Source organism: Pleurodeles waltl, chromosome 2_2, assembly GCF_031143425.1.
Source record: "Pleurodeles waltl isolate 20211129_DDA chromosome 2_2, aPleWal1.hap1.20221129, whole genome shotgun sequence".
Taxonomy (NCBI): Eukaryota; Metazoa; Chordata; class Amphibia; order Caudata; family Salamandridae; genus Pleurodeles; species Pleurodeles waltl.
The window spans coordinates 32,391,735-32,463,823 of record NC_090439.1 but is presented as its reverse complement, the minus strand read 5'-3'; positions in this window follow the sequence as shown (position 1 = coordinate 32,463,823).

Sequence of the window (72,089 nt, the reverse complement as noted above, 5' to 3'; positions counted from 1 at the left end):
GAGAAGGATGGGTCATCACCAGGAGCACAATCACCAGCAGGGCTAGGAGGGCCAACATCAGGAGGACAAGGACAGGGTGATAAGATCAGGAGACCTAGGGAGAGGAGGACCAGGTGGAAGAAGAGGAACATGTGGAGAAGAGCTATCAAAAAGATCAAGACCTCCAAAATAATCAGGAACAGGGCCACCAGGAGTCACAACCAGGCTGATAATTGCCAAGAGGACCAGAGGTGATTCTAGGTCACATGTATTACAATACCTCTTCAGCTACAAAGGGCATACTTGCTTCTCAATTATACTGCTAAGATACGCCTACTTTGAAGGCTCCAAACCTACCACCACCTTGTTAGCCCACTTAAAAACTAGTGTCAAATGCCACATGCAATGTTTCAATAATGGGAGAAAAGCAGATTTCACTTGGACAGAGGTGGTCAGTGAACACACAGAACGAATAATGTCTATTTCTTTTTCCAGGTTACTATGCTTTCTAATTCCAGATGGATTCTAATAATATTAACCATTGATAAATAAAATAAATCTTCAAAGAGGCCAAAGAACACAAACTCCTGATGCTACAACATTCCTTAAAGGAAAACAAACCTAGCATCCCTTTTGAACCAGTTAAATAAATCTTTGAGAAAGTAAAAATGAAGATTGAAATACTGTCTCAATCCTTCATGATGGTGATGCAGACGCCTACTCCAAAGCACAACCAGTTAGGAAAAGCAATCTCAAATGACATCTCTCAGTTTTTAGCCACTGCACTGCCCTGTGGGGAGATGACTCTCCCAATACGTATACAGAGATAGATAGCAAAACAACAATGTTGTCATCATCATTGATCTTGAGACTTAAAAAAACCCACATGCACTATCAGACCGATCATTAATGATAGAGGTTCACAAAGAACAGGGACAATCCATCCACCACTTATTCCCATCTCTTGATCCTTGTATCCAACCGGTCTTAAAAAATATACAACACTTCCTGCAAGACCTGGTCTCTGGAGAATGCACCTTCCTGTTGCCCCATAAGGCCAATCTTCTCAACACATTCTGGGAGCACAACAGAGCCATCTTTGTGAGGAGGGACAAAGTACCCCTACCTGTCTGACTGGAATTGTAAACATTTAGGTTGCACTTTGATTCTCAGTGAGCTGCTGCCCACTTGCCCAGCACAGACCAGATATAATGGAGCCCCATTCTAGCAAAGGAAAGATCTCCATCAACTGAGACATGTGGGCAGGCTTGCAAAGCTTAGTGCCTGCTGCCCATTTCCTCAAAGCTAGGACTAAGCCTGATGCCCTGCTCAAGCTCAACTGGTAATTTGCTATAGCTGACGTTGCTTGGAAGCCATAATAGCCAACCAAAGTTTCGTAGAGACATGGATATAGAGTATCAAGAAGCTGTCTCTAACTCCTATAGGATTTTGGAGAAACTATGAACAAGGGAAGTTGTGCTGAGTGGTAGTAATTCTATCCATAATGTATCCATAGTTAATTTCACTAGGTCTCAGTTTATATAGCGGTCAGAGGTCCGTGGGAGAGTGATTTCTTGGCTGACCAAGGTTAGGAAGGCAATTTGCTCTTTGATGGATATGAGAGACATTGCATAACGGGTTCACCAGCAAATTCTATAAGATATTTAGCTCACAACTAACCCCTACACTGATAGCTCTTTTAATTATTCAAACCCCTCAATGAGAGAACAAACAGTTTTGGTCATTATAAACTTTGGCTGGATACATGCTTGTGCTCCTCAAAGCCACCCAGGGACCTCCTAAATATAGATGCTACACTGTTCACTAAGGTGCTGGAATCTCCAGGGGAATTTACTGAATGTAATACTTCATTTTGACTATAAAGAACAGACAGCCACATGATAATACTAGATGCACAGTTTACCTCTTTGAGAAAGTGCAGGCATAACCCATTTCTGCCCAATTCATATCATTGGACTTCAAAAAGACTTTTGATCAGGTGGACTGGGATTTCTTGTCTATGGTATGTCCATGGTATTGCATGGAGTGTGCTGTGGCTCCGATATATAAATATGATAATGGCAAATTATTGCATGCACACCAAGCACACTGCTCTAAACAGAGTTGCCTCACAGTCCTTTTATCTTCACAGATACGCCCAGCAAGAAATCCCCTTCTCACATTTACTTTTGTCCTTAGCATCGTACATCTAGTCTGTCACTTACACAGCTCCACAATGGTAAGGAAAATACATTTGAGCTCTGATGTGCGCAAGACTGCCCTGCATGTCAGTGATATACTACTGACTGTAGGTGACTCTGGGGCCTCTCTACTAACAGTAATTCAAGTTCTAAAAAACTGAAGATACAGCAACCTATAAAATCAGTATGGACAAACTGGAGGTTCTGAACTTTGCTTGTTACCTGAGAAAGCTTGTGCTCTTAAGGATTGTGACCCTTTTAAGTGGTTTGATACAATATATTAAATACGTGAGCATTAAGGTTACTCTGCAATATCTGATCTGTACAAGGAAAGATTTCGCCTCTTATTGGAGGAAATATGACTTAGGTAAATGGTTGTCTTTGTTTATTACTTGGCTTGGGCATATTACTGCAGTAAAGATAAAAATAATTCCAAGAGCATTGTACTTGTTTCAGAACTCCTAATCTGTGTATAGCTCCTGCTGGAAATGCTCCATTTGTCAAAATTTCAGAATACAAGGGGGAGCCCCATATTGATGTATTTATGGAACCTTCTGATGAACAAGAAGAAATCCCTTTAATGTCCAATATTCTCAGATGACACGGCGTTGATCAGGTCCTTGTACTGTGACCATAGATCCTTTGTGCTTACGGTGGTAAAGGCAATTGGCTAGTATTTACATTTGTCTTTTGCAACCAACGGAATTTCGAGGTCGTACAAGGGATTTCATGCTTTAATATATTAATCGGGGCTACAGTGTGGTGAAATGTGAAGAATTCAAAGTTGTGGTGAGGGGCTTGTATTGAGTTGGTGTATGGGCCCTGTGAAGTGATTACGGGAATCCTGTTAAGGAAATGGACAAGTTAAAGACCAACCACATATTAAAAAGCCTTCTTGATCCTGAATTATTGCTCCCAGGGTAAGGCATGCATATTCATTGGAATGCTTGCAATCCCTATACTATCTTACATACTTTGTCAGTGCCAGGAGGAGGATATTCCAGGCAGATTATTATCAAGGCTGTTTTGCACTGAATCTGCTAGAATGGAGCTTTGATAGCTCCATAAGCCACTCATAAGAGGGAATGAGCAAGATGTTCTCTGATTACTATAAGCTCTTGCACATGCAACTTCCTTTACCCACTCATATAAGGGAACACCCATCTAACTGTGGAAATTAATCTGGACAGGCACTCTGGTGACCCCTTTCTAACTAGATGATCTGGTGGCCTCTGACCAAGATGATGGATTCTACATTGAGGCCACGTGGCTAGCAAAGTAGATGTCTACATTAATGCTAGCGAATGGCATATGACCGCAAAGCTCACTATAACAATGCTGTGTGACATTGTTCTGCGATATAGAACTGAATGGCCTCTCCCTAGCTGGTGGAATTTATGCGTTACTGTCAGAAGAGAGGTTTGAAAAAAAACAGGATAAAATTGGCATACTGCCACTCAGGTGACAATTGGCTGGTACTTTCAAAAGCCACTCAGTTCCTAAACTCACTTAGTATAATGCTAATTCTCACTGTGGATTTCCTCAGTTTGGCAGCATATCATGTATAACTGTTTTGTATGCATGTGTGCAAAAATAAATGCAGATATAGTGGATTACTTATCGAATAGCATAATGTTCCCTCACTTATGAAAATTCGGGAGCTAGACTCTTCACGGGCACTGTGAAGAGACTGGTGCAAAAGCTTTCAATAAAATATAAAAATCAATAAACCTGAATGAATGAAACTATGCCTAACCAAACCTGCCTTTTTGAAGTAGGCATTCATTATACTTTGTATGACCTACGTTGCCTGACTTGCTCAACACATTCTTCAAAACCTAACTCGACAAAACTATTTCTGTTCTAACTTTTACATGGTCTACGCATGACACAAAAAATCCTTCCTGTCATAACAAAGAGGGCTGTATCATGTTATTGTTTTCCGCCTTTCTGACTTGTTTTGGAATGCATGATTAGTTAACTTAGTCTATAAATTGCACCTATTATGAATAAGCTTCTGGTGTGAGAATGTGTGAAAAGGATATGATATGTAAATGGTCTTGAAAACCATGCATAAGTATTTTGTTTTCCAGAAGGCAAAGCGTGTGTGAAAAAGCATGCATGATACAAACTTAACGTCAAGTTCAAACTGTTCTTTGTTCGAGAAAGTTACATTGAGTAAGATTCTTCCGCTTTCAGGAGACTGCGCCACATGAGAAACAACACTGTGTTAAAGATTGTATTCAATGATTTGTATTATAAAAGTGCCCTAGGGAAAGAGAGCAGGCGAGGGTTCCAGATCAGAGAAGATTGAACTGAGCAGTTGTGATATTCTGAGGTTTAAGAGCTGATAGGCTGTGAGGCTGGGTGAGAGGAAGATAGCATAAATAATTACCTTTGTGATTGCTTTCAACCAATAGCATTCTCAGACTCTTTTTCTAAAACCTTTGACAGCAAGATACGTTGGCCAACTACTTCTGTTAAGGTCTGTTACAGTATTCTTATGAGTACTGATAGCTTCACCGGCTAGACTGTTTTACAGAAGCTTTACATTTTTAGTGACTGTATAACAGTTGTCTAGCTGATTACATTTTTTTAGCATAAAGTCAGATTTTAGGACATGCTCTATGCAATGTTCTGTAAACTTATTTGACTAATAAATCTATTGTAATTATTATTTCAAATAAACATTTTAAACTACTTAAACTCTCACCATTGACTCCTATAGTGATAAATGTATGAATAATAATAGTTTGTATTGCAGCTATTTTTCCATTACAAAGATATAATCTCCTGACGTGCCCAGGCAGCGTAGGGTATTTCTGAATTTCGTATTTTGTGCTGCCCAGAAAATTGGCAGCAGAGGTAAGGTTAGAATGTCAGGGTAAAGGAGCTGCAATAATTAAAAAGCCAAGGAAGTTAGATAAGAAGATTGAGTGCCCCGAACCTACTTGCGAAAGACTGATGACATGCGGTTTCTAAAACAATTGCAGATTGCGGCTGCAAAATTGGTGAAAATTCATCTGGTGTGAGAATCAATAGGGTTGATGCATCGAAAATACATATGGTGATGAGTGATGTATATTGAAAAGGTTTATGTTGAATTGAATTGAAATTGCTATGTCAAGATATATGTGCTTTGTTGAAGAAATAAAGAGATTATCAGTCAAAGAATTAGTCTAAGATACAGGGATACAGATAAAGAGATAAGAATAGAAATAAACAGATACAGAGAACAATAAGAGATTTTGGCCCTCATTACAACCCTGGCGGTCGGTGATAAAGCGGCGGTAATACCACCAACAGGCCGGCGGTAACAAAAATGGAATTATGACCACGGCGGAAACCGCTCAGACAGACAGCCACTTTAACACACCGACCGCCACAGCGGTATCAACAAGCACCACAGCGGTAACCGCCAACAACCAGACAGAAGACAATGTACCGCCCACACTATTACGACAGGCCTATCCGCCACCTTTTCCGGGGCGGTACCAACAATATCAAAAGCACAGCAGAAACAGAACACAGAACTTAAAGGACTCACCTCTGGAGACTCAGGGAACAACTACGATGCCATGGAGCCCGAGCTGCACATATTTCTGATGCTCGTCTACCTTTTCCTGCATTATGAGCAGCAATGCCGGCGTCGATGACCACGGTGAGTACTGTTGCCTAGCACACAAGGGAGGGGGGAGGAAAAAGAGAGTGACACACACATGCAACACGCAACACCCCCACCCCCAACACCATACACACAACCAGATGCACAAACATTACATATCCACCCCGTAGCCCTCAGGATTAATGCAAGGACAAAATGATTGGAAGAAGTGAGTGTAAATCGATAAAATAACATGAATAAGTGCATCAAAATACAAACGTATATACATATTTAAAAATGGAGGGACACTGCCCAGTCCTCAGTGTCCGTGGGCCACAGGGCCACATCACATAGGCCAAGGCCCCACCTCACTCCTGCAACAACACGGAGAGAACACTGCAGGGGCCTCAGGTCGAAAATACACAGGCACCTCACTGGGGAGAGCAAGGCCACAGTCTCTCAAGTGGGTGTTTTGGCCACTGCTTGGTCCTTGGGAGTGCAAGGCCACAGTCTCTCAAGTGGGTGGTTTGCCCACTGCATGGTCCTGGGGTGTGCAAGGCCACAGTCTCTCTAGTGGGTGGTTTGCCCACTGCTTGGTCCTGGGGAGTGCAAGGCTACAGTCTCCCTAGTGGGTGGCTTCTCCACTGGTTCTGGAGGGGGCCTTGTGCCCAGTGTGCTTCATCCTGCGAAGGATGGGGTGAGTGGATGGCTTCTTCCACTGGTTCTGGAGGGGGCATTGCGCCCAGTGTGCTTCATCCTGGGAAGGATAGGGTGAGTGGATGGCTTCTGCCAATGGTTCTGGAGGGGGCCTTGTGCCCAGTGTGCTTCATCATGGGAAGGATGGGGTGAGTGGATGGCTTCTTCCACTGGTTCTGGAGTGGGCATTGTGGGCTGTGATGCAGATCTTGGGAACTGCAAGGTCACAGTCTCTCACCTGGGTGTCAGACCCACATGCTTTGCAGGGGCCAGGACGCACAACAGCCCATGGAGGCACACACTCTCCACTGGCAGTGATGGCTGCTCAGTGGTGGCAGTGTTGGTGCCGGGGCTGGCAGTGGTGGGCGGGAGGCTCTAGCCTATCCCCTGCAGCCTCAGACGGCTGCCCACGGGGGCTGCTGCTGCTAGCAGTGCTGGTGGCGGTGATGGTGGCAGTGCTGGCAGTGGTGGGGGGAGGCTCCACCCATCCCCTCCAGCCACGGACGACTGCCCACTGGGGCTGCTGCTGCTGGCAGTGGTGCTGGTGGCAGTGCTGGCAGTGGTGGGGGGAGGCTTCAGCCCATCCCCTGCAGCCTCGGATGGCTGCCCACTGGGGCTGCTGCTGCTGGCAGTGGGGGCAGAGGGGCAGAGGTGCTAGGGCGGTGCTGGTGGCAGTGCTGGCAGTGGGGGGGGGACACTACAGCCCTTCCCCTACAGCCTCGGATGGCTGAACCACCAGGGCTGGTGGTGGGGGCTCCGAATGAGTCCCAACACCAGGCATCCTGTCCTTCCTGTCTGCTGGTGCAGGCTCCTTGCCCTTCCTGTCAGCAGCCGGGGATTGCCCCTTGCCCTTCCCTCCTGCAGTTTGTGGCGCCTCCTTGCCCTTCCCTGTCACAGCTGGTGGTGCCTCCTTTCCCTTCCCTGTCGCAGCTGGTGATGCCTCCTTGCCCTTCCCTGTCGCAGCTAGTGGTGCCTCCTTGCCCTTTCTTGATGCACCTGGTGCAGGCACCCTTTCAGTGTTGCTGCCTGGTGCCCGGGATCCTCTCCCACCTGCAGTAACTGTCGACACTACTGTGGCCGTGCAATGGGTGGCTGAGGTGATCGCCTGGGTTCTGATCACCCTGGCCTGACGAAAAGGATGGGGGGGAGTGGTAGGGAAGAGGTCAACGGTGGAGAGGAAAAGCTTCTTAGGGACATTGGGGTGGGAAGAGGGTGAAGGTTTGGGAGTGGAGGAAGAGGAAGTGGTTGTAGGAGGTGTCTATCTGCTGTGTTTGGGTGCAGGTGCATGGGTTGGATGCTGTTGTGAGGTGGATGGCTGTTGGGTGTCTGAGTGTTTGTGTTTGTGTACTTTGGGAGGAGGCGGCATAGACACAGTGGGAGAGGACACAGGGGACGTGTGCATGGATGTGGGGGTCGTGACTGCCACTGAGGGGCATGTAGTGATAGGCGTGATGGTGGTAGGGATGAGGATGTAGTGCATGCCGGTGTGAGTGTAGACGCTACTGGGAGGGAGGTGGATGGGGAGGAGGAGGGGCACACAGTGGAGGCAGTGGATGTTGGTATGTCTGCTTCTGGATGGTGTTTGTGTGAGTGCCTGTGGGATGATGTGTGGTGCTTGTGTTTGCCTGAACCACTCTTTTGGGTTGTCCTAGGAGCATGCTGGTCTGCCTGTGTGCCTGGGATAGGGTAGGGTTGAGGGGAATGGGATTGGGCAGAGGAAGTTGGAGGGGGGAGACTAGATACAGGGACAATGGCTGCCATCAGGGAAGAGGCCAGAGCCTGGATTAAACTCTGTTGGGCCACAATTCCAGAGTGAATACCCTCCAGGAATGCATTTGTTTGTTGCAAATGGGCTGCCAGCCCCTGGATGGCACTCACAATGGTTGACTGCCCAACAAAGATGGATCGCAGGAGGTCAATAGCCTCCTCACTCAGGACAACAGGGTTAACTGGGGCAGGGCCTGAGGTGCCTGGGGCGAAGAAGATGCCCACCCTCCTGGGTGTGCAGGCACGGAAAACATGCTGAGGGGCTGCTGGTAGGGCGGTGCTGATTTGGGGCGGCGGCTGTACCTGTAGTTGGGGTGTGCACAGAGGTGTCCACCACCAGGAAGCTTCCATCGGAGGAGGTATCACTGTCAGAACTGTCCCCACCAGTCTCTGCCATGGTGCTCCCCTCGCCCTCAGTCCCACTGGTGCCCTCACTGTCGGTGGATTTGGCCTCTTGGGCCCTGTGGGACGCAGCTCTCCCCGTCGCCGGTGCCTCTGATCCTCCGCCAGATGATGCTAATGCACATAAGGACAGGGTGACAAAACAAAAAGGGGGTGGAGAGACAAAGGATCCCTTGGTCAATGGCGGCAACAACACCGCTGTTGGCGTACACAACACACACCTACAGGGAACAGCCCTACGCACTAGGCAATCCACTAACAGTCGCAATGCTAGTCACCAGCCCATGGACAAGGATACCTAATGCCAATTGCAGCATACCTGAGACCCACAGACACCTGCCCAGTAGTGGATGCCTACTACCTTGGTTGGAGGAGGTGTACATCAGACCCTGCCCAACATGGGCCCTACACCGCAATGTCTGGCCTGGCCTAGGGGCACCCACAGGCCCACATCCCCCACCCGGATGCCACCCCACCACGCGCAAGTAGTATATTGGGCTGCTGCGATGCTCCCAAGCGCCCATTCAGCTCCAGATAGGCCACTGCCAGTATGCAGGCCATCAGGGGGTCTGGGTTCGACGGGCACTCCTTCCTCATTTGGAGGCCACCCCAGCTGGGTCTCCGCCATCTTCCATGCCTAACGTCTCAGGTCCTCCCACTGTTTGTGACAGTGGGTGCTCCGCCTGCCGTAGACCCCCAGGGTCCACACGTCATTGGCGATGGCACGCCATATTCCCTTTTTTTGATGGGTGCTGAACTGCAAAGAAAAACACATAGGTAAAGGTATCAGTCAGACCGCCCTGTCTGTTGGACTCATGACCCACCATAGCCCTCACATCCCCTTACGCACAGACATTCCCCAGCATGCATGTGGCACGCTGCCCAAGGCCCTTCCACCAACCCCCCCTACACGAGGCCCTCACACACAGCACTCCATGCATTCATGCTCCATGCATCGTGCTCAAGGTGTACTCACCTCTTGGTCTGGAGGCCCATACAGCATTCGGTACTGGGGTAGGACCCCATCCACCAGTCTTTCCAACTCTGCAGTGTTGAAGGCAGGGGCCCTTTCCCCAGTGACACGAGCCATGGTCGGTTCCAGACACAGGTCACAGCAGCACTTGCAGTGTAGGTCCACTCCTGTTGAAGGCCAGATAGCAAGTGAGTGAACAGATAGAAAATGGCGGTCACGTCCATGGCAGTGCGTTATGTCACCGCCGGCGTACATCACCATTGGCCACTGTAACCCATGGGGCCCAATGGTATTCAATGAGGAGTTGCACGGTGGTTCTTGACTGCCCCCCTCAACGTCAGTGGAATTACCTCCTTTCGGGGGGGGGGCAGTCATGGCACCTAACGGCATCACAGTACACATAGGCACCATTTGAGCCTATCCAACAATATACTGTTACAGTCACAACATGCAATGCACTGTAGTGTTTGGAAATATGGAATACTGACCAGCTGCTCACCGTTTGGCCCCTAGATTGCAGCCTCTGTGGATGAATAGGTGATGGAGACATCCCCACGTGTACAGGCCCCTGGTGGACGTGGCTACAATGGAGGACAGTCACATTATCCTCACCTATAGACTGGACAGGGCCACAATCACAGAGCTGTGTGCCCAATTGGAACCTGACCAGATATCTGCTATCCGTCATCCCACTGGGATCCCCCCCTCTTGTGCAAGTCCTATCAGTGCTCCATTTCCTGGCAACTGGCTCCTTCCAAGTGACAGTGGGCTTGGCAGCAGGAATGTCACAGCCAATGTTCTCAATAGTGCTGACCAGAGTATTGTCAGCCCTGATTAAACACCTGCGCAGCTACATCGTTTTCCAGCAGGTGGAGGATTTGGCCACAGTGAAAGCAGATTTCTATGCAATGGGACATATCCCCGACATTATTGGGGCAATATATGGTACACATATTGCATTTGTCCCCCTCAGAGAAATTAACAGGTGTTCAGAAATCGAAAGAGCTTTCACTCCATAAATGTGCAGATAGTGTGCCTGGAGGACCAGTACATCTCCCATGTCAATGCAAAGTATCCTGGGTCTGTGCATGATGCCTTTATCCTGAGGAATATCAGCATCCCATATGTGATGGCTCAACTCCAGAGGCACTGGGTATGGCTAATAGGTGAGCCCTGGTTCCCACCCAGTATGTGTTGGTGTATGGGTATGGTGTGGGTCCTAAGGGTTAGTGTGTGTCTAACAGTTGTCCCTTGATATTTGCAGGTAACATGGTCACTGACCCCTGTGAGAAATCCCAGGACAAGGGAGAGGAATGTTACAATTAGGCACATGGGCGAACAAGAAGAAGGCCAGGTTTCGCTGTCTCCATCTAACAGGTGGATCCCTGTACTACTCACCCAAGAAGGTGTGCCATATCATTGTGGCATGCTGTATGTTGCACAACCTTGCCTTACGTCGCCAGGTGCCTTTTGTGCAGGAGGATGAGGCTGGAGATGGGCGTGTGGCAGCAGTGGACCCTGTAGACAGTGAAGATGAGGAGGCAGAGGATGAGGATGAGGACAACAGAAGTGCAATAATACGACAATACTTCCAATGACACACAGGTAAGACACTGTAATTTCACTTTATTTTGACAGTTTTGTGTTTGACATTGTCACTGGCAGGCTGATTTTCCTCCTTCTATGGCCACTTACTGTACCCTTTGGCATCTCTATTTTCAGATATTTGTGCCCCACTATCGCTCCTGGTGTGTTGACTGCAGCCAACTACAGGTCATTCCTAAGTACTGTATACATTACTGTATAGTTGTATTGCAGTGTTTAAAATTTCAATCATTTGACAGGCTCTATACTTGTATTTATTCAAATGGTGTTTATTTAAGTGCTAATAAGTAGAGGGAGATGTATAATGGGCTGGGGTGATGGTGGAAGAATGTCCAGGATAGAGTCCAGTATATTTGTATCAAAGGTGCATTGTCCAAGGTGGCATAGGAAGTGGCACAATGGCAGTTCAAGGTGGACAGGGTGACAGATTGGGGCACAGGGGTGACAATCAGGAGAGTCTTATTTCCTGGCGGGGTCTGGGCAATAGTCTCTGGCTTCTGTCTGGATCGCAGGGACCTTTTGCGGGGTGGTTCTCCTTCTGCAGGGGGTGGGGTAATGGTGGCCTGTTGTTCCTGTGGCGGGGCCTCCTGTCCACTAGCAGCAGCAGAGGTGGAAGGCTGTTCATCAATTTGGCTAGTGTCAGGGGCCCGCTGGTGTGCCACTGCCTCCCTCATCTTGTTGGCCATGTCCGCCAGCACCCCTGCAATGGTGGCCAGGGGGTCCCTGTAATGGTGGACACACTGCTGATTAACGTGTCCTGGGGACAGAGGTATGGGCCCGCTGGGTAGGTACTGTGGTGGTGTTTCCTGAGGGGGGAGGCTCTGTGGTGGTATGGGAATTTGCCTGGGTTACTGACTGTCAGGAGATCCCTGATGGGCTAGGTTGGTCATCCAGATCCAGGCACCCAGAGCTGCTGTCATCACTGTGGGCCTCTTCTGGGGGGGACTGGATGTTGCTGGCACCTCCTCTCCGGTGACATTGGGTGGGGGACCTGTGGGGATGTAAATTCAGTGTTATTGTTTCTGTGTATGTCTTCTTGTGCATGGGTGTGTTGCCCTATATGGTTGTTATTGCCCTGTCAGATTTGCCTTGTGTGAGTAGTTATTTTGTGGACTAGGTGATTCTCTCTAGTGTGCATGCTTTAGTGATGGGTGTCCATGCAGGTCTGTGATGAGGGTCCGTGCATTGGTGTTACATGCAGGGCTTGGTATTGGAAGGGGTGAGTTGTGATGGTGGGGTGTGTGTGAGGTGGTGGAGTGATGGGAGTGAGGGTAAGGGCGGGGGTTTGTGATGGCATGCAGGGGTGATAGTAGTAAAGAGTTGACATACCAGAGTCCAGTCCTCCACCTACTCCTGCCAGGCCCTCAGGATGCATGATTGCCAAGACTTGCTCTTCCCATGTTGTTAGTTGCGGGGGAGGAGGTGGGGGTCCACCGCCAGTCCACTGTACAGCTATTTGTTATCTTGCAGCTATGGAAAGCACCTCTTTCTGATGTCATCCCTTGTTCTGGGGTGTTGTCCAACGGTGTTGACCCTAGCCACGATTCTCCGCCATAGCTCCATCTTCCTAGAAATGGATGTCTGCTGCACCTGTGATCTGAATAGATATGGCTCTACCCCAATGATTTCCTCCACCATGATCCTTAGCCCCTCCTCTGAGAACCTGGGGTGTTGTTGTGGTGCAATGGGTGTAGTGTGAGTGGTGAGGGTGTGTGGGGTGATGTGTTGGGATTGTGATGGAAGGTCCGTGGATGGTGTATATGTGATGGTGGTGTGTGGCTGTGGTCTTGTCTGTGGTTTTGCTATTTCTCTTGTGGCAATTGTTTGTCTTCGTAAAAAGTTGTGGGTAATGTGGGTGTGTGTTTAATAGTGGTGTGGGTGTGGTGTGTGTATGTGTGTCAGGTGTGTGTTATTCAAATCGTCCAATGTGTGTATTTTGAGCGCGGCTGTATGTAGCTGCAATGGTTTACCGCCATTGAATGTCCGCTGCGGTGAGTCGTGGGTCATAATGCTGTGGGTGTACTTCTGCTGGCGTAACGGTGTGGGTTTTGCTACCACCAGTTTATCACTGACCTTTGGGCTGGCGGACTTGTGTGTGTGGCTGTATAGTGACGGATTGCTATGAGACTACCTGGAGTTCCCCAGAACCTGCTTGAAGGACACCCAAGGCACGGAGGGTGGGACCTCGTTTTCACCAACAGGACCGAGCTGGTGGATGTGGGAGGGCCCAAGGAGTCACTGGAGGGAAGATATCGCCCCGGGGAGTGGAGAGAGGTGAGAGGGGATGCTGAAGAGGGTGTGGATTCCCCCCCCCAACATGGAGTGAGATGGAGATCCCTGCCGTGGGACTTGCGAATAAAGATCCCTGGGGAGGACAAAAATATCCAGAAAGGGCAGAAGGGATTGGAGTGCCCCACCTGTGCCTCACCTTCTTGTCGATAATCACAGTATTTTGTTCAAGAAGAGGTGGTCGGATGGGGTTGGGGAGTGTGTCTGAGTCTTCAAATGGCAAAAGATAAAAAACCCAAGCCAACTTGACAGGGCAAAATGGATCGATATACAAAAGTGGTGACCCCCCAGCTGCCGACATTGGACCCCCTGTCGTCCCCGATAATGCTGCACTTCTTTCTGGAATACAGACCTCTAGGGAGGCCCTGGAGAGGCGAATGGATGAGGTATGCTCTGAGGTCTCCCTGCTGCGACAGAATCTGTGGAATGTGGTGGAGTGAGTTACGACTGTGGAGACGAGAATCTCTGACCTTGAAGACACATTAGAGACCTGCCAAGAGAGGTGTCATAGACTAGAGTCCTTAATAATGATATTGTGTGGAGGCTGGAGGATGCGGAAAATCGAGCACAGAGAAACAATCTATGATTTGTAGGATTTGCGGAGGGCCTTGAAGGGACTGACATGAACCGTTTTTTGGACACATGGCTAGGGAGAGTCATCCCGCCTGAAAAGTTTTCTACTAGTTTTGTGATTGAGCGAGCCCATAAATCACTTGGAGGGAAGCCTCCTCCAGGGGCACCCCCGTGACCAGTGATAGCCTGTTTCTTAAACTACCAGGACCGTGACATGATCCTAAAGGAAGTACATAGACTGGGTGAGGTCTGGCATGAAAACTCTAAGATCCTGGTGTTCCCAGATTATACCAGAGAAGTTCAGCAACAACGCCACACTTTTGACTCAGTAAAAGCCACGCTCCACGGTATCCAGCTCTAGTACATGCTCCTCTTCCCAGTCAAATTGAAGGTCCTATTTCAGGGGAAAGCTTTCTTTTTTCAGTCTCCGGAGGAGGCCTGGGGGTGGCTGGAGGAACGCCCTTGGTTCTCAGGGAAGGGGAACGGAGGGACTGATGAAGGGCTCCAGGAGAAGGAAGGAGCGAGGCTAGAGGAGTGGTCTCTCCCTAGACGCAGGTGACGGAGAAGGCAAAGAGGTGGAAGGGACACACCATGGCAGCTCCCCCAACAGAATGCGAGGGGAGCAGATTCAACTGATTCGGAAGGGGACTGCAGCATGAGTCTCCAGAATAGAGACAGAAGAGCAGATAGAGATTCTATCACACCAGAGAGCTGCTTGGAAATGGACAGGGAGTCTCCTCATCCGCTGCTAGAGGTAATTGACAATTCAGAGACTGAAAAAGAGGCCCCAGGGGCCCATAAGTCCAGAGAGGCAATATCATGGGCAGAGGCCAGAGGAATGTGGACGACTTCTTTGCTTCCCCCGGTTGATAGAGACCCCACATATGACTATTGGGGTTTATCTAAGGGGACAAAGAGACCTTGGTGCACTGTGTACTGAACTGTGGGGTCCCCGTTCTTTGTAGTGGGAGGCCCCCTAACTGAGTTTCTTAGTTTGAATTGTTGAGAGGGGAGGGAGAGGTAGGGGGCTACAGACCTCTTGACTTCTGTTGAGCTGGTGTAAGGGGATGCATACTCACAGGGGCCAGCTGGAGGTGGCGAGGGGGGGCGGGACGGGGTTTCATACAAGGAAGGTTTCTTCTTTTTTGGTTAAAGCTTCACAAAGTTAACCCACAGACATAGAGAGTTGGCCAGTTTATCCATAGGGAAGTTGTTTCTTGAGCTCCCCCGTTACGATCCTGGTGGTCCTGGCAGATGAGGAACTGCCTAGTTATTGCCTGTGGTTTTAAATGGCCCCCATGAGTAATAGCACAGAGGCACCCCAGAGGGGTGAGCAGAGCCTTACAGTCCTCTCCTGGAATGTGAACAGACTGGCAGACAAGGTTAAACGTGGCTTAGTGACCCAATATATAAAAAGGCAGAGACCAGATATAGTACTCCTTCAGGAGACACATCTTAAGTGCACGAAGTGCACTTTTCTGGGCAGAGGGCCTTATGTCACGCTGGCACACGCAGGCTATACGTCTGGATCCAGAGGCGTGGCGATCTTGATTCATAGGTCCCCCCTCTTCCGCATCACCCATCAATGGTCAGACCCTGAGGGCAGATATGTAGGAGTGAAGGGGTTCAGGGGACGAAAGGAGGTCTTGTTGATGAGAGAGTATGATCCCCTGAGGCTCCAGGCCCCCCTGGGAAAGATCCTGTTAGAGGTAAATTCCCCACTCCATGTTCTGGAAGGAGATTTTAATGATGTGATGGAGGTGGAAATGGATCGATCCGGGACAATGAAATCTTTATGCCCCACTACCCCAATCTATGAGTTTGCTACAACATTTGGGTTGTCAGACCTGTGGAGGAGGGCCCAACCATCAGATAGGAAATATTCCTAATTTTCAGGGGCTCATAGGGTGTTTTCCAGGCTGGATTATATTGTCACCCTGGCTGGGGAGGTGGGCACTATACCACAGGCCGATTACTTAGCGAGAGGGTTGTCGGATCACTCCCCTTTGATGGTGCGACTAGAAAATCGGACGGGGTGGTGCGGAGAGTGGAGGTTGGGTGCTTGGGACCTACAGGATTGTGAAGTGGCACGTGGACTTCGGATAGACACTGAACTATACTTCAGAGAGAATACGGGGTCAGTTGAGTCTGCAGTGGTACTATGGGAGACATATTAGGTGGTACTTCGTGATAGTGCTCAAAATCTGGTAGCCCAGAAGCGAAGGCGAGAGAATGAAAACCTGAGTAAAATGAAACATCAGCTCCTAGCACTGCAGAAAACATTAGGACAAACCCCGACACTCTCAGCACTACGTCAACTGGAATTGGCGAGAGCTGAATACCGGGAAACTGCACAGAAGGAGGCTAAGAGTCAGTTGTGGCCATCCAACATAGGCTTTATGAGACAGGAGACAAGGCCGGGAAACTCCTTGCTTGGCTGGGGAGAAAGGAGAAGGAAGCGAGGTGCATACGGGAGGTAGAGACCCAGGAAGGGTTATGGTGTCTGCTGATAAGGAGATTGCAGAGACCTTTGCCTGCTACTACAGTAATTTATATAGAGCAAGGCCACCGGAGAGTGTTGACCGCATCACTGAGTTTTTAAGCAGTATAGATGTTCCTGTTTTGGATGCAGAGATACAGGAAGAGTTAGAGGGAGACATTACTTTAGAAGGGGTTACAGCCGCCCTGACATGACTCTGGCCGGGCAAGGTCCCGGGACCTAATGGGTTTCCGGCGGAGCTATTCAAGAGCTTACACAATGTCCTGGCCCCCCATCTTCTAAGTATGTTTCTGGAAGTCTGAGGAAAAGGAGCTCTTTCCCCGATTTAAGAAAGGCTGAGATAGTCGTTATACATAAGGAAGGGAGACCCAAGTGGGCGTGTGCATCCTACAGACAGATCTCCCTCCTGAATGTGGAGGTGAAAGACCTGGCCACGATATTGGCGACCCGCCTTAATGGAGTTATTTCCCCGCTAGTTCATATGGACAAAACTGGCTTTATGCCGGGAGGCTCCACAGGACATAATCTGAGGCGAGCACATGTTTGGCTGACTACCATAATGGATAGCCTGGACCCACATGTATTCCTAGCCCTGGATGTTGAGAAAGCATTTGATGCAGTACATTGGCCTTTTCTAGAAGCCACACTGGAATGATTCGTATTTGGTCCTCGATACAGGGAGTGGTTCAACTGCTCTACTGTAACCCAGTGGCAGCAGTAAGAGTAAATGGGGCCCTTTCTTCCGAATTCTCCATCGCATGGGGTACTTGGCAGGAATGTCCCATGTCCCCCCTATTGTTTACCCTCACTCTGGAGTCCTTAGCATGTAAGATCCGTGCCTGTCCAGGAATACATGGTTTCAGGCTGAGGGAGGAGGAACGTATTTCTCTGTACGCGGACGACATTCTCTTATATGTTGCACGCCCAGAGATATCCCTACCAATACTCTTTCATTTACTTGAAGACTAAGGTAAACACTCAGGGTACCGAATTAACTGGGATAAAACAATATTATATGCTCCGCAGGGGGACGTAGTACTTCCCCCCTCCCAGTACACCTGCAAAGCACTTCTGAAGGATTCAAATACCTTGGTGTCTATATGACACATAAGGCGGAATGTTGCCATGCTAATAACCTGGGGAGGGTAATAAGAGAATGCCGGGCTGATTTAGAAAGATGGAGAACTCTGCCTCTCATGTTGATGGGGCGGGTCACCATGGTTAAGATAATTCCTCTACCAAGATTCCTCTATGTTTTACAAAACACATACTACCAGATCCCCTCTGATTTTTTCAGGATCATAGATCAAGACGTGCGGCTGTTTTTGTGGGAGGGTAAACACCCAAGAATAGCCCTTTAAGGCGCTACAGTGGAATCACTAGGCAGGGGGCTTGTCCCTTCCAGATCTAGAGGAGTACTATTGGGCAGCGCACTTGGTTAATGTCAATGATTGGTTATTTTTATCAGGGGATCACCCTACCTTCCGCCTAGAGAGATTGCAGTGGGAAAGGAAATCATGGAAGCACTACTTATATGGGGGAAAAGGGACCAGACACCTTTTGCCAGCCACTCGGGTGGCCTTACAGGCTTGGACTAGAGCCACTAAGCTGACGGGATGACATCGCCGTCCCACCAAGGAGACCCCTCTTTGGGAGGGGGCTGGCTGCTAGAAATTAAGAAGTTGACAGGTTTTGAGGGCTGGGACCGCATCGGTATCTCAAAGGTAGGGGACGTGATGGAAGGGGGTATATTATGGCATTTGCATCTCTCCGGACTGAGTATGAGCTTGGCAAGACACAGTTTTTCCATTACATGTGCTTGCGACATGCGTGGAGGATGGAGGGTCTCCCGGGTGAAGAAATACCTGACTATGCCCCTCTAGAAGGCAGATTATTAATGGAAGGACTAGTCGCTAAAGCAACGTCCCAGACATAAGACTATCAATAATAATATGCCGAACACTCTCATAAAATTGCACAAGCGGTTGGAAGATGAGTTAGGGGCACTAGAGGATATAGACTGGGAGGCGGCGCTGATGTTTCCCAGGGAGGTGGCTATCCGGTCACGACTTAGACTAATTCAATTCAAAATTCTTCACAAGGTAAATTATGATAGACAGCACTTACATATGATGGGAAGAGCGCAGCAGCCACAATGTATTAGATGCCAAGAAAATATTGGATCCTTCTTACATACACTTTGGGAATGCCCTGTGATCCAGGAGTACTGGAATAGGATAATAGGAGAGCTGGAGGGGGTGATATCGACGGAGATCCCCCCAGAACCCAAATTTATCCTACTGGGAATACCCAATGATATTGATTAGCTCCGAAGAAAGCTTATGCTTTGTGGACTTGGACTGATGCTGGCAAAGAGAGCTATCGCCCGCCTCTGGGGCTCTGAAATATGCCCCTCAGTAGATATGTAGAGGACAGGACTGGATGGGTTCATGATGGGAGAGAAGGTGACATATATAAACAGGAGCTGCCCATGGAAATTTAAGAAGATATAGGGAGACTGGATGATATACTACTCTTCAGTTGTGCAGTCGCTTATAGACTATTGACTCATGGGCTATGGGAGGGCCATATGCTATCGAAGACTGACAGGCCTCCGGGACACACTGGTGGTAGAAGAAATATGAAAATGGGGATTGCTTGAAATGCCAATGGGTTTCTGTGCCTGGGGATGGTTTGGAGGGAGGGAAGGGTTTGTTTGATATATTTCCTTAGTTTTGGTGCTTTGCAGGGATACTGCTATGTAATGTCTACTTAGATACGCTATGCACCCGTTGAAAATCAAATAGAAAGACTTTTAAAAAAAGTGTAAGTTGTGAGACGTCATCGACTTTGCACAAAAGATAGGGATGTAATAATACTTTGCAGTGATTGTAGTAAGACATTAATAAAGAAGTTGGCAGCAGGTTGAAAACAAAAAATGCACCTAACCCTTATCCCCTGTTCAAATATTCAGCTTGAAAAAAACATAAATCAAATTTCCATAATCATATGTGTGCACTTATCACAGCACCTGCCACCATGATGCTATCCTTAGAAAGGAACTTTAGATAATAGATATTTTGATATCCACTTTTAAGTATATCAAAGAAAGTCCACTTACTCAATATCGTCTCATTGTGATTTTCACTTTATTCTGCTTTTCTTGCAAGCACTTCGTCAAACATCAGCCAACGCGTTTCGTCCTCAACACAGGACTTCTTCAGGACTGTAATGCAATAGATATGATGCCCTCAATATATTAAAAACTACTCACACATGTCATATATACTAAATAAAAACATGACATACTTGACACTAACTAGTCAACTTCGTCTAATGACGAAACATACAGACAAGGGGCACCCATACCCAACGTACTTCATTTAAAACAAACATATAAAATATATAAAAAAACATGTATTAATACAATTTACACATATTACAAACATAAAAACATGCCCATCTACTATACAACCAACAGACTCACAAGAATAAACACCAAAAATAAATGACGAAAGTGAAAAAATAAAATAAATAGATAAATAAATATAAATATATATATCTATATATATATATATATATATATACACATACATATATATATATATATATATATATATATGATCCAAGAATTAGCAGTGCACTCCATCAAGGTACGAATAATTCTTGACTTGAAACAAAAGAACAACGCGTTTCGACCGGAAGGTCTTTCTCGAGTTCAAACATCCTGTTCACACTGCAAATCTTATTTATAGTGAAAACTTTGTACCATAACAGTGCATGTTGGGAGTTATAGTTCAAATGTAAATGTGCAATTTTAAAACAATATTAATCAGAAATTAGCTTCTCATAGTGAAAATAAATAAAATAATATTGAAATTCTGAGTTCGAACATTTTGTAGGAAACCAAACATATATCGAATTTGCTTCATTTTTCATAGAATTGTAATAAAAGCAGCAGACAAAGGAGGTAATGTTGTTATCTTAAATACATCTGATTACATGACGGAAGCTTACAGACAATTGAATAATCCAGCTGAGTACAAGAAATTGACAAAAAATCCTACAAAGAATATGATATTTCTTCTACATACAAAATTAGATAATTGGCATCAACAACTGTTACTTGATCGTGAGGAATATATTTATTTGAAAAAAGAGAATCCAACGTTACCCATGATTTATTTTCTACCGAAAATTCACAAATCATTGATATCGCCACTGGGGAGACCAATAGTCTCGGCATGTGACTCATTATTTGAAAGAGTTTCGAATTATGTGGATGTTTACTTAGCTCCAATTGTGAAGACACTTAGCTCATATATTAAGGACTCTGCAGATCTTCTAAAGATTTTATTAGATTTGGATTGGCATGAAAATTATTTACTTGCTACAATAGATGTAATCTCTCTCTATACATCTATCAAACATACAATAGGGTTGAATGCCTGTGAATATTTTTTAAAACAACGTAAAATTTCAGAGCTAGAACATTCAAAAATGTTACTTGATATGATTGATATGTGCTTAAAAAATAATATCTTTATATTTAATCATGATATTTATCATCAATTATGTGGAACAGCCATGGGCATCTCTTTTTCTTCAAATCACGCCAACCTAGTAATGGGTTGGTGGGAAAGAGAGATAGCATGGGATAAAAATAATGAGGAATTTGCTGAGAAAGTGTTACTGTGGGTCCTTTACATAGATGACCTTATATAATTTGGAATGGATCAAAGGATGAATTCATGCAATATTTTAATATTCTAAATGATAATGAGGTGGGTCTGAAATTCACTTGTGAAACTAGTAAAACATCTATAAATTTCTTAGATATTACTATTTACATTGAGAACAACAAAATGTAAACTACAGTGTATCGGAAAGAAACTGCATGCAATAGTGTACTACATGGTAAAAGCTTTCATCCCAAACCTTTGATTAACAGTATTCCTTTGGGTGAATTTATTAGAATGAGGAGAAATTGCTCTAATGAAAGGGATCTATTACTGAAATTTGATGAAACGTATGAGAGATTTAGGACTTGAGGATATAATGAGAAGATCCTTCAGAGTAACTTAAATGTCATTCAGTCCAAAAAACGAAAAGAATTTCTGTTTTATAAAAGAGAAAGAAATTCCAAAGAAACAGTGAGGATGATTATGCAGTATACCAAAGAGAGCACACTTATTAAGAATATCTTGTGCAAACACTGGAAGATAATCAGTAGAGATTCAGACTTATGACCCATAGTTGGCCCTAAACCTATGTTTTCATACAAGAAGGCACCTAGCATCAAGGATATGTTAGTAAAAAGTCATTTTGTGTTAGAAAAAGATTGTAACTGGTTAGAGGTGGAACAAAAGGGATTCTTGAAATGTAATTGCTGCAAAGCATGTAAAATAGGGCAATCATTGAGAAAAGTTAAATTTCCAAATGGACAGGAGTGGCTCATCAAACATAAAATTACATGTAACACAAAATTTGTAATTTATATTATAGAATGTCATTGTGGCCTTAAATACATTGGCAGTACAATCTGTGCGTTAAAGAAAAGAATCCTAGAACATATTAGAGCTATTATTCACAAAGATTACACATATGCAACAGCCAGACATTTACAAACACATACACAAAATGATTGGAAAACTCTGAGATACTATGGTATTGATCATATCCCAGAACATGAAAGAGGAGGGGACCGAGTCAAAAGGTTGAGGCAACTTGAATCGAGGTTTATAATTCAGATGAAAGCTAAGGCCCCTTTTGGGATGAATAATGATGAGGAACTTTATGTTCACTTATAGGTGTACAACTTCTAAATAATGTACACATTTATCTTGAAATGTCAAATAATGCTTTGTCATCATGAGAATTGTAGAAATTTTCTTAACCACCTTGTGAGCATTAGAAAAAATCCTTTTCTTCTTAAGTAAGTCCTGATTAACACGATACTTAAATTTTGAATAAGATAATTATTTTTATGTTTGCTTGCCATAGATATTCCTTTTTATTACACATCTTTTTGTTTAAATTCAGCGATGATATTAATTGCAGCGTAAAATCAGTTGAGTTAATTGTGAGTGTTATTACAGTGGAGTTGGAAATGAAAAATGAAGCGAATTCGATATATGTTTGGTTTCCTACAAAATGTTCGAACTCAGAATTTCAATATTATTTTATTTATTTTCACTATGAGAAGTTAATTTCTGATTAATATTGTTTTAAAATTGCACATTTACATTTGAACTATTACTCCCAGCATGCATTGTTATGGTACAAAGTTTTCACTATAAATTAGACTTGCAGTGTGAACAGGATGTTTGAACTCGAGAAAGACCTTCCGGTCGAAACGCATTGTTCTTTTGTTTGAAGTCTTAATTAAATCAAGAATTATTCGTACCTTGATGGAGTGCACTGCTAATTCTTGGATCATATAGTTTTTTATGGGTTTGGTTCACCCGGAGCGGTTGCACCGGCGTATGGAGCGCGGCGCCATCTGTATGTTGTTTTTCAATATATATATATATATATATATATATATATATATAATATAAACATGTACAGTTCATAAAAAACAAATCTATATATACCAAAACATAATAAAAAGCATTAAAGAGCCCTGCAGTGCTTCCTGACAATCATTACCCCATATGAAGGTGTTATCTATAGTGATAGTCATATGTATTTCATCCCTTAGACCGAGTGCCTATAGTGTTAATTCGCCATAGCTACGAGAGCCCCACCGCATATGCATACCGAAATGCCAATGCAGAGGTTTTTTAGTTTTTGAGTAATGTTTGTTAGTAAGGATGATGGCATCTCTGTTCAGATATGGTGTTTTTCCTTTCTGCATTAGGTAGTATTCCATATGGAGGCAACATGATGTGGACAGTGAAAGCAACGACTTGAACAAACATGATGTGAATTGATATATAAAAAATTCAAAAATTGAATAAATAGGGTATGAGTGTTTTGATACATGAAGTTTGATAATTATAATTAGGGATACAGCACAAAGAAAGTCACTATGGGGGTCATTACAACCCTGGCGGTCTAAGACCGCCAGGAATGGTATGACGGGAGCACCGGCAACAGGCTGGCGGTGCTTGCCAGGTCATTACGACAGCGGCGCCGGGGCCGGCGGTTTCCCGCCACAATGCCCCCGGCGGTTGTAATCTGCCAGGGCAGCGCTGCAGGGATTACGAATCCCCCTACCGCCAGCCTTTTTCAGGAAAAGGCTGGCGGTACAGGGAGTCGCGGGGCCCCTGGGGGCCCCTGCACTGCCCATGCCACTGGAATGGGCAGTGCCGGGGCCCCCTGACAGGGCCCCGTGCAGCTTTTCACTGTCTGGGGTGCAACTGCACCCGTCGCACGGCCGCAACACCGTCGGCTCCATTTGGAGCCGGTTCCTGTGTTGCGTCCGCGATCCCCACTGGGCCGGCGGGCGGAAACTAGTTTTCCGCCCGCCAGCCCAGCGGGGATCTCCAAATGGCTGCGGCGGGGTGTGGCCGCATTGGCGGCCGCCCGGCGGTCCCACCCGCCAAGGTCATAATGAGGGCCTTTATCTCCTCTGCATTGGCATTTCAGTATGCATATGCGGTGGAGCTCTGGTAGCTATGGCGAATTAACCTTTTGACTCGCAACTAAGATGTTCTTACCATAGATCAAGTACATAATCAACAATCAATACTCAATAATCAACACTCATTAGTAATCAATAAAATCAATAATCAATGGAGTCAGTAATTGTCACGCACCATGACCTTTCAGTCATGAATAACCACAACTTTAGTAAAAGTTTAGAATGTTTATTTCCCTATATTAACAATGCTAAGGTCATGCAGATTAATCTCAAAATCAGATGAAACACATACAGAAACAATACTGGTTGTCCGAAGCGGCAGAAGAAACATAACCTAGTCAAAGCTTGAATTACAACACATTCTAAAGATTTGGTGCAAATCAATAGCAAAGTCAACTGCGTCAATGAAATGAAGTACATGAAGTTCAACAGAGAAATCCACCACACATTAGTCCCTGTTATCATAAATCCTTAGTGAGAATCCTTAACTAACATCAAATTAGCATCAGCATGTTGGGCTTCATGCAATACAAATTTAGTAACACAAATTTAGAAAAACATCTAATTATGGCGGTCATTCTGACCCTGGCGGTAAAAACCGCCAGGGCCGTGGTCCGCGGGAGCACCGCCAACAGGCTGGCGGTGCTCCTTTGGGCATTCTGACCGCGGCGGTACAGCCGCGGGCAGAAACGGAAAGTCGGCGGTATACCGCCGGCTTTCCGCTGCCCAGGGGAATCCTCCAAGCTGCGCCGCCATGGGGATTCCGATCCCCATACCGCCATCCTGTTCCTGGCGGTTTCGGCCGCCAGGAACAGGATGGCGGTATGGGGTGTCGTGGGGCCCCTGGGGGCCCCTGCAGTGCCCATGCCAATGGCATGGGCACTGCAGGGGCCCCCGTAAGAGGGCCCCACTTAGAATTTCAGTGTCTGCTTAGCAGACACTGAAATTCGCGATGGGTGCTACTGCACCCGTCGCACCCCTTCCACTCCGCCGGCTCCATTCGGAGCCGGCTTCCTCGTGGAAGGGTGTTTCCCGCTGGGCTGGCGGGCGGCCTTTTGGCGGTCGCCCGCCAGCCCAGTGGGAAACCCAGAATGACCGCCGCGGTCTTTTGACCGCGGTACTGTCTTCTGGCGGTTCCCGCTTGGCGGGCGGCTCCCGCCGTCCGCCAAGCTTGGAATCACCCCCTATGTCTCTATCAAACAGCGCAGTTGGTACCTAGAAAGAAAAAGCAAATATGCAAAGTAATCACAATTCGGAATATACCTATCCTCAGGGTGGGTCAGCAAAGCAGAATCAGTCTTCATCAGCAGGACATCAGTCGATCAGCAAAGCATCAGGTTTCAGCATCAGAATTATAAAAGGGCAAAGTCATTAAGCATTTAAAGTTAAGCATGTCACTATTAAAGACGCATAAGAAAAGTAATAACCTCTCAGTCAGGAAAATGGGCAGTAAGCTGTAGTCTCTCAAAATGAATGAATGGCGCTCATCTCACTGTGCAGTATCATATTAAAGTTACCTAAACTATCCCCTAATTCCCTATTGGTCAGTTAATCGTATGTTTGCACTCTGTCCAATAAAACTATTATCCCAAATCTATCAATTCTAATATTTCTCCATTCTCATATTGTTGATTGGTTCGTCTTGCAATGTCCTCATCATCCGGCTTGCCAGGTAACAATATTGTTGCAGCTTCCACTCTAGTCAGTATCTTCATTGTTCTTATCCTAGGAAAGTCATTCTCATACACATTACATTTAAAGGCCCTCATTATGACATTGGTGGTAAATCCCACTTACCGCCATTCTGACTGCCGCCAACTTACCGCTGCAGCGTTGGATATCTGTCCACCATATTAAGACACACACCAATCCGTCACTATTCAGCCACAGACACAATTCTGCCACACCAAAGGTCAGTGATAAAGTGGTGGTATCAAAACCCACACTGTTACGCCAACAGAACAACGGCCATCACATTATGACCCATGAATCACCCCGCAGACATTCAATGGCGGTAAACCATGGTGGTACATACCGCTGCGCTCAAAATACACATACTCAAACAAAACAACACCACATTGGATAATTCAAACAACACACACCTGACACCCATACACACACCACACCAACACACCCACACCACTATAAAACACCCACCCACATTACCCACTACCCTTTACGACAGACACCAAGACCACAGACAAAACCAGAGCCACACACTACCTACACCTATACACCACCCACGCACCCCACATCACACACCCCAACACATCACCCTACACACCCTCACCTACACACCTCACACACCACCCATGGCACCACAAAGACACCCCCGTTTCTCAGAGGAGGAGCTAAGTGTCATGGCGGAGGGAATCATCAGGGTACAGCCACAGCTATTTGGAGCACAGGTGCATCAGATATCTATAGCTAGGAAGATGGAGCTATGGTGAAGAATCATGGACAGGGTCAACGCTGTGGGACAGCACCCAAGAACTAGGGATGACATCAGGAAGAGGTGGAACGACCTATGGGGGAAGGTTTGTTTCATTGCAGCAAGACACCAACTTGTTATACAGAGGACTGGCGGTGGACTTCCACCTCCTCCCCCACAACTAACAACATGGGAGGAGCAAGTCTTGGCAATCATGCATCCTGAGGGCCTGGCCGGAGTACGAGGAGGACTAGACTCTGGTAAGTCAACTTTCTACAACCATCACCCCCTACCTGCATGCCATCACATACCCTCACTCTCACCCTCACTCCCATCACATCACCGCATCCCCCACCCCCCACCATCACATCTCACTCATCCCAATGCCAAGCCCTGAATGCCATACCAATGCATGGACACCACTCACAGCCCTACATGGACACCTATCACTAAAGCATGCATATCCGCTATCCTACCACATAATAATGTACGCAGGTGACAGCTCCCAGGGCAAATACAACCAAAGAGGGAAAGCCACAGATGCACAATATGTCAGACACAGAAACCATAACACATCATTTACATCCCCACAGGTATCCCAGCCAATGTCAGTGGAGAAGAGGTGCCAGCAATATCCAGTCCCCCCACAGAAGAGGCCCACAGTGGTGACTGCAACTCTGGTCTTCAGGATCTGGATGACCAACCTGGCCCATCAGAGACCTCTGGACAGCTGGTTACCCAGGCCCAGTCACACACCACCAGAGCCTCCCCTATCAGGAAACACCACCACAGCACCCACCCAGCGTACCCATACCTCTGTCCTGAGGATACGTCAATCAGTAGTGTTTCCACCTCTACTAGGACCCCAGGGCACACCTCATACCCAAGACAATCAGGGACCTAGGGTCAGTGGCATTGGGCACATGGTTCAGGGGACAGAGGCACAGGACAACAGGGAAACTGGGAGGAGTGATGTGCGCCAGGGGGAGGAGAGGCCCAGGAAACTGACTCTCCAGGAGGCACTTGCAGAGATCCCGGGAGCATATCAACATTGCCAGGACACAATGGGCCAGATCCTGGACAACGTGCAGGAGAACAGGCGGCTGCTGGAGGGACAGTACCAGGGGATCAGGGAGGACTTGTAGGCCATCAATAACACCCTGCTCTCCATAGCACGGGTGCTGGCAGACATGGCCAATATGATGAGGGAGGCAGTATCACAACAGCGGGCCCCTGCCACTAGCTAGACATCTGAACTGCCTTCCACCTCCGCTGCCGCTAGTGGACAAGAAGCCCAGCCACAGGACCAACAGTACACAGCACCCCTCCACCTGCAGAAGGAGAACCACCCCACAAACGTTCCCTGGGATCTGGACAGAAGCCAGAGACACTTGCTAAGACCCCAGTCAGGAAATTATACTCTCCTGATTGTCACCCTTATGTGCCACACAGTCATCCTGTCCACCTTGAACTGCCATTGCTCCCCTTCCTATGTCCCCTTGGACAATGCATCTGTGCTACAAATAGACTGGAACAATACCCTGGACTTTCCTCCATCATCACCACATCCCATTGCACTCGCCCCTCTTTTTCTTAGCACTTCAATATACACCCTTGGAAAAAATAGAGTGTGCCAAATTGTTCAAATATGTATTCATTTAACCAGGTTCAAACATTGCAATTCAACTGTATAGTGAATGAGCATATGTTAATGACCTGTAGCTGGCTGCACTGATCACACTCACTATTGTGAGGCACCTACATCTGTAAAATGAATTGCCAAAGGGTACAGTAAGTGGGCATAGAAGTGGGAAATAGCAAGCGAGTGCCACAGAAACTAAAAATTATTACAATGAAATGTGAAGTAACACTGTCTTACCTGTGTGTCATTTGAAGTATTGTCTGATGACTGCTGTTCTGTTGTCCTCATCCTCATCCTCTGCCTCCTCATACTCGCTGCCCACAGGGTCTACTCCTGCCACACAGGCATCTCCAGCCTTCTCCTGCAGAAAAGGCACATTGCATCTCTGGGCAAGGTTGTGCAACATGGAGCATGCCACTATTATCTGGCAGACCTTCTTGGGTGAGTAGCACAGGGATCTACCTGTTAGATGGAGGCACCTGAACCTGGCCTTCAGGAGGCTAAAGGTCTGTTCTATAATCCTTCTGGTTCACCCATGTGCCTCATTGTAATGTTCTTCTTCCCTTGTCCTGGCACTCCTCACAGGGGTCAGCAGCCAAGATAGGTTGGGGTAACCAGAGTCACCTGCAAATATTGAGGGTCAACATTTAGCCACACACTAACCCATATGGACCACACCATACCCATACACCAACATATGCTGGGTGGGGACCAGGGCTCACCTATTAGCCACACCCTCTGCCCCTGTAGTTGGCCCATCACATTTGGAATGCTGCTATTCCTCAGGCCAAAGGCATCCTGCACCAACCCAGGATACTTAGCATTGACATGGGAGATGTACTGGTCCTCCAAGCACACCATCTGTACATTCAGAGAGTGGAAACTCTTACGATTTCTGAACACCTGTTCATTTTGACCGGGGGCGGCAAATGCAATATATATTCCAGCCCCTATTATGTTGGGGATATGTCCCATTGCATAGAACTCGGCCTTCACTGTGGCCAAATCTCCCACCTGGCGAAATACAATGTAGCTGCACATTTGTTTAATCAGGGCAGGCAACACTCTTGTCAGCACGTTTGAGAATATTGGCTGTGACATTCCTGCTGCCAAGCCCACTGTCACTTGGAAAGAACCAGTTGCCAGGAAATGGAGCAGAGATAAAACTTGCACAAGAGGGGGGATCCCAGTGGAGAAACGGATAGCAGATCCAATTGGGCACATAGCTCTGTGATTGTGGCCCTGTGAAGTCTAAAGGTGAGGATGATGTGCCTGTCCTCCATTGATGCCGAGTCCACCAGGGGTCTGTACATGGGAGTATGTCTCCATCTCCTAATTATCCGCAATGGTAGAAATCTATGGGGCAAAAGAGTGAGGAGCTGGTCACAAACTGAACAATGGGGCCACAACAGAACATTGCATGCTGTTAACTTGTAATGGGTCAGTGTGAATTGTCCATTATGTCTAAATTTAAACAGTGATGCAGCAATTATCCAGGGCTTGCCCCCCACCCCTGAAATGGCATCCGCCTGTCCTGTGGGACAGGCGGAAGTGCAGTAATTCTGCTGATGTTGTGCGCTGTGCGGGAGGCGGTCGGTAACCGCCATGCAACTCCTCATTGGGTAACATTGGGCCCTATGGAGTACAGTGGCCAATGGTGATGTATGCCAGCAGTGACGGTATGCACCACAGCGGACCTGACTGCCATTTTATATCAGATTCCTCACTTGCTACCTGATCGTCAACAGGAGAGGACCTACACTGCATGTGTTGCTGTGACCTGTGTCTGGAACCTACCATGGCCCGTGTGACTGGGGAAAGGGCCCCTGCCTTCACTTCGGCGGAGTTGTACAGACTGGTGGATGCGTTCCTACCCCAGTACGGACAGCTGTATTGGCCTCCAGACCAACAGGAGAGTACACTGTGGGCATGATGCATGTGGCATGAATGCATGTAGTGGTGTGTGTGAAGGCCTCGTGTAAGGGGGATGGGTGGATGTCCTCTGGGCGGCAGAATGGTTGTGTGCTGGGCCATGTGTGTGCGCAAATGGTGATTTTAAGGGGTATGGTGGGCCATAAGTGTAACAGGCAGGACTGTCTGACTAATACTATTTTCTTGTGTGTATTTCCTCTGCAGGTCAGCGCCCATCAAAAGAGTGGTATATGGCGTGCCATCGCCAAGGACATGCGAACCCTGGGGTTTTATGACTGGTGGAGCACCCACTGTCGGAAACGGTGGGAGGACCTGAGACGCTGGGCATGGAAGACCGCGGAGGCCCAGCTAGGGATGGCCTCCCAAAGAGGAAGGGGTGCCCGTCGAACCCTGACCCCCCTGATGGCCCGCAAACTGGTGGTGGCCTATCCATAGCTGGATGGGCGCTTAAGGGCATCAGAGCAGCCACAAGGAGGTGAGAACAGTGCCCATCATTAATACTAATGCCTAGTGGGGTTGTATCCGGGTGGTGGATGTGTGTCAGTGGGTGCCCCTAGGCCAGGCCTGACATTGCAGCGTAGGTCCCCTGGTGGCTAGGGTTCTGAAGGGAAAGTCCTGCTACCTAGTTCTTAAGCATCCACTACTGGTCAGGGCTGCGTGGGTCCGAGGTGTGCTGCATTTGCCGTTGTGTGCCCCTCCCCATACCTTGGTGGCTAGCAATATCACTGGTAGTGCAATGCATAGTGCGTAGGGCTGTTCCCTGTGTGTGACGGTGCTGTGTATGCCAACGGTGGTGTTGGTGCAGCCATTGACCAAGTGTATCCTTTGTCTCGCCCCCCCTTCTGGTTGTGTCACCCTGTCCTTATGTGCATTAGCATCATCTGGCGGAGGAGAAGAGGTACCAGAGACAGAGGGAGCTGCATCCCACAGGACCCAGGAAGCAGAGTCCACGACGCTGAGTGCACCAGTGGGGCGGAGGGTGAGGGGCGCATCACAGCAGAGACTGGAGGGGACAGTTCTGACACAGATACCTCCTCCGATGGGAGCTCCCTGGTGGTGGCAGACACTTCTGTGACCACCCCAGCCACAGGTACAACCGCTACCCCATACCAGCACCGCCCTCCCAGCAGCCCCTCAGCGAGTTGCCCCTGCATGCTCCTTTGTCTCTCCACCTCTTTTTTGTTTTGTCACCCTGTCCTTATGTGCATTAGCATCATCTGGCGGAGGAGCAGAGGCACTGGCGACGGGGAGAGCTGCGTCCCACAGGGCCCAAGATGCCAAATCCACCGACGGTGAGGGCACCAGTGGGACGGAGGGCGAGGGGAGCACCACAGCTCAGATTGGAGGGGACAGCTGTGACAGTGATACCTCCTCCGATGGAAGCTCCCTGGTGGTGGCGGACACTTCTGTGCCCACCCCATCTACAGGTACAGCCGCCACCCCGAACCAGCACCGCCCTCCCAGCAGCCCCTCAGCATGTTTTCCGTGCCCGCTCACCCAGGAGGGCGGGCATCTCCTTCACCCCAGGCATCTCAGGCCTGCCCCAGTGAGCCCTGCTGCCCTGAGTGAGGAGGCTATTGACCTCCTGAGATCGATCTCTGTAGGACAGTCAACCATTGTGAATGCCAACCAGGGGCTGGCAGCCCAGATGCAACAGACTAATGCATTCCTGGAGGGCATTCACACTGGCTTTGCGGCCCAACAGAGATCGATTCAGGCTCTGGCCTCCTCTGATGACAGCCATTGTCCCTGTTTCTACCCTCCCCCCTCCAACTTCCTCTTCCCAATCCCATTCTCCTCAACCCCAACCTATCCCAAGCACCCAGGCAGACAAACATGCACACAAGACAACACACAAGAGTTGCACAGGTGAACACAAGCTCCACACTTCATCCCACAGGCACTCACACAAACACCATCCAGATGCAGACACACCAACATCCACAATTCCCACTGTCTCCGTCTCCTCCTCCTCCACCACCCTCCCAGTTCCATCTACACTCACACCTGCAGCACTATCTTAGGACAAGGGGCTTCCATAATAGTCCCTGTGGTAACTGAGCTGCTGAACATGTCATTATCAGTCGGCACCGTTCCTCCGCAATGGAAACATGCAATTGTGAAGCGGTTGCTTTAGAAGCCCAGCCTGGATCCACTCATCCCTGGCAACTATAGACCAATCTCTATGCTGCCAGCCCTGGCCAAAGTACTTGAAAACATGTTAATACTCATCTTTCGAGTTTTTTGGAGGAAAATAACATTCTCCATCCGTCTCAGATGGGCTTTAGACCATTACATAGTACAGAATCTGCATTAATCGCAGTCACTGAAGAAGCTAGGAAAAGTGTAGATCAGAGCTTGGTCTCGGCTTCTCGATCTTAGTGCCACCTTTAACACAGTGGAGCACAATATTTTACTCCAGAGAATGAGGGAAAGTGGAGTCTAAGGCCATGTCCTGAGTTGGTTTGCCTCATTCTTGGATGCAAGATCATTTCAAGTTTTGGACCGTTCCTTTTATCCAAGCTGTTTTAAGAGTAAGTAGGGGGTGCCTCAGGGCTCTTCTTTGAGCCCTACGTTATTTAATATGAATATTGCCCCTCTGGCAAATGTAGTGGAGCCTTTGGACTCTCTGTAGTGTCATATGCAGATGACATCCAGCTTGTGGTATCCTTTTCTACCAATCAGAAATCAACCAATTCTCAGCTCATTCCCTGTCTACAGGCAATCTCCAAATAGATGTCCAGCTGTAGACTTAAGTTGAATGGAGACAAGACAGAAGTTATGTTTCTGGGTCACCAGGCAAAACCAAACTTATTCTCCCCAGTCTTACAACCATTAGAAGATCTTCCATTGCCCAAAGAAGGCATTAAGAATCTGGGAGTATGGGTGGATCGATGGTTGATCATGGATCATCAAGTGACAAAAATATCCTCCTCCTGTTTTGGCATACTCAGACTTCTTAGAAAAATTTTCAAAATACTTCCGTTCATTGCAAAGAGGCTCATCATACAGGCCTTAATAATCTCTCGGCTGGTTTATGGGAACGCCCTGTTTCTTGGTGCACCAAAATATGTTATGAAGAAATGACAGGTGGTGCAGAACACTGCTGCCCACCTTCTCTTCAATCTACCCAGGCATAAATCAGCCAGATCAGCTTTATCAATGTTGCACTGGCTTCCTTTGAAGCAATGGATAAAATGTAAATCTTTATGTTACATTCATAGAGCGCTATATGACAAAGGCCCACCAATATTGCGAACCCTGGCTTCTTTTTACAAACCTACCAGACATCTTAGATCATCCTTCATGGTCCTAGCTGTCATTCCCCCAATAAAAAAGGCCAAATGAGGAGGAAGATCAATATCATATCTTGGAGCTAGACTGCGGAATTCATTACCACTGAATCTACATCAAAACAGCCATGCACTGTCGTTCCGGCAGCTATTAAAAACTTTGTTATTTTAGTTTGTGTCACAAAGCCGTATATTCACAGGTTTTTCTGTATAGCGATGGGAGGCCTTCGGGTAGCTATGCGCTCTATAAATTTTCATAACATAACATAACATAACATAACAGAACACTGCACCATCATCCACTACCAGCATCTCGACCACACCTAGCAGAACAGACACCTCCACAACAGCCATGCACACATCCCCTGTGTCTTCTCCCACTGTGTCTGTACACAAACGCAAGCACTCAGACACCCAACAGCCATTCACCTCACAACAGCATCCAGCCCATGCACCTGCACCCAAAATAAGCAGACAGACACCTCCAACAACCACTCCCTCTTCCTCCACTCCCAAACCTTCTCCCTCTTCCCACCCCAGTGTCCCTAAAAAACTGTTCCTATCCACCTTTGACCTCTTTCCTACCCCCTCCCCCATCCTGCACATCTGGCCAGGGTGGGAAGAACCCAGCCAAGCACCTCAGCCACCCAGTCCACGGGCCCAGTCGTCACCACATCCACTGGTGGGGGAAAAGGATCCAGGGCACTTATCCTGAGGGTGAAGGAGCCTGCCCAAGCTGCTGCCAAGAAGCGAAAGGAGCCTGCCCAAGCTGCTGCCAAGAAGGGAAAGGAGTCTGCCCAAGCTGCTGGTAAGAAGTTAAAAGAGCCTGCCCCAATTTCTGCCAGGATGACCAAGGAGTCTGCCTCAGCTGCCAGGAAGATCAATGAGCAAGCACCAGCAGGCAGGAAGGGCAAGGGGCCTGGGGCAGGAACTGTGACAGATACCACGCCACCACCCATGGCTGTGCAGCCGTCCGTGGCTGCAGGGGATGGGCAGGAACGTCCCCCCCTACAGCAGCAGCACCACTACCGTTGAGCAGCGTCCAAGGCTGCAGGGGATGGGCAGGAGCCTCCTTCCCCTAGCAGCAGCAACACCACCACCACCACCACCATTGAGCAGCCATCCGAGGCTGCAGGGGATGGGCAGAAGCCTCCCCCCCCAGCAGCACCACCACCACCATTGAGCAGCTGTCCAAGGCTGCAGGGGATGGGTAGGAGCCTCCCCCCTGCCAGCAGCGCCACCATCACCATTGAGCACCCATCCGAGGCCGCAGGGGATGAGCAGGAGCCTCCCCCCAGCAGCACCATCACCGCCACCATTGAGCAGCCGTCACTGCCGGCGGACGGTATGTAATCCTGCCTCCATGGGCTGCTGTGCGGCCTGCCCCCTGCAAATCCAGTGGTTATGACATTTACCTGAGAGATTGTGACTCCCCAGGATCAGTAGCACAGGGCATGATGCACCCCCAGCAGCACCACCACCACCATTGAGCAGCCATCAGAGGCTGCAGGGGATGGGCAGGAGCCTTGCCCCCAGCAGCACCACCATCACCATTGTGCAGCCATCCGAGGCTGCAGGGGATGGGCAGGAGCCTCCCCCCCTGCCAGCAGCACCACCATCACCATTGAGCACCCTTCCAAGGCTGCAGGGGATGGGAAGGAGCCTCCCCCCAGCAGCAGCAGCATCACCGCCACCATTGAGCAGCCGTCACTGCCGGCGGACGGTATGTAATCCTGCCTCCATGGGCTGCTGTGCGGCCTGCCCCCTGCAAATCCAGTGGTTATGACATTCACCTGAGAGATTGTGACTCCCCAGGATCTGTAGCACAGGGCATGATGCACCCCCAGCAGCACCACCACCACCATTGAGCAGCCATCAGAGGCTGCAGGGGATGGGCAGGAGCCTCGCCCCCAGCAGCACCACCATCACCATTGTGCAGCCATCCGAGGCTGCAGGGGATGGGCAGGAGCCTCCCCCCCTGCCAGCAGCGCCACCATCAACATTGAGCACCCTTCCAAGGCTGCAGGGGATGGGCAGGAGCCTCCGCCCCAGCAGCAGCAGCACCACCACCACCATTGAGCAGCCGTCACTGCCGGCGGACGGTATGTAATCCTGCTGCCATGGGTTGCTGTGCGGCCTGCCCCCTGCAAATCCAGTGGGCATGACACTCACCTGAGAGACTGTGACTCCCCAGGATCAGGAGCACAGGGCACGATGTCCCCTCCAGAACCAGTGGGTAAGACACCCATCTACCCCAGCATCCCCAGGATCAAGAGCACAGGGCACGATGCCCCCTCCAGACCCAGTGGGTAAGACACCCACATACCCCAGCCTCCCCAGGATCAAGGGCACAGGGCATGATGCCCCCTCCAGAACCAGTGGGTAAGACACCCACCTACCCCAGACTCCCCAGGACCATACACAGGGCATGTTGCCCCCTCCAGAGCATGTGGGGAAGTCACCCACTTGGGAGACTGTGGCCTTGCACTCCCCAGGACCAAGCACAGGGCATGTTGCCCCCTCCAGAGCATGTGGGGAAGTCACCCACTTGAGAGACTGTGGTCTTGCACTCCCCAGGACCGAGCATAGGTTATGTTGCCCCCTCCTGAGCCAGTGGTCTTGTTCCATCTGCCGGCTGAGGTTCCCCCGTCTCCCGTCCCCCTGAGGTGCCTGCCTATTTCCAAACTGATGCCCCTGCAGTGTTCTCTCCATGTTGAGGCAGGTTCGATGTGTGGCATTGGAATTTGGCCTTTGGCCATGTAGACAACGTACATTGTGGACTGGGCTGTGTCCCTTATTGTGTACATATGTATATATCTATTATCTTGCCTCACTTATTTATCTTGATGTTTTGCTCTCATTGCATTTACTTTTTCTAAAACGTTTTGTCCTTGCATTATTCATCCGAGGTACGGGGTAAAAATGTTTTAGTAATGCAGCTGATTGTGTGTATGGTGTTGGGCGGGTGGGGGGGTGTTGTGCGTGTGAATGTCACTGTTGTTTTCCTCCCCCCCCTTGTGTGCTATGCGGCTGTACTCATCGTCGTCGTCTTCGCCGTTGTTGGTGTTCGTGGTGGAGCAGCACATAGAAGACCATAGGGAAGACATGCAGCTCTGGCTCCATGGCGCAGTGGTTGTTCCATGTGTCTCCAATGGTGAGTCCTTTCACTTCTGTGCTCTGTTTCCACCAGGCTTTTGATGTCGGTGGTACCGCCCCGGAAAAGGTGGCGGTTTCCTAGGTCATAATATGGTGGGTGGAACATTGACTTCTGCCTGGCTGTAGGAGGCTACCGACGTGGTGGCTGTTGTTTCCGCCCTGGCAGTTGGTGTGGTACATTGGCTGTCTAGCAGAGATAGCACTGCAATGGTCATAATTTGGCAGTAATTACCGCCGGTCTGTTGGCGGTATTACCACCACCTTAACACCAACGCCACGGTTGTAATGAGGGCCAAAATGTTGCATTAGCAAGAACATCATCTCCTAGCAGTCGGTTCACACGAAAAGCTTCCATTATGAGCACATTTAAACAATACAATAGACATTTCACAGTTTAACTCACTTGGTCAGCATTTTTATTAAACGCTAAGAAACATAGCTTTTACATGAGGCCTGGCAAATAGGCCAAGACACTCGCAAAGTTAAGGCCTACAATTAATAAAGCTAATGCTTACTGCATAACCCTTAATATGACATATTACTGCATTGTCTAATATATATTCAACATTTCATAATATTTAATCATTGATTAGTACACTTCATTAATATTGATGGCCATTCTTTGTGATCACATTTTCAAATGTGTGCATTATATTACTACGTTATTACATTTTCTACATAAACTTATTATTCAAAATACTCATTAATAATTGTTATTAAAACACGTGCGCTAGCACTGCAGTAACTGCATTTCTACTTGAAATCCTTTTGCTGGTGTCAGGAAAACTATTGCCAGTGTTGTTAAGTTCTTCCCTCAGCAAAAACGATTCCCCTTTTCCTTGTACCCACGTTGGTTGCAGCGGAGTCCTCACTCCCGGTGGCTCTTGCGGAGGCTGTTCTTAGAACTAGCTTCTTCAGGTTTAACTGCCACTCAAGATGATGGCCTCAAATCTTTGTGAGGTCAGCGCTCTAGTGTTTCTACCTTAGTCTTGTGCTGAAGCTTCCCTCCAGCTGTTTCTATCTGGAAGCTGTGCACTTCAACTGTCATCATTGGGAGAATGAGCAGTGTTCCTGAGGCGCTACGTTTCATAGAGAATTCTTCCAGTTTTGAGTAATTAATTATTTTTCTTGTTACGGTGTGCACACCAGCTACCTTTTCCCTTCCGGAGAAGCTGAATGTCTTCCTTCTTCCAACAACTGGCTATCAGCTTTCTGAGGAGAATTTGTTTTGGCTTAACAGAACCTCAAGCAACTGCAGTAATTAATCCTTTTGATGATTTCCAGACTTGCCAATATATATATGTACATATATATTCAAAAACTCTTCGCCTTGCAAATTTCCCAATCTTTGAGACAAATCTCAGTGCTCAGACTAATTCCTAGAGACTGTGATTGTGAAAACTTAACCTTGAGAAGGGGTTTTTGTTTCCTGTAAAATACATTATTAGACTGTATATTTGTGAACCTTTCAACTGTTCTCCAGAGTACCTTGGATACCTCTGACTCCTGGAGAAAAGAAAATATTAAGTCAACATTGTTCCCTGAGAGAGAGGCTAGTCTCTCAAAAGATCCAGGTTAGAAGAATGATAGAATTGGGTGAATGTGAATGACTGAACAGTTGAATGGCAGTAGGAATGTACTTATCTGTGCTCTTATCACCCGACTGCAGGTCCTTCCTTTAAAGAAATCCCAATAAGAAGAAAGGTGCAGGTTACAGAAGCACACACTGAATATCCTATCTTTAAGTGGGAAACACAGGCTGGAACTGGATCTGGAGGCAGTCTCCCTTTTTCTATTACCATTCCCCTTTCTCCCTAGTGGATTCAGGGTTCAGATAATAAGTAAAGTCTGAGCATGCATCTGTTGGAGGGAGTTGGGTAAAAGGCATCTTCTCATGTGGAAGTTTGATTTAATGGGTAATCTCCTGACAGCTGGCATTCCCCTTACACCTTGTACTACATCACCATTTTCAACAAACAACTGAGTATGTAAACCTCATTGAGCAAACTTTGTCTGAGCCAACATGAATTTCTCTTTAATTTTGCACTGCTTCATCTCTTGCTCATCACTACAGTACTGTGCATACTTCAAAACTCATTGAATGTTTTAGTTTGCCAACAAATCACATTCTGCTGTATGTTTTGACAAATCTCAGGCCTCAATCCAAGCACAGACTGTGTAATGAAAAACCCCATATCTGTTGGGTCAAGATGTTTTCGTCCCATATACTGTCAAAAGCTTTTATCAATATTTCATAAAATGCATATACAGTTCCTTTAACTACCTGTTGCATTCGATTCATCTTCGAATAACCTAAATCCTTAGGTGGAACTCTGCCTTTAAAAAATGTTATCACCACATTATACTTAGGACCTGGATACGACCTTGGCAAATGGGATACTCTGTCACAATTGTGACGGATATTCCGTCCGCTGTTTTACAAGTTACATAGGCTATAATAGAACTTATAATATGGTGGGCGGGATATCCGTCACATTTGTGACCGAGTATCCCATCCGCCAAGGTCGTGATCAGGCCCTTAGTCTTTACCACAGGTGATGGAACATTTGTAACAGGATAACTTGTTAGTTCTGTACCTGGAAACTGAACAGCAATCCTACATTCTGCCCACAAATCCAAAATGTTGAATTCGAGATATGACTTTATTAAAGATTAAGGCCCTCATTACAACATTGGCGGTAAGTGCTGCGTACCACCGTGCAGAAGACCGCCAACACACCAACGCGGCTGCGGACTTCCGCCACAGGTATTACGACCCACAGCTCGGAATCCTCCAAAATCTAGACACCCACACAAGTCCGCCACACCAAAGGTCATTGAAAAACTTGATAAACTGCTGATAACAAAACCTCCACCGTCACGCCAACAGGAATACGCCCACACCATCACGACCCACGAATCCACGCGGCGGTCTTTCAACCGCGGTATTCCATTGGCGGTACACACCACAAAACACAACCACATTGGACAATTCCAAATACACACACCTGATAGACATACACACACCACTCCCACACACCCAATACAATATCAAAGACACACCCACATTACCCACAAACCCTTACTACCAAAAATTCTGACGAAGGCTAGAGAAACAGCACAGCAAAGACAACACCAGCATACAGAGGCACACAACACCATCACACATACACATCCACGCACAAAACACCACACACCCCTAAACATCACTCCACACATCACAACACACACCACCTCACACATCACCCACACCACCCCATGGTGGAGGAAAACATCCGGGTAGAGCCACAGCTATTTGGATTACAGGTGCAGCACACCACCACAGCTAGGAAGATGGAGCTATGGCGCAGAATCGTGGACTGGGTCAACGCAGTGGGACAGCACCCAAGAACACGGGATGACATCAGGAAGAGGTGGAACGACCTACGTGGGAAGGTGCGTTCTGTGGTCTCAAGACACCACATCGTGGTTCAGAGGACTGGCTGCGGACCCCCACCTCCTCCCCCACTACTAACAACATGGGTGGAGCAGGTCTTGGCTATACTGCATCCTGAAGGCCTCGCAGGAGTAGCAGGAGGAATGGACTCTGGTAAGTCAAATCTAAACTATTACATCCCCAACCCTACCTGCATGTTATCACATACCCCCACCCTCACCCCCATCACTCCAACTCCTCACAGATGTCCCACTATCACAAACCACACATCCCAACACCTGGCCCTGCATGCAACAACAAAGCATGAACACCCATCACCAATGCATGGCCACTACATATACCCACACAGAGCCCTAAACAAATAGCACACAAGGTCCTACACAGGAATGGAAGCACTGGGGTACAGGGTCACCCACCCATTGCACACCATAGCACACACAGATGCAATAATCATGCCTTTACACCCCTGCAGGACCCCTACCCAATGTCACCGGACAGGAGGTTCTGGACATGTCCACTCCACCCACAGAAGAGGCCCACAGCGATGACAGCAGCTCTGTCCAACTGGATCTAGAGGACCAGCCCGGCCCATCTGGGACCTCGGGACAGTCGGTTCCCCTTACACTGGCACAGGCCACCACAGAGCCTCCCCCCTCAGGAAACACCAGCATAGTACCCACTCAGCAGGCCCATCCCTCTGTCCCCAGGGCACGTCAAGCAGCAGTCCACAACTACAGGGAACCCAGGCTAACCCACCACCCCAAGAACAGCAGGGACCTGGGGGCAGTGGTAGTGGGCACACGGTTCAGGGGACAGAGGCCCAGGAACACAGGGGATCTGGGAGGGCTGCTGTGCGACAGGGGGAGGACATTCCCAGGGAACCCACTCTCCACGAGGCCCTCTCCAACATCATGGGAGCCTACCATCTTTCCCAGGAGACGATGGCAACGGTACTGGCCAAGTTTCAGGAGACCCAGCGGCAGCAGGAGGAACAGTATTTGGGGATCAGGGAGGAACTCAAATCCATCAATACCACCCTGGGCACCATTATAGAGGTGCTGAAGGAACTCGTGAACACCAGGAGGGTTTGGCACAACAAGGGGCCCCTGACACTAGACTGGACGATCAACTGCCCACCACCTCCGCCGGCGCTAGTGGACAGGAGGCACCGCCACAGGACCACAACACCAGCACCCCACCCACTGCAGATGGAGGACCACACCGCAAGTGGTCCCTGAGATCCAGGATAAAGACAGAGAACAATGCCAAGACCCCCGCCAAGAAATGAGACCACCCTGATTGTCATCCTTCTGTCCTACTTTGTCACCCTGTCCATCCTTTAACTGCCCCAGCTCCACTTCCTATGCCCCTTTGGACAATGCACCTGTGAGACTAATAGACTGGACTCTGCCATGGACATTCCTCCACCATCACCCCTGACCACTTTACCACACCCTCCACTATTTAGCACTTAAATAAACACCCTTAAATCACAAAACAATCTGGAGTCGGTCTGTGCTTTCACCAATGTGAATTTGCAATAACTGAGGGAAATAGCAATGTCAATTGTATTGTCAACATACCTATGTCACACAGCTCTAGTCCATGAGGAAACATAGCAGAGGTAACACAGTGGGACCTACATCTGTGAAATTGAAAGGGAAAGTGACAAATCAGGGTCCATATATTGGGTGAAAGTGACAGACAGCTGAGAGGTAGAACAAGTGTATCAGATGTAGGAGGCAGTGATGTCTTCTTACCTGTGTCTCACTTGAAGTATTGATGGATCACAGTGTTTCTGTTGTCTATGTCCTCTTCTTCTGCCTCCTCTTCTTCACTGTCCACAGGCTCCACAGCTGCCACAACACCTCCTTCAGGACCATCCTCCTGCAGAAAAGGCACCTGTCGTTGCAAAGCCAAGTTGTGCAGCATACAGCAGGCTACAATGATCTGGCACACCTTCTTTGGTGAGTGGTAGAGGGAACCACCTGTCATATGGAGGCACCTGAACCTGGCCTTCAGGAGGCCGAAATGTCCTCTCTGTAACGCTCCTAGTTTGCCCATGTGCCTCATTGTAGCGTTCCTCTGCCCTTGTCCTGGGATCCCTCACTGGGGTCAGTAGCCATGACAGGTTGGGGTAGCCAGAGTCACCTGTAAATGTTGAGGGACAACTGTTAGACACACACTAACCCTTAGGGACAACCCCAGACCTAGACAACTATTCACACTGTATAGGGTCCATGTCCTCACCTAATAGCCACACACGGTGCCTCTGGAGTTGCCCCATCACATAAGGGATGCTGCTATTCCTCAGAATGTAAGCGTCATGCACTGAGCCAGGAAACAAACTTGGCATTCACATGGGAGATGTACTGGTCGGCCAAACACACCATCTGCACATTCATAGAATGGTAACTCTTCCGGTTTCTGTACACCTGTTCACTCCTGCGGGGGGAACAAGGCCACATGTGTCCCATCAATGGCACTATGATGTTGGGGATATGTCCCAGAGCATAGAAGTCACCTTTCACTGTAGGCAAATCCTCCACCTGAGGTAACACGATGTAGCTGCACATGTGTTTCAGCAGGGCAGACATCACTCTGGACAACACGTTGGAGAACATAGGCTGGGACATCCCTGATGCAATGACCACTGTACTTTGAAAAGACTCACTTGCCAGGAAATGGAGTACTGACAGGACCTGCACTAGAGGAGGGATACCTGTGGGATGGCGAATAGCTGACATCAGGTCTGGCTCCAACTGGGCACACAGTTCCTGGATTGTGGCACAATCAAGTCTGTAGGTCACAATTACATGTCGCTCTTCCATTGTCGACAGGTCCACCAGCGGTCTGTACACCATAAGGATGCCGCCATCTCCTCACCTGCCCCAGTGGACGTGCTCTATGGATGAGAAGAGCGAGCAGAGGGTCAGCCAACACTGAGGTACGAAAACACAACTTTATTGCACACATTTGTCAATCTGCTATGTACCTGTCTTGGTGTGTATGCAAGGCCTAGATATGTGTGACGCATTTAAAAATAATGCCATATGGCCCCCTGAAATGGCAGCTGCCTGACCTGTAAGGTGGGACAATGGGATATGAGGTAACTGCGCTGGCGTTGTACACCGTCGCGGTAGGCGGTCGAAGACCGCGGCGCAATCCTGCGTTGGTTAACATTGGACCCTATGGGTCCCAGGAGCCAATGACAATGTACGCCGGCGGTGACGGTACGCACCGCCGCAGACTTGACCGTCATTTTCTATCTATTCACTCACTTGATACCTGATCTTCGACAGGAGAGGACCTACACTGCAAGTGCTGCTGTGACCTCAGACTGGAAGCGACAATGGCTACAGTGTCTGGGGAAAGGGCCTCTGCCTTCACATCGGAGGAGTTGGACAAACTAGTGGATGGGGTCCTCCCCCAGTACACGCTACTCTACGGTCCTCCAGACAAACAGGTGAGTACACTGTGAGCATGCTGTATGGGCAATGCCTGTTTGGAGTGGTGTGGATGGGAGATAGGGGGGGAATGAGGCGTGCATGAAATGACGGTGAGTGTATGTGCGTCAGGGCAAGGGTGGGAACGTGGGCCAATGACTGTGACAGTTATATGTTCTCCTTTTCCCCTGTACTATTCCTGTAGGTCAGCGCCCACCAGAAGAAAGATATTTCACGTTCCATCGCCAAGGAAGTCCCGACCCTGGGGGTCCACCACAGACGGAGCACCCACTGCCGTAAAAGATTGGAGGACATTCGCCGCTGGAGCAAGAAGACGGCGGAGGCTAAGCTGGGGATGGCCTCCCAACGTGGGAGGGGTGCCCGTCACACCATGACCCCCCCTGATGTTCCGGATCCTAGCAGTGGTGTATCTGGAGTTGGATGGGCGCTTGAGGGCATCACAGCAGCCACAAGGGGGTGAGTACACTCTCATTCAGCTGATTCAGCGCGCATGGGAGGTGCCTTGGTGGGGGAGGTGGGCAGTGGGCTACCCTAGGTCAGGGCGAGCTTTGTAGGCAAGGTCCCTTCGTGAGGCAGGCTATGTGGCACCCCACCCCACCAGTGTTAAGAGCCATCTACCCCTAGTCTGGCTCCTGTGACTTCCATGTGTGCAGCATTTGGGCATAGGCCTTGTACCCCATATCCCTGTAATTAATTAGGGAACTCTAAGTGCATGGCGTGGTGCAGAGGGCTGCTATGTCTGTAGTGTCCGCCAACGGTAGCGGTATTGCATGTACTGAACATGTCTTTCTACTTTCTTTCCCCCCTTTTTGTGGTCTCCCTGTTCTTGTGTGCATTTGCATCATCAGGTGGAGGAGCAGTGCCACCGGAGCAGGAGGGAGCTGCATCCCACATGGCCCTGGAGGGCGAGGGTGAGGGGAGCTCCACGGCGGGAACAGGAGCTGAGACCAGCGACACCGACTCCTCCTCTGATGGGAGCTCATGCGTTGGCGGGCCCCTCTGTGCCCACCGCATCTACAGGTACAACCGCCCCCCCTACCAGAACCGCCCTCCCAGCAGCCCCTCAGCGTGTGTCCCGTGGCCGCTCACCCAGGAGGGTGGGCATCTCCTTTGCCCCGGGCACCTAAACCCCTGCCCCTGTCAGCCCTGCTGCCCTCATTGATGAGGCCATTGACCTCCTCAGATCCCTCACTGTTGGGCAGTCTACCATTCTGAATGCCATACAGGGTGTAGAGAGGCAGTTGCAACTGACAAATGCATACCTGGAGGGCATTCATTCTGGTCAGGCAGCCCAACAGCAAGCTTTGCAGACTCTGGCCTCAGCACTGATGGCAGCCATTGTCCCTGTGTCCAGCCTCCCCCCTCCAACTTCCCCCACCCAGACCCAATCCCCAGTACCTCAGCCTATCCCAAGCACACCATCAGACCAGCATGCACACACCTCAACACACAAGGGTAGCTCTGGCAAACATAAGCACCACACATCCCACAGGCACTCACACAAGCATCATACCCATGCAGACATACCAACAGCCACTGCCTCCACTGTGTTCCCGTCCTCCACGTCTCCCTCCCTGTCACGTCTCCACTCACACCTGCATGCACTACATCTTCAGCCACTACGTCCATCACCAGCACGTCCCTCACCACACACCGCTCACCGCTCACGTGCACTCACCACCCCCACTACCATTCACACATCCCCTGTGTCCTCTCCCAGTTTGTCTGTGAGCCAACCTCCCAAACTACACAAACGCAGTCACACACCCACCCAACAGCCATCCACCTCACGACAGCCTCCAGCCCATGCACCTTCACCCAAAGTCAGCAAACGAACACCTCCTACAACCACTACCTCTTCCTCCACTCCCAAACCCCCTTCATCTACCCGTCCCAGTTTGTCTAAAAAACGTTTCCTGTCAAACCTTGACCTCTTCCCTACACCTCCCCTACCCCTTCTGTCCCCTAGGGCCCGCCTTTCCAGGTCCCAACCCAGCACCTCAGCCACCACATCACCGGGAACAGTGGCTCCTGGAGTGCGCCAAGCAGCAGGACAGCCACTGTGCCAAGGAGCCGGCCCAAGGACATTCCCCCACCTCCAAAACTAAAGAAGTTGGCCACAGCCCCGAGGGAGAAGGCCAAAACACCTGCCACCAAGGGCTCTCCCAGGGCTACAGTTGTGAGTGGCAAGACAGCTGCGCCACCATCCAAGGTGGGGAAGGGACAGAGGGAGAAAGGGAAGTCGCTGCCAACCTGCACGGCAGACAAGACCGCCACCTGCACCACAGCATGCACCCCCGCCACAGACACCGCTGCCCAGGACACCGCCGCCAGCAGCACACTCACTGAGCCACCGACCAGCACCGCTGCCCAGGACCCCACCCCCAGCAGCATGCTCACTGAGCCACCCACCAGCACCGCTGCCCAGGACACCGCCGCCAGCAGCACGCTCACTGAGCCACCCACCAGCACTGCTGCCCAGGACATCACCACCAGCAACACGCTCACTGAGCCACCCACCAGCACCGCTGCCCAGGACACCGCCGCCAGCAGCACGCTCAATGAGCCACCCACCAGCACCGCTGCCCAATGAGCGCCGCAAGCACCGCCGCTACTGAGGCCGCCGCCAGCACCGCCAGCAGCCACGCCACATCCTATGCCAGTGGCACCACCGCAGACATGGCTGCCATCCCCAGTGGTCATTCGTACGTGGCTAGTGGTAAGCTCCAGGGGCCTGGACATCTTCCATGTTGGCCCACCGTTAGTGGAGTATCACATCCACTACCTCAGTCCTTGGCAGGATGAAGCACTCTGGGCACAAAGCCCCCTCCAGAACCAGTGGAGTATCACATCCACTACCTCAGTCCTTGGCAGGATGAAGCACTCTCGGCACAAAGTCCCCTCCAGAACCAGTGGAGAAAGGCATCCACTACCTCAGTCCTTGGCAGGATGAAGCACTCTGGGCACAAAACCCCCTCCAGAACCAGTGGAGACTGTTATCCACTTGAGGGACTGTGGCTTTGCACTCCCCAGGATTCAGCAGTGGGCAAACCACCCACTGGAGAGACTTGAGAGACTGTGGCTTTGCACTCCCCAGCAGGCAGCAGTGGGCAAACCACCCACTGAAGAGACTTGCAAGACTGTGGCTTTGCACTCCCCAGGATAAAGCAGTGGGCAAACCACCCACTGGAGAGCCTTGAGAGACTGTGGCTTTGCACTCCCCAGGATAAAGCAGTGGACAACCACCCACTGGAGAGACTTGAGAGACTGTGGCTTTGCATTCCCCAGGATAAATCAATGGGCAACCCACCCCCTGGAGAGACTTGAGAGACTGTGGCTTTGCACTCCCCAGGATAAAGCAGTGGGCAATCCACCCACTGAAGAGACTTGAGAGACTGTGGCTTTGCACTCCCCAGGATGCAGCAGTGGGCAAACCACCCACTGGAGAGACTTGAGAGACTGTGGCCTTGCACTCCCCAGGATAAAGCAGTGGGCAAACCACCCACTGGAGAGACTTGAGAGACTGTGGCTTTGCACTCCCCAGGATAAAGCAGTGGGCAAACCACCCACTGGAGAGGCTTGAGAGACTGTGGCTTTGCACTCCCCAGGATACAGCAGTGGGCAACCCAACCACTGGAGAGACTTGAGAGACTGTGGCTTTGCACTCCCCAGGATAAATCAGTGGGCAAACCACCCACTGGAGAGACTTGAGAGACTGTGGCTTTGCACTCACTAAGATAAATCAAAGGGCATGGAGCCCTCTCGTGGAGCTGGCGTTGTGCACTCATCTTGCTGAGGTGCCCCCTTCCCTTCCCCCTGAGGTGCCTGTTTTATTTCGAACTGATGCCCCTGCAGTGTTCTCTCCGTTTGGATCAGGTAAAGAGTGTGGGCCTCACCCATGCATTTTGGGCCCAGTGGTCCACGGACTATGTAGGTGCAGTACATGGACTTGAAATCTTGGTGTACATATTTGTTAATAGTGTATATATATTTTTGACTAATGGATATTTCCTGATTACAATAGGTCAAATAATTTCCTTTTGTCCTTGCATTCTTCCAGGGGGTGTAGGGGGGTGTAAATGTAATGTTGCTGCATGTGTTTGGGTGTATAGTGTTGTGGGTGAGGGTGGGGGTGGGGGTGTTGCGTGTTGAATGTGTGTATCACTCTCTTTTCCCTCCCCCCTCCCCTGTGTCCCTGGAAACCGTGCCCAGTCTAGAGCCTCTGCCTAGTCATTTGTCTCCTCCTCCTCATTTTTCTCTGGGCCGCTGCCCTCTTGGACCTCTGCTTTGGGATCCAGTAGATTCCAGGGCTTTGGGTTCTTTAGGACCCCAAAGGGGTCCTCCTCATCCACAAGCTGAGAATCCTCCCCAGAGTCTTCTGCTGTTGCCTTTCCACAGATCACCTCCTCAAAAGCATACAGGGCTTCCTGAAGATCTAGCAGTGTAGATCTCCGAGGCACCTTTAGCTCCCTCTGCTTGCAGATTTCTTTCAGCTCAGTCCTGGGATTGAGATCCAGCATTGACCCCATTCTGCTAATGCACCACTGATGCAACCACAAGAGCCCTACTGAAAAAAGATGAAGCAGGAGTCAAATTTAGAAAAATAACCAATTGAGAGAAAAAGGAGAAAAACTAGTATGTCCTTACTTACTGAATAGGGCTGTGCCTCACCTCACGCAAACGCCTGCATAGCCTCTGTAGAGTATCCAGAGCCAAAGAAGGAAGAGCATGGACCTTGTGATTTTCAAAGGCTCCTTTGAAGTCTCCCATACTTCAAACTTCAAAGGCACATTTAGGTATACATACCGGACCCCAAGCCCCACATAATCAGAACTCTACTGGAACCAAGGGCATTTTCTCAGGAAGAAGGACTGCTTTGCTGTCGGGAGGGACTGCCACTCTGCAACTGGATTGCTGTTTTGGCTTTCTGTGAGCTGTGCTGTAGGGGAGACTTCCACTTTGCTACTTGCTTTGCTGTGTTGGCCTGATGCCTGCTGCTTCTTGCCGTCTCTGCATCCTTGAATTCAAGATTCTCTAAGGGCATCCTGAGGGTGGGAGGAATACTCTACTGGCCCTAGAAGGGAGTGACTGGAAGAGGTATAACCCCTTGAAGGAAGCCCTGGGAAAGAAGTATGGATTTGCCCCTGAAGAGTGTAGATGGAGGTCCAGGAGGAGTAGTAAACTGTCTCACCAGTCCTGGGGGAGTTTTGTGGGCCACTGTGGGAGGGACATGCAGAAATATAGCTTAGTAGGCTTGGTAGGTTGTTGAATGGTGTTTTGCTTATTGAGTATTCATGCAATACATGAACAAACTAGAAGTAATACGGATCACTTCAGCTGTGTATACGTAATTGCAAACATGGCCCCTAGATGGGAAATGTGAGAGTGGTGTCCTTTTTCCCTTATCTTGACAGGTGTAGAGATTGATGTCCTCTTCTGTTTTCTCCCACCCCCCCAAAGGTTACCAGGACAAAGGACAGCTGCCAGAGCCCTCAGGGAAAACCACAGAAAGAAAGAACAACACAGTAAGTGTATTGTTTCTCCTACACTAAACCCCCCGCCACCACTTCACCTTTGCTGTGTGATAGCTTCTTCTTTCTCTTATTCTTTCCTTTGTAGAGTGTCATGGCAAAAGGAGAGTGACCCAATCTACGTAGGAAGGTTCCAATGGTAAGTATATACAAAAACAAGAAAATAAAGAAAACCACACTGGTCAAAAGTCAAAAGAAAATGGGACCAAATGACTCATTAGTGTTTCCAGTGCAGAGTTAGTAGTGAAGAGGCTTGTTTTTAGTCAGCTTCAGTCTAGGTGCCACACTTTGTGCCTAGGGTACATGCATTCCGCATCAGCTATTAAGGCTTTGCCACTTTGCCCCATGCATTCACCACCTGAGACACAGCCCTCCGGGACTGTGGTGGGTTGTTGCAGCATCTTCGACAGTGCCTTGGCCTCCTCACCTTCATACCAATCTAGGGCTGCCTCTTCCAGCTCCTCAAGGTCGATATACCTCTCCTGTTCCTTCACCTTTCACCTGACACCTTCATGGCCACATCTGGTCGCCCGAGTTTGGCGTTGACTCTTCTTGGTGCTTCTTCCCACTCTGGTATTTCATCCACTTCACTTTCTCCTCCTTCTGCAATCTACTCATCAGTTTTCTGCCTCCACCTCCTCCAGCCAATCAGTGGGCCTTTTGAAGTAGAGGGAACCACCTCTCTCTCCCTGATGGAGAAAGTCTGTTGTTACTTTTCTGTGAGTCCTGGTCCCCTCTGACCAGTGACGTATCGTATTTTATGTTTGTAGGTCTTGTCATTGCTCCAGAGGGAACATGATGGCTGCCGCACGCCTGTAACAGATAAGGAGACTGATCAGGAGGGGGTCTCTTCACAGTCACTTTTGTAGGGCACTGGATGGGTGGGTGAAGGGTAGTATGGTGAACACATTTGAGGGGCTGTACAATTTGTTGGCTGGAGAGGACATGTCCAGTCACTGTTTTTCAGAACTACACCAACACCTGGTGGATTTTAAGTTCTCTAACCCCAGGGAACTTGCAAGTTAGGCAGACTTCTGAATGAGTACCAGGGTGTCTGGGGTAGCATTGGGGAGTAATCCTAAGAAGGCTGTCTCAGGTTTTTCTCATCAAAGTGAGGGGAAGGCTCACAGTGATCTAGACTGGTACCAGTGTGTTGGGGGGGGGGGTAGAGAGGGACAAGGGTCCCATGCCTTTTCCAAGAGTAGGATAAGGAGTGAGGGTTGGCAGAGGCCCAGGGTGCCCTATTTTCAGCCCCAATGCTTGGATTATTCTTAGAGTGGGCACAATCAGGGAGACCTAGTCTGTACCAAGAGTCCATCCACCATTACGTGTCTCACAGTGTCAGGAGAACTTGGGGGATGGCTGCCACAAGTGTCAAACCAGTTCTGTTTTCTAGCAGTACAACTCCACAGAGGAGGGTGCAGAAGCCAAGAGGGAGCGGTACAAGATGGTAACAGTCCACAGTGGGAGGATCAGAGGATCAGGGGTTACCAGCTATGAGATAAGAATACCACAAGACTGACCCTGGTCAGGCCACTTCTGGCCTGGGGCGGTGCTCCATGCTCTGTCACATGAACAGGGGTTGGGAGTCCTGCACCAAGCGTGTACACAACACAAGCAGCGTGTCTTTCCCTGCTGGGGCTAGGTGTACTCCCATGGAACTTCTGGCTTGCCAAGGACATATTCAGCCTAAGTGTACAGACCCTGGACTGGAGGACCGGCTGCAAGATATCACTCCTGAACTGGTAGGAGAACTGGGCAGGGTTGCTGCTACAAACACCCTGATAGTTCTGTTTTCTGAGGTTACCATTCCCAGCTGGAGGATACAGATCCCCCACCTTCCGTTCCACCTAAGGGTACAGACCCTAGTTTGAAAGACCAGTTGCAGGATACCACTCCTAAACTGGTGGGAGGGAACGTGGAGAAAGGATGCAAGGCTTGTGGGGCTCGTGCTCCACACTGTGAGACATTTCAGAGCTCAGGGAGCCAGGGATAGCCTGTGGCCTGGCTCCTGACACTAACAGCTGTCAGTTGCCTCTGTTGATTGATGTCCCTATGGATAGAGTTTTCCTTGGTTTGGGGACGGAAGTCAGCCACAAGCGCTGGAATGGGCACACCACTTTGTTGGCCTTATTGGTGCTGACTACCTACTGGGATGCATTGCTGAGCAACTTAAAGTTAGGGGCTGCCTAGATGGGGTCCACAGATGAGGAGAAGTGTTCACCATGTGTCAGTTCAGTGGCCCAGGGAGTATAGACAGAGGACAGAGGGATCCAACTGGGTTCAGAGAATCTAAGAAGTGACAAGTGCCCCTGCAGTGGTGGGCCATTGTCCATGTTCTATTACTCTAATCAGGGAAGCCCATCAAGGTATTGATTAGTTTACCCTGGCGTTAGGCTGGAGGAGGGTTGTGTTGTAAACAGCCCTTTCTGCAGGGCCATCCTCAGAAGTTTTGCATTTGTCCTCCGCAGTTTCTGACCTTGTTATGCACCCACTTGCCAGGCCCAAACCTTCCTTTTCACCCCTCGGTTAGGCACTGGTTAGCCCCAAGGGCAGGGTGCAATGTATTTAAAAGGTTGGATATATACCTTTGAGTTTAACATGGTAATGAAAAACTATTACATTTGTTTGTCACTACTGCAAGGCCCATATCTCCCACAGGTTAACTTTGAAGGTACCTTGAGGTACTCTGTAAATGTAACTCCCAATTGGGAAAATATATAAATTCTCAGTTTGTTGTCTCTGGACTCACAATTTAAAATCACAACTTATGGTGAAATCGGAGTTTAAATTGTAAGTCTGAAAATGCTACATTTAGAAAGTTGGCACTTTCATGCTTTAACCGTTCTTTACCTCTACCTGTATCTGAATACATGTCTGGGGTGGATGTCAGCTCGGCTTTGTGCATTCCCTCTAGACAGTCACACACAAAGAGAGCTGGAGTGTGACATTTGCATACTGATGGACCAACATGAAGCTGATAGACCATTACCTGGCTTGATGGGGGACAGAGCTTTGCACTGCCTTACTTACACCTGAATAGGGCTGGATCTCTACTCATGCAAAGGGCTATATACTTCCCTGTAGAGTGTATGGAGCCAGAGAAGGAAGGGCAGGGACCTTGCGATCTTCAAAGGCACCTTTGAAATCTTCCCCACTTCAAAGGCACATTTGGGTATAAGTACTAAACCCCAAATACCACCAAATCAGAACTCTACTGGAACCAAGGACATTCTGCCAGGAATAAGGACTGCTGTGCTGCCAGGAGGGACTGTCACTCTGCAAATTAATTGCCCTGTTGGCCTACTGCTTGCTGTGTGCTGTGCTGTAGGAGGGACTGCCACTTTGCTATGTTGGCCTGCTGCCTGCTGTTTCTTGCCTGCAGTGAGTAGGCTGGACCTCTTCTCTACATTCTTGTACCCAAGATTTTCCAAGGGCTTGTTGGCTTGCCCCCTGTTCTCCTGCAGTCTTCGGGAGATCAAAGACTGCCTGCAACGCTCCTGGCCCTGCTGGACTCTGCCATCTGTAATTCCTACCCTTGTCTGACCTGCCCCATTCCAGTCTCGGGCCTCAGAAGAGGGCTGTGCAGCTGATTTCTGCAAACACCTGCGCATTGCCTTGAGTGTTGGAGAAATTCTGACGCATTGCTCCATTGACGCCGACACAGAGGCTGCTCGACGACAGCGGATTCACAGCCTGTGCGGCTCAAGGACCTTCTCTGCGTGGCTCTAAGACTCTGCATGACATTCACTTCAGTATAGCCTGACAATGACACAGTGACCCAACTGCATGAAAAATACTGACCCATTGTGTCCTCAACGTCGACACTTTTCTCCATCAAAGGTACTATTCCAGCAAGCCCTGCGTGGGTTATGTAGCCAGCCTACCATCAATCATGGTCCCCATGGATTTTAGATTTGCACTGGTCCCTCGCAACCAAGTCACTTTTTAACCGCTAGTGACTTTTTAGCTCTGTTATCAGATTTAGGCCCTCATTACAACCCTGGCGGTTGGTGGTAAAATGGCGGTAAGACCGCCAACAGGCCAGCCGGAAAAAAAATGGAATCACGACCATGGCAGAAACCGCCAACATAGACAGCCACTTTAACTCTCTGACCGCCACGGCGGTACAAACAAACAGCATGGCGGTCACCGCCAACAGACAGGCGGAAGACAATGTACCGCCTACAACATTATGAGAGGCCAATCCGCCACCTTTTACGGCGTGGATTCAACGCGAACAAAAACACGGCAGAAACAGGACTTGGAAGGGACAACGCTCACCTCTAAACACCCCACGAGGAACCAGGACACCATGGAGCCGGAACTCCAAATTCTACCTGCCATTCTCTTCCTGCTCCTCTACCAGGAGCACGACCGACGGCGGCGATCTATTGATGGAAGTAGTGTCACCTCCCAAACTCTGTAACCTGAGGAGCTCAAGGACAGACAGGCTGAGAGGGGCCTGATGCTGCTGCTAGCTGTAGAGCAGAGAAGAGCTGAGGCTGACAGAGCCCTGGCTGAGGACAGGATGGCAGAGGCAGAAAGGGCCTTTCCCAGGGAACAAACGTGCTCTAGAGGAGAAGAAATTGTCCAATGGGTGTAGTTTGAGGGGGGGCGTGGCCTGCAGCCGATGAAGCCTCACGCCTAGCGCGACGCTCCAAGAGTCGTGAACGGGGCCCAGCTAATCCTGTAGCAAAAAAAGCCCTGAACGGAGCTCTCAACGACACCTCCACTTTATGAAGGCTCGCAGCACCTGTGGGAGCGCTACCGGTGGAAATCAAGCGGCAGTGGAGGAGGAACCGCAGTTTAAATCCGCGGCCGCTCGAAAACGAAATGGCGGTCGCGACTCGGCATCGGACCGGCGGAGCGCTCCTCCAGGAGGAGAGCGCGTAAAGCATCGGGGATCGCAGCAGATAAGACTCTACTCCCCAAAAGCAAGTAGGGAACAGCGGCGACCTCCCCATCCCTCGATGGAAATCAAAAGAGAGACGCGGTAAGAGGAGGAGGGAGGCGCGACAGTGCGGGAGAGCCTGATTGGGATGACCAGCCCGGCTGAAGCAGAGTGGACCGATCTCCAAACTGCAGCCTGCAGTTCCTTATTAGTGAGGTGCTGGGAATCACAGGAGCTGACCACCCCACATTCAACTAAGACTTTGTTCCTTGCCAAATATATACCGCAATACTGGAACTTAATTCAACCCCAGAATCAAACCCACAATTAAGGGAAACCTGAAGAACCCCAGAATATAAACAAGTAAACAATAGGAGTGCGAACAACCTTTGACTGGAAAGTCACCGCCCACCCGAATAATCAGGGGCACGAAACCCTGCAGCTCCCTGAACCTCTTCCTCCCCATCCAGGGGCCCCAACTCTTTGACAAAGACTTACACAAACAGGAAGGGAATAAATACGAAGCCATCCCTCACAACACTACAATCCCTCCCAATCGAACACCTCATTGAATATATGCGGAACTACAGAGGGATTCATTCCATTAAATCTCTGGATTATAAATACCCTGTGCTTAACGGATGAAGATATTTTGCCCTCGTAAATAACCACAGAAGCAGCGAAATGGGTAAACGGAAAAAACGCGAAGGACAAGAACTGGAAGAAACCATAGTAACCAAGCTTCCTGAACAATCCCCCAGACTAAGCTCTCAGGATAGCTCAATAAACCAGGAGACGACACTGGACTCGATACTACAAGCTATCAGGGAATCTCGCGAAGCCCTTAAACAGAAGGTAGATAATTTGACTGTGGACCTTTCATTATTAAGGGATGACCACCGTAGACTCACAGAAAGAGTGGGATCAAACGAGAAGGCGCTTGAACAACTAACTTCAACCCAGAAATTCTCGACCACAGACCTCATTGAACTTACCTCTCGGGTAAAAATGCTGGAAACAAGAGCAGACGATGCAGAAAGCCGCGCCCGCAGGAGCAACCTTAGACTGATCGGTCAGCCGGAGGGAACGGAATCATCAGCAGCGAATATGGAATCCCTCCTAGAGAACTGGTTCAAGGAAATTGTGGCCCCGGAGGGCCTCTCATAATTTTTTGCAATAGAGAGAGCCCATCGAGTCCCTGGCAGACCCCCTCCCCCCGGAGTGAGACCACGACCGATTGTTGCGAAACTGCTTCATTTCAAAGACAGGGACTACATTTTAACTCAAACCCGTCTGAAAGGTGAAATTACACTGGAAAACCAGAGAGTCATGATTTTCCCAGATTTCACGAAAGAAACGCAAGCACAAAGGGCCTCCTTCAAAGACTCCAAACGCATATTACTCGAAAACGGAATACAATACGCGATGCTCTTTCCGGCCAAACTTAGAGTGGAGTACGAGGGCAGGACGCATTTTTTCACCTCACCATAACTGGTCTGGGAGTGGCTGGAGTCTCTGAACATTACCTCCTCCAACCCCCGGCGCAAAGATCTTCAAACATCCCTTAGGAAGCCCAGCAGATCTACTAAAAGAAGTACAGAGGTCGCCCCCCGAGACACCAAACACTTCAAGAAATGCGAGAAGCAGTGGACGCAGCTGCAGCACTGAGTGGAGGGACCTTCCCCTTGACCCAATCCTCTGGAAATGTCTCGGACCATGACTCGAGCTGTGGGGGCTCCTCAGTCTCCTCACGGGACACCCTTACCAGTATGCCCAAAGTGACCCCGAGATTGTCGGAAGATATCATTTGATCTTTGATAAGATGAGGTCTCGTGAGTAATGATATGAGTATCACTAGCTTGTGGTATTGAGGGGGAGAAGCAAAACTTGGAACCGATAAAAGCAGTCTAGTCAATACCAAGAGAACATGGGAACAGTATAAATGATGGAAGAACTTAGAAGTAAACTTTTATTATTTAGAAACTTAGCAGATGTTACCAGGTCATGCCTGAGAGGGGGAAACTCAGTGGGGGGGGGAAACAAAAAAACAAAACAAAAACAAAACAAAGGAATAATAACCCCATATGCAGCTAATATAATTGACCTGGGTCCCGGGAGCAATCCGGGGCGTGGGCTCTTGGCTTCTGGCGCGCCACTCACCTATAGGATGCTAGATAAAGTTGTAATAGTTTGGACGGGGATAGTTCTGGTCACCGGTCCTGGGGAGAGGGAGTTGGGAGTTTGGTTTGTTAATTTAAAACTCATGCACTCACCGTTATCAAATCATATAGCCCTCACACTAGTGACACGCTATCGAGGTATAAACTTAAACGCCTGGGAAAAGGAACACATCATAGCTGCTCCATGCAAGTAAACCTTGATAATGACCACGAAGTATAAAATAGCCACCTGGAATGTCAGGGGCCTAAGTAATATGTCTAAGAGGTACAAGGTGTATAGCCAGTTTAAGCACAGGGGAATACATATAGCTCTAATACAAGAAACTCACCTCATGGAACAAAAAGTCAATGCCCTTAAAAAGAGATGGAGAGGCCAAATAACTGCCCCTAATTACTCAGCATTTGCCAGAGGAGTGCTGCTATGGATCCGTCCTGGTGTGCCCTTCCAAAAACTGCACAAGATCATAGATAAGGAGGGAAGATATGTAATGGTAGTTGGAAGATTGGAGGGAAAGGATATATATATAGGTAGTATATATGCATCAAATCAAGAACAGGGAACATTTTTAACTGGAAATAGGTCCACTCCTAGCAGGACCCAATATAATCGGGGGTTGACTTCAATTGTATAGCAAAAATTAATCTGGATAGATCTCGTCCTCCCTTAACACAATCTCAGGCTTTAAAAACTGCCAAATTATTTACAGAATGGCAACAACACTGGCAACTGAGAGACTGCAGGAGACAACTCAAACTGCACACTCGAGATTACCAATTCAGCACACGATTTACATGTTAGGCTTGACACTTTTCTAACATCCCCTGAAATACAAAGCGAAGTAATAGCAGCTGAATACCTTAGCCGCACAATATCCGATCACAACCCTCTGGTGGTTTCATTGGCCTGGGGTAGAGAGAGGCCGACAATCCCAACATGGTGCTTCAGAGCAGAAATGTTGGAAGATGAAGCTTTCAAACACCTACTTCATACAACTATTGATCTGTTTTTTTTCAAAAACACAGGAATGGCGTCTTACAGATCCATTGAGTGGGAGACGTTCAAAACAGTAATCAGAGGCACGTGCATTAATGAGAACATAGGTGTTCGAAGGTCACTGGAAATGGAACTCCAGAGGCTGGAAGACTCCCTCGGGGAAATTGAGCGCAGACGCCCGGACTGCCCAAACCTTGCCCCCCTGTTAACAGAAACCAAAGCAAAAATAACTGAAACAAATACGAGACTAGCATGCTTCAACTATAGGCAATACTTAACTAAACAACACACAGGGGGAGATAAGGTGGGCACCCTGTTGGCCTGACTTGCTAACCCACCGAAACAACAAACAGTCATAGTGGAAATAGAAGAAACCCCAGGTAATAGTATATATGGCCAGAAAGAGATAAACGCTAGCTTTGCTAACTACTACTCTACACTTTATGCACCTCCTACCGAAACTCTTAATAATTCCCAGAGGAGGGAGCTGGAAGACCTTACCCTCCCTAAATTGATAAACGGGGAGAGTTTGACCCTAGCCGAACCAATATCGATTGTAGAGATCAAGTCTGCGATTCAAAGTATGGCTAGAGGCAAGGTCCCGGGCGTTGATGGACTCCAAATGGAGATCTATAACATATACCAGGATCAATTAGTCCCACATCTGTGTACATTGTACTCGGAGGTATGGAACTGTAAAAGCCTACCTCAGTCCACTAATGAGGCTATTATGGTACAACTATTGAAACCAGATAGACCACCTAATGATGTCTGCTCATACTGACCACTGTTGATGCTTAACATGGACTATAACATTTTAAGCCGGTTATGAGCCAATAGACTCTTACCTCATATGTCCTCATTGATCCATCAAGACCAATCGGGCTTTATCCCACAGCGTAGTACAGCCAAAAACATTAGGCGACTGGTCACAATACTCCACTCAGTACCTCCGACAATGGCACAGGCAGCGATTATATCAGTAGATATCGAGAAGGCCTTTGATAGCCTGAGATAGGATTATTTAGAACAGGTCATGTTAAAGCTGGGGTTAGGAGAGGGATTTATCCGCTGGACGAAACTGCTATATACTAATTCAACTGTGAGAGTACGTACAGGCAGCACTATATCAAACCCTTTCCAGATAGGTAGGGGCACCAGACAAGGTTGTCCATTGTCGCCCCTACTGTTTGTGGTGGCTGTGGAACCTCTGGCCCAAATGGCCAGAAAGGGTGGTACTTTAGAGGTATATCAGTTAGCCACTGGACTCACCACATTGCTCTCTATGCAGATGACATGCTGCTCTTCCTTCAGAATACTGAGGCCAACCTACCGGGAGCAATGAACATGCTAGAGAGCTTCGGAGAAGCCTCGGGTCTGTAAATCAACTGAAGGAAATCCGCAATCTTCCCCTTGATAGAAGGCACTGCAAGGCTCAATGACACAAGAGGACTGCCCTGGTCACTGAATACGTGTAAATACTTAGGAGTGAACATATACCACAAAATAGAAGACTTGATAGAGGGAAACATACACAGAGCACTGAGAATGATAAGATCCAACATGCGCGCCTGGGAAACACCACCATTGACAGTGTCAGGAAGAATCACCTTACTTAAAATGATAGTGCTGCTCAGATTGTTATACTACTTCTCAACAATCCCACTCACAATCCCAAAAGCAGTGTTCAAGGACATAGAATCAATGACCACAAGCTTTATTTGGGGAGAGGGCAGACATAGAATTGCATTGCACTCCCTCCAAAAACCCACTGCAGAGAGGGATTAGCTGCCCCAGACTTAGAATTATATTATTGGGCTGGGCAGTTACAATGGCTAGCAAAGTTAATTAATGAGCCCCCAGTTGCACGTGAATTACGAACCCCCCTAAGCTGCCCACTGGAAGCGATACTGAGCATATCACTGAACTCTAGGAGACAAAAACAACAACTGCCACTGGAGTAGGAGTCGACAAGATATTGTTGGGAGCAATATCTAAAGCACACACACACACAAAGACTCCGTACGCGCCAGAAGCGCCTTTAACCTGCCTGAAACAAATAATGGGGAGCCCAGCACTAATAGGACTTAATAAACTAGTAGCACATAACATAACAAAACTGGGGGACCTGTTCTGCAGCAGGAAACTACGCACATTCACAGAACTACAAGAACAGTTCGATATCCCATCAGGAATGATTATTACTTACAGCGCAGTTACAAGAATTATACAAAAGACATGGAGAGCAGGCACACAGGAACCTCCAACCCACGGAGGTTGCAGTCCTATTTGCTCAATAGGGGAGCAGAGAGGAATGATATCAGCAATCTATCAGACACTGTGCATCTGTGAGCGAATTAAAGTTAGGGGCTGCAGAGATGGGATCCACAGATGAGGAGAAGGGTTCATAATGGGTAAGTTCAGTGTTCCCCAAGAATATAGACAGAGGGATCCAACAGGGTTCAGAGCGGCGTAGAAATGGCAAGTGCCTCTGCAGAAGTGGGTCTTTGTTCATTTTCTATCGCCCTAACCAGGGAAGCCCATCAATATATTGCTTAGTTTACCATGGCATTAGGCTGGAGGGAGAGGGTCTCTGACCTTGTTTTTGTTGGCTGTAGGACTCTGTGCACTTTACTACTGCTAACCAGTACTAAACGCTTGTGCTCTCTCCTTCAAATGTGGTAACAATGGCTTATCATCAATTAGCATGTTTAATTTACTTGTATGTTCCTAGTAAAGGCACTATATGTATCCAGGGCCTGTAAATTAAATGCTACTAGTGGGCCTATAGCACTGATTGTGCCACCCGCTACAGTAGACCTATAAACATGTGTGAGATCTGCCACTGCAGACCCTGTGTGGGCAGTTTTAAACTGCCATTTCGACCTGGCAAATGCATCCACTTGCCAGGCCCTAACCTTCCTTTTTATTACATATAGGTCACCCTTAAGTTAGGGCCTGGTTAGCCCCAAGAGCAGGGTGCAGTTGTCGTAGTTGGACTCTTGCTCCAGGCAAGACTGCTGGTTTAGGATGACAGTACTTATGTTTGTAGGTGGCTATGCCTATCCTACAACAAGTCGCAACTGTAATCCCAATCCTTCTGGCTCGTTAGCAGCACCTCACCTAAACCCACACAGTTAAAGGTGATTTGTGGCAGCCTTTATGCATAGACTCAGAAGTACAACATCTCAGGGAGTGTCGTGGTTAAACAAAGATTACCCGTTTCTCACAGGTACATCATGTCTCAATCAAACACAGGCAATGACGAAGATGCAGTAAGGTTTTAATAGTTTTTATTTAACACAACTGCAATCTGCGATAAGTTGTATGGGCTGCAATGATTAGGATAACGAGCAGTACAAGGAACAGCATAGTAAAGACAAGAGTCATTATTATAAAGACCCCCACCATCTTGCAATGATACAAAAAGACATGAAGCATGTAATATGTCCTAATACCCTATCATGATAGGCCTAACCTTCTACCCAAAGGAGAGCTTGGTATGCTAAACCTAATCTGCCAATGCCATGTCCCTAAAAGGAGCCCCCAACTCATGTTACCCTGGAGTGAGGTCTCTAGCTCAGACTCCGTAGGGACACGAAGTCCAGGTCAGCGTCGAGCAGAGGTGCAGCATCGATAGCAGAGATGGTATCTGGTTGGAATCCCTCTGATTATCTGTCTCAAGTGTGATGTATTTATACAGATCTACTTGGACCCCTAACGTAGGTTGTTCCCAAACAATAGATAACGCCGCATGCTTTGGATGGGAATTTCTAATGTGAACACCTACTGTTTGTTTGTCTTTGTCGCATTATTTGACGCCTTAGCGAGGTGACACTAATAACATAACTCTAAACAAAATGGCCTAACTATAAACAAGGCAGCCATCTTAGGAGAATTAATTAAATAAATGGTCTAAGACAGAGCAAGCTAAATAGGTTAAAAGTCACTAGGTGACGGGGGCACAAGTCTGCAAGCCAAAGGCTAAGCTAACTCCTGTTATCCCATTAAAACAAACTAGGATTCACTACACAGTGTATTTAAAAAGTTGGACATGTACCTCTAAGTTTAACATGTCCTGGTAGTGAAAAGCTATTATATTCGTTGTTCACTACTGTAAGGCCCATCTCTCACATAGGGTAACACTTGAGTTACCTTAAATCAACCTTTAAGTGTAACTTGAACTGGAATTACCCAGAAGTTCAGGTCTGATCTAGTACATTGATGACCTATTGGTTGCATCAAGTACTAGAGAATCTTGCAAAATGTAATCTGTTGCATTGTTAAATCATTTGGCAGAAAATGGACATAAAATTGCTCCAAACAAATTATAATACCATAAGAGAGGAGTGCAATATTTGGGATACATTATTGAAGAGTTGAGACAATTCTGAAAGTGAATCTCCCAAGAACACAGAGAGGAGTCAGAATGTTTTTGGGAATGGATGTCTGCTGCAGAGTAGATACCCAACTTTTTCTTTGTGGCAAAACCTTTACTCTGGTTGACCCACAAAGATGTACAAGATCCGATTCCATGGGACAATTAATTCATGAAAGTGTTCTTAGAGCTAAGGAAAAGTCTCTGTTGTGCCCCAGGACTGGGAATGCTAGATATCACAAAATTATGTATTTTGTTTTGCAATGACAGGGAAGGCCGCACACTGTCAGTGCCACCCCAAATTCACAGAGACTCCAAAAAGCCTATAGCATATTTCTCAACACCTCTTGATCCTGTAACTACCACTTTGCCTGAATATCTGAAAGCGGTAGCTGCAGTGAGTGTGAGTCTAGAGAAATGCGAAAACATTGTGATAGGATCTCCCTTAACAGTAAGGTCCCACGTTCGGTCGAGGTGACTAACAAAATCTAAAACACAACACCTCACCAATTTGAGTCTGACCTGATATGAGGAACAAATTTTGTCAGAAAGTAACGTTGTGCTGAGAAGATGTCAAGTACTGACTCAAAGCTATATATTTACTGTATATTTTATTTACCAGTGTTCGGTTAATTAAAACCATTACACAATCAATACACAAATAAAAGAGTCATAAAATACTAAAAAGCTGATTTTAAGTTAAAATATACAACTGGATTGCGGATTATTGCAGAATTGCTTGCTGACTAATTGTGCACGTGTGTCCTTGGGTCTCGATCACCAAGACCTTGTTACCTAATTTATCCAAAGATTTCACCAACCTGCAACTAAGCTGCACATCGTCCCCTTTAAATGCAGCCAAAATCACTGGCCTCCACCTCTGCAGACCCCTTTCAAACCATACTAGTACGTAAAAGCCCTTTGTGGTCCATCATAGTACTTTTGCAGAGACATATCTGATGGATCAGGGTTTCCGGAGCCATCCCCCAGAGCCGAATCCAAGCACACTGTTACCTATTCCCAAAGAAAATTAATCTTATCAATTTCAACATGATTGTCTTGCTGTCACAGACTTATGCACCAAACCAAGACCAGACATCAAGGATGAGCCTTGAATAAACCCTAATTATGTTCTGTTTGTGGATGGCTCGTGCATATGAACAAATGAAGGATGTTTAAGAGCAGTATATGCAGTATGTACAATCCAAGAAGTAGTTGAATCCTCATGGCTTTAACATATTTCCCCACCGCAAGTTGCAGAACTAACTGGCCTTTCCAGAGGTTACATCTTGACAACCAAATGCAGAGTGACTATTTTTACAGATAGCCAATATGGGTGCGGTGTTGTCCATTTTTATGGGCAATTGTGGTCACAACAAGTTTTTATGATCTCTATCCGTTCCCCCAGCAGAAATGGACAACCGGTTAAAATTTATTGGAAGCTTTGCAACTCCCCACTAAATGTTGTCAAATGTTCTATGTCACTATCGGAGACAGGTATGCCAATGAAGTGACACGTTATGGTGCAACTATGTCATGCACGTACAATGGATCATTCAATTCTGAAAGTCAAGAAGGAAGCATTCTTGCAATGATATTCAAAGTGGTCAACTATTGGGATGAGTTGAGATAAATGCAAGAGAATGTACCAGAAGAACAAAGACAAGGTTGGCTCAGAGCAGGTTGTGGGATTGATGAAAACAATATTTGGGTTTCAATGGGTGGATGACCAATTTTGCCAGACAATCTACTTGACCCAGTGACAAATAACTTCCATGGCCAAGCTCATCTAGGTTGATATGTGATGGTCAAAACTTTTAAACAATGCTCGTTTAATCCAAAATTCAGAGCTCAAGCAGAAAGTCCATGCCATAGGTGTGTGACATGTCAACAAATGAATGTAGGTAAAAGAACACAAGTCAAATTGAGTCATGTAGGGAGATCAGGAGGTCATTTACAATGGTTTGACGTATGTCCTTGTGATTGGTTGCAGTTTCTCCCGATGGTTTGAAGCTAACCCAACAAGGAAAAATGATAATCTCACTGTAGTGAAGTTACTGGTGAGGGACTTAGTACCTAGGTACAGTGTGTCTGTCTCTCCAAAGTCAGATTGAGGCACTCACTTTAGCAGCGAAATTATGAAAATGTTATGTGCAGCATTAAAAGTTAAACAGAAGCCTAAGCAATAGTAGAGTAATTGAATGGCACTCTCAAATCAAGAATGGCAAAAGTCTGTGCAGCCATCTCATTGAAATGGCCTGATGCTTTACCCTTATTACTGGTGAGTCTAAGAAGTACCACTAACAAGAAGACTGGCTTGTCCGCTCAAGAGTTCCTGGTGGGTCGAGCAATGAGGCTACCTGCAGTTCCAGCAAATGCACTTGTGAATAATACAAATAATATGGTACTCGATCATTGCAAAGGACTGGCCGATGTGGTACATTCTGTCTCTCGACAGGTTGAAGCTGTGACTGAGAATCCAAGTCGAGGCCAGTGCCACAACCTGAGTCCTGTAGACTGGGTCTTGGTGAAGAAGACTGGGTCTTGGTTCCAAAATGGCTTCTATTTAGAGCCAAGTTGGCAAGGCCCCTTTCAAGTAATACTGATCACAAATACAGCAGTCAAGTGTGCAGGGATTCTAAATTGGGTGCATCCATCACACACCCAAAGAACTAGAAATTCTGATGAGTAAATAGTGATTGTTGAGCCAGAAGAACCAATAACACTGGTGTACGTACCACCACCTGCTGTACGTGAAGAAAATCAAGAAAGATACGATTGTGATTAGAAGCCCTCAAGAAGGAATTGGGGATGAAGAATCTCTAACAGGTGAAGTGGTCCAATTGCTGGACATCTCACATAGCGATAACTTAGAAGTATTGATTGTATCTTTTGGTGGAGAAAATTCTGAGACAGTCACAGAACAAGGAGAACACCTTGATGATCTAGGAGAAGGCACACCTTCTGCATTAAGGACAAAAGGGAATCCACACAATGAAAGCTGGCCTGAAAGATAAAATAAAAAGAAACACAAATTGAGTGTGCAGGTTAAATCATTACCACTGACAATCAAAGGAGAAGCAGAATTAAGTGGGACAAGTGATGCTGAAGAAAAGTTAAACACACTCAGAGGATCAAAAAGAGCTAGCATACCTTGTCAAAGATATTCATCACCTGAATTGACATATTACATATGCCAGATCTTCAATGTTCCCATTCTAATCTACTTGGTAGGAGCAAAGAACTGCAAGAACCTCCTTGAAAGTCCTAGTTTAAAAAATATTTTTTGACTGTGACTACAGAGCTTAAGACACTCAGAGGCCGAGACTTTATATGAACTGCTGGCACAATAAAAAGACTAATAAAAAGAACATTTAAAAGAAGATAAAAAATACCAAGGTCTGATTAAAAGAAGACAAAATAGTAGGGATAACATTTAGAAGAACATGGAGTAGAGTTGGGGATTGTCTATACAAAGATTTATTGTCATTTAACAAAACTAAAAGACTATAAAGAAATACTAATTCAGAGGAAAAACTAACTTGAAGAAGTGTATTGAAATTGTTCAACTCGACAAGCTGTATTTGCTGTTACAAACGACTTATTGGTAGTAGGTCTGATTATAGAGACAACAGGTGTATCACAAATAGAACTAAAGATCAAATATTCTTAGGGACTTTACTTACACTAATAATCGCAGTAGGAGTAGCAATACATTTAGTAATACACTTTACACCTGACACACAGAAAACTGTAATGTAAATATAACACAGAAACTTATTATAGATGAAGATTATTTAAACACATCATTTGTAGATTACATGGATGAAGATTGTCCAATGGATATCTATTTTAGATTATTATAACAATCCACTAAAACTTGAGAAATTAAAGACTGTGTATGTGTGCACATCATCATTAGCCGATGAGCAGGTCTCATTACTTAATTTTGACAGGGTACTCTTTAAAGTACCATTAATGAAAAACATGAACATACATCCAAGCTAGAGAAATGGAGATAGCTTGGCATTTTTCTAGACAATTTCTTCCTGTGAATACTGTCAAGGTACATGAGAAGAAATTAGCCTAACCTGCTTAATGAACTCACAAGAAAAAGCTTTCATCCAAATGTTGCAAGCAGAAAAAAAGCAACTTACAAGAAGTGCATATAAGAAAGAGAATGTCAAAAGAATGTGAGGAAAAAAGAAGAGGATGACTTTAGAAAGAGAATATCTGTACCTAAATTAAAGCTAGATAAAAGACACCAAGGCAAAGTATGTGTCTTTAAAAGACGAATATGTGGGGGAAAAAAGTACCAGTGGGAAATAGCAACTATGAGCCTGCATTTAAGTTACCTGGTGAAACATGGTAGATTTTGCAAGAGGATTATCCAACAATACCAGGTGTGTGTTTTACATGTGGAGAAAATGCATATTTTAGATTGCCTGCATTTTGGGAGGGGATTTTTTTACTTGAGATTCTTGTTTCCACAGATGTATCATGTACAAACTTCAGCACACAAAAGATATACACGAGGTGCAATTGAAAGAACTCAACTAGTGGGAGATATATTTGGAGCCATGATACCTGCTGTAGGTGTAATTCTGAATGATGAGAAGATAAGAAAGCTTTCAACAGTAGTTGATAGACTGACAAGTACATTTGGAGCTATATTGTTAGAAAATGCAGAACTTGTAGCTATTACATCAATTGTTCTGCAAAACTGTTATGCATTAGACATTTTCCTAGCTGAAAAGAGTGTTGTCTGCAAGATGCTGAAAATTGCAGTAGCTACATAAATGATGAGAGCAGAAAGATAGTAGAGTATGCAAAGAATATTACTGGCTTAAGACTTGATCTTGAACCTTTATAAACTACAGTATAGTTCAAAGCTTTTCTAAAGGTTTTGCAACAGTAGCTACCTGGCTCAGAGGATTAAGAGGAGGAATTCTTAAAACTGTACTAGTAACTGTATTATTTGTCATAGCTTGTTTCCTGTCTACACTAGGCATATCTAAAGAAATAAAAAGGATTCTGATAAAGAAGAGAGAAAGAGAAATGAACAAAAGGATGAAGAGAGACTTGGAAGTAAGTGACAGATTGAATGAGGAATATAAGAAGCTAAAAGAAAGAGAAAACCTGAAAAAGACAATATTCTTATGATGACAATGAAAGTGAATTGTAATAAATGAATTTATTATTATTATTATTGTTGTTGTTATTATTATTATTATTATTATTATTATTATTATTATTATTATTATTATTATTATTATTATTATTATTATTATTATTATTATTATTATTATTTGTGATTGTTCCAAACCATCAAACAGGGAGGTTGGCAAAGCTTTAATTAAAATATAAAAATGCATCCACTTAATTAACATGAATAAGTGAAACTATGCCTAACCAAAGCTGGCTATTTGAAATGTGCATTAATTTTAAACTTTGCTTGTCTTATGTTGCCTGACTTGCTCAACAGCTAACGCTAACACATTCTTCAAACCCTAACTCCACATAAATATTTCTGTTCTAACCTTTGCATGACCTATGCATGACACAATCTTCTTCCTGTCATATTTTATCTTTTTCTTTTATCCCTTACTGACTGCTTTGGAATGCATATTTAGTTAACCTTATTTATAAAATTGCATCTTTTACAAATATGGTTACAGTGGGAGAATCTGTGAAAAGGATATGACAAGAGTAAAATAACAAGTAGCTAGCCCTAGGGCAGGGTGCCATGTATGTAGGAGGCAGGACATGTGCCAGGTTGCGTGGCCTGTCCTGATAGTGACAAACAGCCTGACGTGGTGTTTCACTGCTGTGAGTGCTGCCTTCTCATAGGATTGCATTACAAATGCCCTGCCGAATGTGTAAGGGGTATTGTCTAATTTATGAGGGGTAGTATAGGCATGTTTGGTTTGGTTGTGATAGTGATAAGAAATGCTGCTTACTGGTGTAGGTGTATTTTGTATTACTATTGCAGAAATGCCACTTCTAGAAAGTGTGCCTTTATCTGTGCTTATGACTCTGGTGTTTTTGCAGCTTGCCTCCAATCCCCGTCTTGGCAGACTGACAACTGGGGCTTTGTGCATACTCTTCAGACAGCCTGTACACAGGGAGGGTGGAGGTGTCACAGAGGTGCATCTACATATTGTATAGTCTTCCCGGGCTGAGAGAAGGGTGATGTGGGGCACACCCACATTTGTAAAGGCTGTGCCCTGGCCTCGCACAATAGGGTCGTTTACCCCCCCCCCCCCCCACTGATGTTTGGAGCCTGTTAGGTATTAATAAAGTGTAATGTTGGTCTAATTATGTTTTGTGAAATACAGTTTATTTTTACATAGCTCAGTGTTGTGTTTACTTTGTGGTGTACATCTTGCGTCACGTGTGTTGTGTGTGTTGTGAAAACGCTTTCCACCTTGCCTCCGGGTTAGGCCTGACTGCTTGTGCCAAGCTACCAAGGGGGTGAGCAGGGGTTATCTTGGAACTTGTAACTCCTTTGCCCTGGCTAGACTGGGTGGGTTCTGCCTGGCTTAGGTGCATGCCTTAGCCAACCAGAAACCCCATTTATAACATTGGTTGTCAGCGGTGATGATAGGACTTGCGCTTGCACTGTACCTTTGTGACTCATTTTTGCACCGCAAATTGCACTTAGACCGTTACATGTTTCAATTCTCTTTTTTTAATTATTATTTTCCTGTTCTCTCAAGATAGTCATTTTTATTTGTATTCCTGTGTTGTATACTTGCACTTTGGACTCTTGTTGTTTTATGCCTAATTACACCTAATTGTTGTTTTATGCCAGTGTTGTGTTCTTAACAAAATAGAGTATAACTTTGACATGGATTATTTGTTGTTTTACACTCTAATAGAGTTAAAGGGATTTTTCAGGGAGAGAGGTATACCTGTTATAAAGGGTGAATCCAATATAGCCGTCCTCAGGAGAGCCCTGTTCAATTTTGAGGCGACAGACCGGATAGCAACAGAAAAAGAGGCCCAAGGGGGGGGTAGTTCTGAGTGAGACCCTGGCGAGACCCATGAGAATAGTGAGGACTCTGAGATGGAGGGTCCCCAGTCCACAACCTAGGGGGACAGTGACCCTGAAGAGTTAGACACTGAGGGAGAAGATGACTGGACAGGGACGACAGTAGAGAGAGAGGACCCCATAGATAGGGAGTCCCTTACGGGTGCTTGCCTAGCAGCAGTGCCACTTCCCATTCCCTGTCACCCCAGGAGCTCAGAGATAGGTGGGAAGAGAGGGACCTGAGGCTGAAGTTAGCCAGGCTGGCTGTAGAAGAGAAACACGATGAGGTGGAAAAGGCCTTAGTCCAGGAGCGAATGGAAGAGGCTGAAAGGGCCTTTGCCAGGGAAAGACACGCTCTAGAGCGCAGTCTGACATCTCTGGATTCACCAGTATTGCAGGTGGAGTCCAGTGGTGGCAGCATAGATTGTAGTGTTGGGCACAATCCTTACCTACCCACAGACTTGGTACCTGGGTTCAAGGAGGGGGGCGACATACATCAGTGGCTAAGGGAGTATGAGGAAGCTCTAGTTGCGTGCAGGATTCCTGAAAAGGATTGGGGAACTGTCCTAGAGAGCTATGTTCCTGAGATGGAAAGGGATGCCCTACTGGCCCCAGAAGAGAGTGACAGGCAGGGATATCCCCACATCAGAAAGTCCCTGGTAGAAAAGTATGGTCTCACCCCTGAAGACTACAGATTGAGGTTCAGAGGCAGCAAGAAGCGGTCTCACCAGTCTTGGGATGATTTCATGGAGAATTGTTGCAAAGCACTAAAAGGATGGCTGCAGGGTAGCACAGCAACCACTTCTGAAGGGCTGTTAAATCTCATTCTCAGGGAGCACATGTTCTCTTTGCTGTTATTCTGAGCTATGTCAACACCTGTCACATTGTGAGTTCTCTGACCCCAGAGAGCTTGCAAAGGAGGCTAACCACTAGCTTGGTGCCAGAGGAACTGGTCAGACATCAAGGGCCGTCTTAGGTTCACCCCAGGAAGGGGTGGGGGAGGTTCTGAGTTCTCCAGGCCAAGTTTTCAGCGGGGAGGGAGTACGATCGCGAAGGACCTATCCTCTTACGTATGTCTTAGAGGGGTCCTCATTGGTGTACCAAGGCGGAAATTTAACTGACCCAGACAACGTTCTGAGCGGGGAGGGTGCAGGATCCAAAGGGACCAGTCCTCCTATGCAGGTCTTGGAAGGCACCTGGGAGGGGCCCCAAGGCGGGAGGGTAGTCGTTACCAAAGGCCGATCCTCTGAAAGGGATCCCCTAGAGTCTGAAGGAGAAGGTGGGACACCTGGAAACAGGGTTGTACCAACTCTGGAGACCAGCATCACCACCCCGCAAAGGGGGGTGCAGATGCTTCCTTTTAAGGGTTTGAGGGAGGACACTCCTCTAACTCGTGTCCAGCCCAACGGTACCATCCCTAGGCTGGAGGACCAGGTCATGGGCCACCCCCTAGATCTGGGAGTAGAGACTGCTGTAACCAGCATCCCTACTGTTTTGGTCCCCAGGGATTCAGTTCCTGAGGGGAAGGGTTTGAGGGAGGACACTCCCCTAACTCGTGTCCAGCCCAAGGGTACCATCCCTAGGCTGGAGGACCAGGTCATGGGCAACCCCTAGATCTGGGAGTAGAGACTGCTGTACCAGCATCCCTACTGTTTTGGTCCCCAGGGATTCAGTTCCTGAGGGGAAGAGTTTGAGGGAGGACGCTCCCCTAACTCATGTCCAGCCCAAGGGTACCGTCCCTAGGTTGGAGAACCAGGTCCTGGGTAACTCCCTTGACCTGGAGGTGGAGACAGCTGTCCCCAGTCTCTCTACCATTACTTCTGGGGGTATCACTTCTGATGGGAGGGTGCGGAACTCTAGAAGGAGGGGTAGGAGGAGGAAAGGCTCTTTCCTGACCTCAGCTCAGCCAGAGGGGAAGGACCCTGGGTTGGGAGACCAGTTACAGGGGGGCTCCTCTGAAGAGGTGGGTGAGCTGAGCAGGATGACTGTAACCAGCGCCCTGATAGTTTTGGATTCTGAGTGTACCACTCCTCCTCGGAGGAGGCAGAACCCTAGAAGGAGGGGCAGGAGGAGAAACTCTCCCCTGATCCCCATTCAGGCTATGGGACCAGTCCCTAGGCTAGAAGACCAGTGGCAGGGGGTAAATCCTGAACTGGTGGGAATGAGAGTGGAGAGAGGATGCTATGCAACTGGGGCTCCCACCTCCACTCAGAGAGGTTTCAGAGACCAGAGGCCCCGGGATGGCCTGGGACCTGGCTCTGGCCACAGACAACTAAGACGCCTCCTTGGGTTAGCTTAGATTGTCTGGGGAGCATAGACAGACAAATTCAACTGTGTTCAGATTGGCATAGACCTGGATCATGCCCCTGCAGTTGCGGGCCAGGCTCCTGGTTCGATCGCCCCAAGCAGGGAAGTCCATCAAGGTATTGATTGGTCTCCCCTGGCTTTATGCTGGTAGGGGGTCATGTTGGACCTGGCCCTTTTACAGGGTCATTCACCAGACTTTTTGCCTTTTGCCTCCTAATTTTTCTGACCTTTGTTGGCTGACGTTATGACTCTCAGCACTTTTCACTGATAACCAGTGCTAAAGTGCATGTGCTCTCCCTTGTAAAATTGATATGAATGGCTTATACCTAACTGGCATATTTAATTTACCTACAAGTACCTTGTAAAGTGGTATCTCTATACCCAGGGTCTGTACATGAAATGCTACTAGTGGACCTGCAGTGCTGCTTGTGCCACCCACTGAAGTAACCTTTTAAATGTATCTCAGGCCTGCTAGCCCAGAGCCTGTGTGCGCAGGTTTCTGCCACAGGGGACCTGGCATCTAAATTTACTTGCCAGAACCAGAACTCCCCTTTTACTACATATAAGTCACCCCTAAGGTAAGTCCTAGCTAGCCCTATGGGCAGGGTGCCATGTATGTAGAAGGCAGGACATGTGCCAGATTGCGTGGCCTGTCCTGGTAGTGACAAACAGCCTAATTTGGTGTCTTACTGCTGTGAGTGCTGCCTTCTCATAGGATTGCATTAGATATGCCCTGCCTTATGTGTAAGGGGTATTGTCTGATTTATGAGGGCTAACGTAGGCATGTTTGGTATGGTTGTGATAGTGATAAGAAATGCTGCTTACTGGTGTAGGTTTTTTTTTTATTACTATTACAAAAATGCCACTTCTAGAAAGTGTGCATTTATCTGTGGTTATGACTCTGGTGTTTTGGCAGCTTGCTTCGAATCCACGTTTGGACAGACTGACAGTTGGGGCTTTGTGCATACTTTTCAGACGGCCTGTACACAGGGAGGGTGGAGGTGTCACAGAGGTGCATCTACATATTGTATAGTGTTCCTGGGCTGAGAGAAGGGAGAGGCGGGCACACCTGCATTTGTAAAGGCTGTGCCCTGGCCTCGCACAATAGGGCCGTTTATCCCCCACTGATGTTTGGAGCCTGTGCTGGAGGAGAGAAAAGGCACTCCCAGAACCACTTGTAACTGGTTGGAACCCCCTCTCTTCCCCATTGTAAAACACACTGTAAACTTAGTATAAGT